Below are 70,514 nucleotides of genomic sequence, written 5' to 3'. Positions count from 1 at the left end.
TCATATATAGTGTCGCACTTAAAAAAAAAAAAAGTATGGATTCCACAGTTCAGCCCATCTGTGGGAGGAAACGGACCTAATAAATAAGAGATGCACTAGATCTTGGTTCCGTTTCATGGGGCTCTGGTGCTGAGGCTTCGTGCCGCTGCGTCACGGCGTGCTCCTGCCCCCCTCGCTGCCCCGCTGCTCCCCGCCCGCACAGCTCGTTTTGCCGGCCTCGTTGTCCGTGTTGTTGTTGAGGATGTCGTCGCAATCCATCTGCGCCATCAGGTTGAAGCGCTCGGCCACGCAGTGGGCGGTGAGGCGAGCCTCGGGGTCGTGGTCCCAGCACTCGGTGATGGTGTCGCACAGGAAGCGCATCCCCTGCGGGCAGAGGGGTTGGCGTTAGGAGCTGAGGGCAGGAAGAAGAGGAGCGAGATGCTGACCTCAAGCTTTTACGCTTTGCTGGGCTTCCTGCAGAAACGCAGCAGGTAAGTTACGGTACGTGCCAATGTTTGTGCTGGTAACGCTTGTGTTAGAGCAGCGTCCTGAAGGCTGCTTGTGATCACTGTGAGATAGGGACTTAACGCATCCCCCATCTCCTCAGCCTTGGCCGCTGAGATAGAGCACCCTAAATTCAGGAGGGAAGGGCAGGTGCAGCCGGTGGCCCACAGGGCTGGGAGCTGAGCCCGGGTCTGGGTGTCCCCAGTCATAGGGGGTTGGGTAGGGGAACCTCAAAGGCAAGTTTGGAATTAAACTTCTTAATGGGACTCTGTTTCAGCAGCTTTCTCAAAGGGCAAGCTGCGCCAAGTAATAGTTCAGCGCTACGATGAGTGGTTTCTCACCACAAAACAATGTCTTCTGTGGGATGGGGTGCTCTTCAGCGTGCTTCAGAACGTGTTCAGTTCCTCTCACAGTGGTTCCAACCCCCAGTAATGTCTCCCTTCAGAGAATTACACAAATAGAAAGAGAGTCCCAGTATTTTAGGCTCAGGGACAAAGCATTGCGCTGGTGTTTTCCCCCTTTGAAGCTAGCAGCAGCAGCTGTGTTGAACCTTCCTTTGACTCTATCATTCCTGTCATGTGCTTTTTTCATCACTGTCAACAGAAGTTGCGACACAGTGGAAAAATCATTATTCTAAATAAAGCTTCGTGTTTTTTTTTTTTTCCATGGCTTTGTGCAACTTAGTTTGCAACTGAGAACCAGAAAGGATGAAGGTGAGAGAACTGTGTGAGTCCTACAGTGATGGGCTGCAGTGTCCCCTGTCCTGCTGGCCCTTCCCCTGACCTCACTGTTCTGTGCTGAGCCTGTTGGACAAACCTTTCCCTAATGGACACAGATAAGAGAGAACAGGATTGTGCAGTGGAACTGACAGAATGCGCTTTGGGAAGCCCCATTGTGCTTGCTAAGCCAGGTTTCCGAGGGATGCTGAGTGCTGTGTCCAGGGAGAGTGCTGCAAGTGTGTTTTTAGCAGCAGTACTGACTTCAGCTCCCACTGCTCCTCCTGCCCTGCACCAGCCCTTCGGTTTTGTCAGTACAAGTGGTCGTGGATCAGCTCTGGGAATTTATCTGGCCAAGAAGACCCCACTTTTCTTAAGAGTAGGGGGTAAAATGAGGTAGGAGCACAGGCATTTATGAGTTACCTGCGCTGCTTTGGGGGATAAAAACTGGCTTTGTTGTGCAGGTGGCAGTCAGCTGTGACCCCAGTGATGTCAGCTGGCAATCCTAAACCAGAGTCCGCAGCTTGGGCCCTCACTTGGTTGGGATGGAGCCCTGTGGCTGAACTGCAGAGGTAGCATTTGGAGCTGTGCGTCCCCCTGTTTGCTTTGATGGGAACGCCAAATTTTAGAACAGCTTGGGTTGGAAGGGACTTGAGAGGTCATCTAGTTCCAGCGGGCTGCCAACACCTGTGGGTCCATCCCTTTCAGGCGTCTCATCTTGGTGTCAGCCAGCACATCCTCCAAGCAGCAGCGCCTGGAGGACTTCTGCTGCCTCCCAGCAGATGGTGCTGCCCTATGCTGCATCCTGGGAACGTAAGGTAAAGCCGGGTTTGTAGGGAGATGCTTCCGACTGATAGCAGTCAGAGGTAAAACTTTCAGGAACACAACGTGGCTTTTAGGTTTCTCATCCCCAGTGAATATCAGGTGGTCTAATAAAAGCCACTGCATAAAGATCATAAAACTGCAACTCCCCTCTTGAAAATTCTGGGTTTACGTGCCGTGTGACGGAGGGAAGCAGCGTGTTTTGTGGCTAGATGGTACAAAATGACCTGCAGTGATCAACACCTGAATACTTGCAGGGCTCTGTGAGCCCACAGGCTCCATATCTCAGCTTGTTTTTTGGGAGCTGAGATGTTGATCAGTGTATGGTGATTTTCTCCAAGGCTCGTGAAATTTAAGAAGCAGCGCTTCAGGTGAGATCTGAAAACTGTGCTCAGCCCCTCGTGTCCTCAATTCATGAAGGAAAGCACTGGGGAAGAGAAGGCCCTTTGGGAGCAATGTTTCTGGAGCTGGTTGTTCTGGGAGTGTTTGTGGATAATTCTAGCAGAACATGTGTTGTTACTGCTGAGGTTCTTCTATTCTAGAATGCTGGGCTATGCTTTGCATGCTAAAATGCTGTGCTCTCAGGCCCTCTGAGCTAAAGGCAGGTGGAATGCTTTCCCTGGGGAAGACCTGAACCCAGCAGTTTCCCTGCTGCCAGCTTCTTGCGTGTCTTCTGGCTGTTTCACTCAAGGGAGGTGCTGCCTGTCTTCCCCTTTCCTTGTACAAGTGGAAGTCTCTCTTCCCATATGTGAGGTTCAGGATGACCTCTAAACTTCAAACTCCTTGACCAAGTGGGCGGGAGCCCGGATGCTCCATTTTTCAGCATCCACAAGATAACCAAATGTTATTACTTAGCATTCATAGCTTCTGCTCTTGGCCATTGATTCACCAGCTATGAATTCTGCTGTACCCCTGGCTGTTGGCTTTTACGTACCGGGGAAGTGGGTCTAGGGGAGCTTATCTGAGCTCAGCCAGCCACGCTGATTTGATTGCAGCTTTAATAATCTTCAGGCTGGGTCAATGGAGCGGGACAGGATGGTGTGCATATCTCAGCCAGCTGCTCCTGGCTTACCTGGTGCACCAGCCAGCTGCTAGGGATCTCGGGCCGCCCTCTGCCGTGCAGCACGATGTCTCTCATGGTATCCACGCAGGGCTGCTCCTGCACTTTTGACCCAAAAGGCAGCTCATAATTCTTTACCTCTGCAAAGAAGCAATGGCAGTGTTATAGGATGGTTTTCACGCGCTCAGTGCATTGATTTGGTGTGGCCTGCTGGGTGAGAAGAAACTTGTTTTTATGAGTCTGCATAAATAAACTGATCTGGAAGTAATTTAGAATTTGAGTGCAGAAGGGTTGCGCCGGGTTTTCAGGTAAAGGTTGTTTTCAGAGATGGGACCGATGGACTTTCCTGACCTCTTCCCTGAACCAAGGACGTGTACTGGAAAGAACTTGGTCTTCCTATGGGTGGCATGCAGGTAAAATGCATTAGAGTTTCTGACAGCAGTGTCGTTCCCAATCCCGAGTATTGTGGTAACTTTAATTCAGGTCAATGCTGAACTGAGCTAAAAAGAGAGGAGGGAGCAAACACTGGAGCAGTTAATTCAGTGTTTTGCCCCTCATGCATCCTGATGCCAGGATATGACTCTGTCAGCAGCTGCAGTTTGAGAGTCCCCATTGCAACATAAACTCCATGGTGTTGTCTTTCAAAAAAAATAAAAAATAAAAAAATTAGTGCTTGTGGCTGGGGAGGAGGAGGCAGTTTGGGTTCTTCCCATTGACTCCGATGTCTGCTTCCTCCTGTGTGACCAGCACTAGGAGTTGGATGGCTTCAGTGCTGTGGCTTGGTTAAAACCAATGCGCGAAGCCACTGTGATACGAGGAAATGCCAAACCCTGCGGCAACCACCTGCTTTGTCCTGGAGCCCATCCTCAGCCATCCACCCCTGGTACAGCTTTCTCCAGCTGCAGCCAAAGGTGTTATGGTCACCTCTGCTGCTCCTCAACCGCAGTGCCAGCCCCCGAGGTGGGTGGCTGGGTGGAGGTGGGCCCCAGGTGAGGTCTGTCACCAGCTCTTAGCAGCCACCTGAAACCAGGTCCTGCAGTGGACCGCTCTGCATTGAGGTGGAGCACTGTCACCACCAGGGACACGAGTGAAGGAAGAGCCCTGTACGTAGAGGAAAGGAGCTAAGAGGTGCAAGACAAGCCTGGGTGTGACATTCCTACCTCCCACCACTTCACATCTGGAGGCCATCTCCCACAGAACGAGGGCCATGGAGTAGACATCCATCTGCTTGAAAGACTCCAGGTCTTCCAGGTTCACCCTGGACTCCAGGACCTCTGGAGCCATGTACCTGGCAGTGCCCACCTGCCCGCAAAGAAGAGAGGTTAGCAGGGGCTGGGGAGCACAGGGGTGAGGTCTTATGCTGAGGTTGGCATGGTGTGGAGACAGTCCTATTTGTAAAGGCCACGTCTTCCACCCAGGGCCGTGCATCTGATGGCATATGCATGCCTCACAAGGGGCACTGTCCAAAGAATACTGATGTTCCTACTCACCTGCCCGCTGTTGGCAAAGTCATCTGCCGTCAGTGAGGGGTCGAGGCGTATGGCAATGCCGAAGTCACAGATCACGCACTCCTGCTCGTTCTTCACCAGGATGTTGGTGCTTTTGATGTCCCTGTGGGCAATGGGGATTTTCGGCCGGCCGCAGGCGGTGTAGTCGCTGTGGAGGTGGGCCACCCCATTCACCAGCGACCCCGCCATTTTTTGCAGGTCCATCCAGCTCAGGATGTGTCTGGAGAGATAGTCCTTGAGGTTGCCCCTGCTGTGGTAGGCGGTGATGAGCCAGTACTCCCTGCGCGGCCCCGAGCCCCTGTCCTCAGCCGTGAGGAACTGCAGGACGCTGTCGTGCTTGAGGCTGGCGTCCGTGAAGATCTGGCTCTCGTTCTTCCAGGAGGAATACTCCTCACAGGGGAAGATCTTCACCGCCACTGTCTCATACTGCCCCGAGCTGCTGTGGTTCAGCTTGGCCCTCCACACCTCCGCAAACTGCCCCTTGCCCACCATCTCGTCCAGCTCGATGGGCAGCAGCTCAGTGTTGTGGTTGAGGCTGTTGGCGCACGTGGGGTTCATGGAGGCTGGGCCATCGTCCATCAGCACGGACAGCTTCTCGTCCCGCTCGGCGGCCCTGCCCGGCTCAGGCAGTGCAGGACCCTGCCCCTGCTTCCCAACCCAGCTCTTGGTCCTCTTGCGTTGCTTCTGCGTGCGGCAGAGGTAGAAGATAACGGTGATCATCACCGCCACCAGCAGCGGCGGCAGGAGGCTGATAGCGGCCACCGGGATGACCTCCTTGCTCTGCAGCATGGAGTAGCCTGCGGGAGGGAAGCACGGAGGAAGGAGCTGCCTTGAGGGGCCCCGCGACATCTTGTTTTGATCGCGCGTAGGAGGAAAATATGCAGGGTGGTTAATAAGGCGCAGCCGTTTGCGGGGCGGTAATGCAGGCTGCACACAAATCCCATCTGAGCAAAGAGTAAGAACCCAGATGTATGCAATTATTGGAGAGCCATTCATTTTAGGTCTGCAGTTAGGGCCTGCTGTCAAGCGAAGGTGCGGGAGGCCAGCCCTGCACACTAAGCTGCGGCCTGCACCCTGGTGCGGCCATAGTGCTGTCACACTGCTGGCATGTGTGGGGGAACCGGGGCAGAAATAACAGAGATAACACTGAGTGTATCAAATATCTGAGATCACTGCGGCCTGGGGTTGTGCTGGAGCCCTCCTGCCTGTGGAGGGTGGCAAAGAAAACCATGAGAGATGGTGCCATAAAGGAGCATTGCTTCAGCACTCTCTGTCACAAGCTCCTTAAGGTCTAGATCATCTAGTCCCACCATCAACCCAGCAACGCATCACTTATCATTGCAGCACAGCACTGGCACTGCCTGGGCAGCTCCCTGTTGTTTCGTGGCTTTTAAGCCCGTCTGCCTTCAGATCATCGGAGGGGGGAACAAAACCCTAACCCTTGCGCAACGTGTAATTGTGTGATGCTTTGATGTTCACAATTCCTGGAATAAACATGCTGACTTCAGTAGGGAGATTCAAGTAAAATCTTACTCAGAAGTTTTCCTGCCAAGTATAATAACCCAGGGGAAGAGGGATAAGAATCATTCCATAAGCAAAACTCTTGCTGCTTGACCTCAGTATGTGCAGATCATAATTCAGGTTCTGGAAAAACAGAGCATTTTGCTATTTTCCTTGGCAAATTTCAAAAAACGTGCTGCAGCTAATTTCTGCGAGGCTGTGAAAGCGTTTCTAAAATAGGCATCAGGTTCAAACCACAAGATCAACCTAAACTGATATAAATCAATAACTAACTCAGGAATATGTTTATTTTGGAAAGTGCGAGGCCTGGATATCACCTACTGCATTAATGGCTTTTCCCGATGCTTAAGATCCCATCTCTGAAACCCTGAAGCAAGAGAAGAGATTTTCAAGGGCGTTGCGTGCACGAGTCCTGAGAGCAGAAATCACTGCAGATTCCTTCTTGAAGATGCCCCTTCCTGATGCCACGGGGGGGGCTGCAGCACAGCTCCTGTCCCTGCTGCTGAGAGCAGCAGCTTCTCTCTGTTCTCCCTGCAAACAACCGCGGGGCTCAGCCCACGTGCTGCCCAGCTCTGGGTTTTGGTGTTTTGGATGCTGGTTGGCACAAGGAGGCTGTTTGTGAAAGTCTTGGCTGGGGGCGGCATTTCCAATGAGCCAGTTGTCGTTTCGGTGTGAAATTATATATATGCCGGCACCAGCTTTGGGATTAGATTATCTCTCTCTAGAAGCGTGTGTACCTGTTATGTTTGGCTCGGCAAGCAGTGAAGAACTGCCAAATTTAGCATCATTTGCTTCCATTAAAAGTGGCTTGTTTGTTCTAAGAATTTGCATTTTATGTGATATTTTTTTTCCTAGCTTTGTGGAAGAAGCTGTGCTGCTGGCTCGCAGGTTATACTTAGCCTCACGTTCAGCGTCTCATGAATTATGGAGAATGAGAGGGGCTTTGCTTTGCCACTGAAATGAATTAGATGCCTGATGGGCACTGGGACAGATGCAGTCCATTTGGAGCTACGGAGTTTGGACAAGGCCCCAGAGCTTCAGGATCTAGTTAGCAGCTTTTTCAGAGCATACGACCCTCACAAGGAACAGACGCAAGCTGCCTCTTAGTGAGAGTGGATTCGTAGCTCCAGTTGGACCTGCAGCCATCTGCAGGGAAAGGGCTGCGGCAGGAGAGTGTTCCAAGCACCACCCGGCTGCTGGGTGCCAGCCCTGCTGGGCACCAGGGGTTCCCCTGGGTCTGCTGCTGTGGGATGTGTTCAAGCATGATTTTTTAAAAAGCCTTTGGAGCATAGACTTGCTCTGGGTTACATCAGCTTTTGGGTTCCCTGGTTGATTCACCCTGTGCCAAAGGGCACAGCCTACTGAAGGGCACAGTGGATTTTCCATCTTCTTGGAAAGGAGGGAAGGGTGAGCCACTGGAAAACTGTTGGGCTCAGGGCAGTGGTAGTGGGGTACAAGTGTTACCTACCTCATACAGGAGGCCAAGGCAGACATTGCATCTGTGCCCCGTTTCTTGAACACGCAAAACTGCACGGCTCCCAGCATGCGACTTATTTATCATTAGCATTGAGCGCTCCTCCTCACTTCAAATAACACCAGTGAAGGTACTCACCGTTGGTATGATTTTCGAAGATAAGCTTATCGTTGCACTCCTGCTCATCCACGCAGCCGCAGATGTAGATGATGCCATCCTCGCTGGGCTGGTGGGTCATGACGCAGCGCGAGGTATTGTAGTTGGGGACCATGAGGTTCTCTATGGGGCGGTGGGGGTTGTGGCAGAGTGTGCTGATCCTGATGCTGTCGTTGTCTTGTCTCCTGCAGGGGCCAAATGAACCAACAAAATGTTAGGCTGCTGGCACGGCCATCCAGGGCCGCCAGCCCACCGTCACCTGCACGTCATCTGAACCCTGCACTGATCACCAGTTCTGTGCTGTACATGGGAGGACGTGTCAGCGGTGGCCCTGATGTAGTTCTCATGACATGTACTTTGGAGGGGATTTCTTTAATCCTTTTCTCTCTTCCGAATGGTGAAAGAGAAATTTCTAGAGCACACCAGTAGTGAGACTTGAGCCAGACACTCCATTGTTTCGCACAGATAATTCACAAACTTATAACCAGCTGTTGGGTCAGGCAGGGAGTGTTGATAAGCAGATCTGCCTCCAAACCCCCAAGCATGAACTCATCTCCACCCCTTGGTGAAGCTCATTGAGCACCACCAGTGGCCACTGCCAATTGCAGCACGGACACGGTGTGATTGAGATAAGAACCAGCTGGGCAGAGAATGAGCACATTAAAACTGCATTGCTCTTTGGATGCCTCATGGTTAGTCTTGCTGGTAGCCAGGTTTTATTTTATACCATGGGGTATGGTCCTTGTGGAAGGAGTTAATTTTGAGAAAACTAAGATAATGCAGGGAAATAAATGTCTCCCTGTTGGGGCTTGCTCTCTCCCATCACTAATTGGGTTAATAGGTGGAGGAAAGAGATTATAGAGGCAGGGCTGTGGTGTGGGAGGTGGTCTTGTCCTTACCAAGATAGGTGAAGGAGAGGTTTGGGGAGCAAACAGCAAAGCTAGAAATGAGGGGACCTAGATGATTCATAGATTCAGTTAGGTTGGAAAAGACCTTCAGGATCATGATGTCCTTTTGGGAATAGCTGGGCATGCACTGGAGCATATTCCTTCTAGAGTGAGTAGTGGCGACTGCAAAGAGCTGGAGCCTGGAGATGGGACAAGCTGCCGCTGGGAAGGAGAGCTGGAGCAGAGCTAATTGGGGTGATTCACATGGCATGAGGGGCAGCAGCTGCATCAGGGCCCGGCAGACCTTCACCTAAGGTGGATCAGCTTATCTCCTGTAGAGCCAGCGGGCAATGAAGAGCTAATGAGGAGCAAGGAGCGGCTGCTGAGGCAGGGTGCCACTGTGGACCCTCGTCTCTGGAGGAAGATGGAGGTACAGAGAGATTTCACCATTCTTGCTGAGTCAGCTGGGAAGTTGGAAATAGAACTGGGGGAAAGAACTTAAATTTGTCACCCTTTTCCCACTGGAGCGGGTGAAACATTCCCGTCCTCTCTTCTCTCCATGTTTTCTTGGGACTTCTTGGGACTTCTTTAAGGTCTTCTCCATATCTGTGTGCGGGGAAATTTGGGGCAGAGGCGATCTTGTTTGTTTGTTTGTGTTTCTTGTTGCTCTTCTGCTTTTGTTATTTTTTCCAGTCCATAATGCAACAATTACACTGAGGTAAAAGTCCACTGAAAGCCAGGCAGTCCAGCGTTCACACTAATTAGCAGGTTGAGATAAAGCCTAACAATACGTGCCTCCCAGCTTTCACTCTGGCAGCCGAATTAGAAGGGACAGAGGAGAAAATCACTTTGGGTAGACTCAAAATGCACTTTTGTTTTAGTTTTGCTCATGGGAGACCAGAAAGTTGGAGGAGGAGCTCACTCTCCTGGGTGTATGTTCGGTCTGAAATGCCAGAATGCATTTCATTTCCAGGCACTTCCAGCAAAAGCCAAAATGGCTTTTCCCTGGGGATGGTACCGCTGGCCTGCACAGATGTCCATGCCCAAAGTGGGGACAGACCTCTGGGGCAGCAACTCTGCCTCTGCACCCGGAGCAGGCTTTTCCCAGCCTGATGCAGGAGGGCATCACAGCTTTGGGCATCAGGTCTGCTGGCTTTGCACAGCGGGCTCAGCTTACAAAGCTTAATTCAGATTTATGTGCGTACAGAGGACCCACGGCATATTCGGGGTGCTGTGTCAGGCATTTGTATGCATAATTTATTTAGAAAATAAACCACTCCTAATTATAGGAAACACCCAATTGCATCTCAGTTATGATTACGATGGAGGCCATGGGGGAGGAAGAGAAAGCCCTCAATGATTTTGATGGCACGCTGTCCCCACGGGCACGTTCCCACCAACCAACCCTTTCCCCCCGCATCCCAGCTCACCATATGGCCACGCAGATCTCAAAGGGGTCCTCGCAGTAGGAGTTGAGGTTGCAGTTGCTGTAGCACACCTCCCGCTCGCAGGCCGGCGGCGTGGAGTCGCACCACTTGCACAGGTTGGTCTTCAGGCTGCGGCGGGCACCGGCACAGCAGGCTGCGGGCACAGGGGACAGCAGTTGGCCACTTTCAGTGATTTTCAGCCCAAAGTGACTCTCTTTCTACCCGCATTTGTTCTGCCCCGTTGCTCAGTCCAACGTGTTTCAGCGGATGGCAAAGCCTGCAGTGAGCTGATGCGATTACGCTGGCCCCATCGAGGCAGCTCCCTCCAGACGGGAGCAAGTTATCCCTATTTTTAAAGGAACTATTCTTGGTTAAGGAATAAATCCCAGCTAAATTTAAACTTCCTGTTTTAAGGCTGCTGGATGTGTTTTTCTTTTTTCTTTTGATTTTTTTTTTTTTTAAATGAAGCCACTGAATGGCTTACGTAGAAATGTCCTCGATAAACAGACTCAGCATCACTCAGGTGGGAACCTGAACTACAGCAGCTACTTTGTAGAGGTGTGGGCCACCTGTACTTCTTGCAGTGAACTTTCATTGCAGGTGGGAGATTGCGTGGGAGGTTTTAACCCTAAACAGGGCAGAAAAGCAGTCATTTCTATAGGAAGTCTGCCCAGCTTTAAGCTGCTCCTTTATAACCTCTGGTGGTGAAGTACCCAGGGGGAAGAAAGGTATTTTCTGAACAGATGCGTTCTTAAGTACAAGTTTTGTGGCACATGGAGACAGAGCCCAGTGCTCCTGCTCTTCCCTGGGTTCCCTTCATTTTGGGATCCCAGCACAACTGGGCTGCTCCATGCTGCCCTTGTGTCCGAGGTTTATTTTGGGCTGCTGAGGCTGGAAGGTCTGTTGGTGGGACAGCAGGGGATGGCCACTGCTACATCCGTGCCTGCTGGTCAGTGTCCTCCTCTGCCTGCACTGCCCTCACTGCCCAACACCCATGGTGGAAGTAAATAAATAGCTGTCCCCAGCTATTTATTCCTCATTCCACAGGGCTGATATTTACTTATCGATGCCCCACAGGAGCACAGTGCCAAGCTCAGAGTCGCCTGCACTGCGGAGAGAGGTATCTGGGGCAGATGAAAGAGTTAAATATGGAAACGAGAGCCAGAAATACAGTGGTAACCAGACAAAACTCTTCAGAGACAAATTGTTCTAAACTAGCTCAGCCCTCCATGCCGTTATCTGCAAGAAAGGTCAGAGCAGGAAGACATCTCTTTTTTCCCCTCCTTATTCTCCCACTAAACTCAACAGAAGTGCACAAAGCCCACTGCGAGTTTCTCCAGAACATTGTGTCCTTGAAGCACGAGCTCGTAGGTGCAACTGAGCTGCCACATCACTCGTCTTGGCCCTGATGAGACCCAGATGAACACTTTCAATATTAATACGCGGATGATTTAATAAAGCTGCACGAGCAGTAAAAGTAACAATGCACTTCCATAAAGGGGTTCCAGATGTTGCCAAGGCGAATGCTAAACATCAAAATACAAACTTCAAAAAAAAAAAAAAAAAAAAAAAGCTGGATAAGCAAAACTTGGAACAAACTATAAACTAATTAAATGTGGGCTGCGTTTTCAAGAAATAAATTGAAGCCATAAGGATGTGATGTGAGCCAGTGAATAGTACCGTTAGCCAAAGTTACTGTGGAGAGGCAGTTGGGAAGAGGGTTTGAAGTCACCAATGAGGTGGGCTCCCAGTGAGCTTGGCTCCCTATCAATGGGAAGGCCTGTTCTCCTGTGCATGAGAATGGGATCAAGCCTTCTGGTATCTATAACTGGGACCCCAGAGATGCTACGGGGAGAATACTAAATGATTTTTAAGTAGAAGAAGGAAGGGAAAAGCTATGCCAAAAGTGCCTCCCCTGTGGCAGCAGCAGGCTGATACCACCACCCGCGCTGACCCCAAGCAGGGTGAATGAGCGAGGTGCAAGCCTGGGTGCGGGGAGATGGAAGCTCAGTGTGTTCACTACGAGGACAGAGGAAGCGCTTTGTAGCCAAAGCAGTGGCACGTGCAGGCGGTTTGCTCTGCTGCAGGGCTGAAGGAAAGGCTTCGGTTCTCAGATCTTCTCTTGCCGTGCTGTTTGGTGATAGCCCAGCGCCAGGTGGGCTTCAGCAAAGGCACTCGGTGTGAGATGCTAAGGCACCGCCCAGCTTCCTCCTGCACTGGAAGGCACCAGAGGAGGAGCTGCTCAGGTCACCTCCACGTGAGCTTCGAGTTATGCTCCATCTTTCAGTAGTAAGTTGTCCTTAAATTACATTTAAGGATGAGGCTGGGGTGCAGCAGTGACCCATGGGCAGGTCGCTGGCCGTGGGCTGGAGGTGTGGGTGCAGCACGGGGTGCTGGGCTCAGCCACAAGCCCTCTATCTGCTCCCAGCTCAGGAGCGGGCTTTGCGCTGGGCTGTGCTCCATGGCTAATGACACGGCTCTGCAATAATGGAGCCGCTCATAAAGTTGTTATGAGAACAAACAAATTCTTTCCCTCTTATATACAGTACTTGTTTCTGCTCGCTCACTGTCCCATGTGAGACTGTGAGGTCTTGTCCCCGTTGCTCCTGAGCTCTCACGGGCAGGATGCAGCAGGGCAGTTCTTACATCCCCAATTTCCAGAGGAAGACGTGCAGGGCCGGGCAGCCTTCTGGCAGTGTCCAGAGTGAGCTGCTTAGCACGGCCCCAGATTTCCTGCTTTGGGACACCAAGCAGAGCTAACAGACCCGACATCCCACTTCTTGCTCCTTAAGGCTTCTCCACGGACGGTGGCAGCACGCACACAGCACTGGGTTCAAGGGAGCAGCTCGGCCCTCAGGCCCCGCATCGTCCCGTGTAACAAATAGAGTACCTGGCAGCAGGCACGTGGAGCGAGGAGTGAGCCAGTAATGTTTCCTGGTGAATAAAAAGGGGTTGATTTTGATTGCATTAGACATCAGCGCTTCCCGGTGCCAAAAAGACGTGCAGTATACGTTTCTGGTGTGTTTGGACCTTCTTCAAACAGGCTGGAAACCGACTTACTCTACTGCTTATATTTTGCTTTGTGAAAATAACTCTTTAAATGAAGTGTTTAGCAAATAATGCTCAGTGCTATTACAAGGTGAGCTGGGTATGGATTGTACCAGCGGGCTTCTCAGATCTCTTTCAGATGCCTGAATGACATCACAATCTAGCTTCATTTTGGGGAGACGAGCTTGGTCGAACGCTGTGTGTCCTTCTGCTTTGGCCATCTCCAGTGTTGCTGGGGAACCTTCTGCACATGACCTGCGTGGCAGTGCAGTGACCTCATGCTGCTTTCGGACTCAGGGATGTTTCATGCTGAGGTATGGTGAGGATGTGGCCAGGGAGGTTTCATAGCATCAGTAAGGTTGGAAAACACCACTAAGATTATTGAGTCCAACCATCAGCCCATCCCCACCGTGCCCACTAACCATGTCCCTCAGTGCCACGTTTACCCTTTTCTTGAAAACACCCAGGGATGGTTTCTGTTTGATTTCGGTCAGCGGATGCTTTGAGCAAAGTGGTTGCTTTCAGCAAGCTGGTCTAGAGGGAGGTGTCCCTGCATGTAGCAGGGGGGTTGGAACTAGATGATCTTAAAGGTCCCTCCCAACCCAAACCTTTCGATGATTCTATGATGATTCTATGTCTTTGCCTATGGGTGAGGACAGAAAAGTGATTCTCTGTCTGCTCTCAGAACTGCTTGGATCCTCCATCCTCTGGCCACCACCACATCCACCTTGTTCATGCTCAAGGCACTGAAATCAGTCAGGAAGCGTCCCCTGCAGGAGAACTCCAGCTCCCTGCCCCAGGCCCTGCTTTCTGCCCCTCTGCTGGGGCTGGGCGGGCTGCGCGGGTGACTGTCGCCCGTGTTGTGCTCTCACTCATGTTTAAAAACAACAACAGCTCCACTGACTCATAGATCCTACAGCCTCTGAGTCATTTTTTATTTCTGGATTTCACTGCTCTGCCCTTTGCAACGAGGGGAGCTGCATGAGCACTCGCACACACACACACACATCAAGTTCACATTTGTTTTTCCCCTATAAAAACAAAACCATTTCCATACCATTAATGAAACAGAAATGATTTGACTTTGCGTTCCCTGGCTTTTATTTTCCATTGTATAAACTGTGCAGATGAAATAACGATGTCTGTAAAGTAAACCTCCCTCTCTCTGTTTTTTTTCCCTTCCCTTTCCCTTTCCAGGCAGCTTCTTTTCGAAATAGCAAAGAGTCACTTACAGACTTGGCCCCAGAGCTGCGCTGGGTGGGATTAACCCCTGCATTCCCAGCTCTGCTCCCCTTCCTGCTCACGCTGTGGGGCAGAGGCAGCACCGGCACCAAGGAGTGCCACGAAGCAAAATGGGGCGCAGGGTGGGCAGGGAAACATTGGCAGGAGAGCGATGTTCTTTCACTACAAGAAAGACATTGAGGCCCTGGAGCTTGTCCAGAGAAGGGAAATGGAACTGAGCACAGTCTTATGGGGAGCAGCTGAGGGGACTAGGGTAGTTAAGACTGGAGAATGCTCAGGGGTGACCTTATGGCTCTCTACAACTCCCTGAAAGGAGGTTGTGGGGAGGTGGCAGTCAGCCTCTTCTCCCAGGTTACAGCAGTAGGATGAGAGGTGATGGCCTCAAGTTGTGCCAGGGGAGGTTCTGGTTGGATATTAGGAAGAATTTCTTCTCAGAAAGAGTGGTCAGGCACTGGCACATGCTGCCCAGGGAGGTGGTGGAGTCACCGTCCCTAGAGGTGCTCAAGAAAGGTGGAGATGTGGCACTGAGGGACACGGCCAGTGGGCATGGTGGGGATGGGTTGGGGCTGGACTTGATGATGTTAGTGGTCCTTTCCAACCTTAATGATTCTATAACAAGGAGAAAGGGATGGGCAGGTGCCTGCAGAGGGAGGAAAAGAGGAAGAAGGGGTCAGGTGCAGAATGCTGGGCTGAAAACCTCTTTTTTAGGTGTGCAAGTCTTTTCCTGTTGAATCTGGCAGTCCCTGCTTGGGTCTTTTCCCACCTTGCTTGCTGGGGCACCAGTGCTGACATCTCAGCCAAACATCCCCTCTCCACACCATCCCCACACCCTGTGCTAATTGATGCCACATCTCGTTCCTGCTGCTCGTGGGGCCGCTATGCTATTGCAGGGCACCCTGAGGACAACCAATGGGCGATGGTACTGCTTCCTGGAGCAGCAAATGCATCTGGTTGTGTGAGAGTGTGCTTGGGGAGAATGGAATGGGATGGGATGAGCAGGGAGCGTTGTACCCTGAGCATTGCCTTCGAGGCTTCCAAAGACAGCACGACCTTTTTTTCTATTCACCCATCTCACACCCCACATCCCTCCGCACCGGGTCAGATGTTTCGCCAAAAGCCAGTGGCCAGGCGGGTTGGTGACACAGCTGAGCTATCGTTGCTCTTCCCGGACTGGGTGATGTGTTTTATATTATTTCTCTTGGATTTATTAAGCATTATGTAACCAGCTAACCAATCCCGCATGCTACGAAATCGCTGCCGATTTCATGTCAGTGGAAAGCAAACAAAAAGCGTTCTGAAGTGGCAGAGCCGAAATTCATTTCCACGTTCAGAGCAACCCTTGGAGGATTTCCCCATCTCTTCACCACCAGTTTGCATCCAGGCACTGCTGCAACCCATTAGAAAAGAGTTATGGAAAATTTGCTTGTAGCACACAACAGGCTGTTATAAGCAAATCTTTCTTTACTCTCTGCACGAAGCAACTAAGACGAAGGTTATTTTACCTAATTACTTGTAAGCATCTTTCTGGATTTTGTGATACTCCTTGAAATGGGTTACTCTGGTATGCTTCTCTTTTAGCTGGAGGATTCCTTTGAATAGGAAAACTGCTTGCTAATTGTACCTGAGGTCACGGAGCTCCTTCCAAAACAATGGGGAGGGCACTCCAAGCTGTGCAGCTTTGGAAGGGCTCTGAGCACCAGGTGAGGCAAAAGCGATGCCTCCATTGGGCACTGCTCGGTGTATGCACTGTGGCTCTTCCAGGAGCCTTTCTTGTCAGTGCTATGGACATCGTCCTGGCCATTAACGCTGGTTTGCACACAGTGAAGTTGAACTGAGGATGGAGCAATGTAGAACGGGTGAAATGGCCTTGCACTGCTTTGTTTGCTTGCTTTTTCTCTCTGTCTTTGAAACAATCAGCGATACCTGACAATATTCTTCTACTTCTGAACCCGTGTAGCTGTGCACTAAACCATCAGCCAAGCCAGCTCTGGGGGAAGACCCTGCTGCATGCTATTAGCACCATTTTTTGGTAAACCCAAACATCCTGCAGCACCTGCATCACCCCGTATTCCACCGGGCAGCTGAGCCCAAACCAAGCTGCATTGGCGTGGCTGGGCTAATGGACTGAGGTGGCGGCTGCCTGCATTCAAAGGTGCCACCAGCATTGCCCACTGGTGACAGGTCAGAACAGGAGGTGCCTCCTGGGGTGGGGGGAAAGCAGATTTTTCAAGATGAAATCACAGAGTGCAATATTCATAAATAATTTTAGCAGCTCTGCCAGTGCCTCTGCTGAGCTGGGACTTGGCAAGGTGAAGCAATGCGTTGGCACAGGGCTTAGTTAGCATGTGCCCCGTGAAAAGCACCCTGTGATGAATGGGATTCACGTGCTGCATCCTTAGAGGTGCCCAGATTGCAGCCCTGGAGCTGCCTTGGACCCAGCTTGTCCTAAGTCACTGCAGGTCCAACAGCAAAAGAGCGAGCCATGAGTTGGCTGCAGACATTGCTCTGCTCTGCCTTTGACTGCTGCAATCCAAGGAAATGTACCGCACAGCATTTTTTTTTCTTTTCAATTCACATCATATTATGCCCGGTAATTGTCTTTGAATATGCTTTACAGGCTCTGCAGGAACCTGGACCTCTGTGGGTAGCTGGAAGTGCAACTTAAAGATACCATCCAAATAGGTAAACATCTCAGAAACATTATCTGGGCCACATTTGGGCAGCAGGATTTGCTCTATTTTAAGTGGAAATGCTTTGCTGATGGTTTAGATGAACTTCCGGAGGAGTTTGCAATTCCTGGCACGTGTTTGATTTGCCATCTGTTAGGACTTTGATGAGTCCACAAAGAGACGTTCAACCGGAGCTGCTCTGAGTATTTCGGGTGGACTTTTGTGATGGACCGGTTTGCGTTGGTTGGGTTTGCATTGCTCCAGGTCCTTGGGTGCTTGAAGGAGCAGGGCTGAGCTCTGGGGTGAGATGCGCCAATAGCTTCCCACCAGTGCACCACCACCAAGGCATTCCAGCACTGCCTGTTCTTTACGTCTGCTAACATTACTGTGTAATGTTGAGTTTTGCCCTCATTTAGACCGGATCTAGCAGTAATTACGCGCTCTGTGCTGTCAGAGGGAACTTCAAATCCAGGCTAGCATGGATACAGATGCGAAAATCTTTCTTGCTTTTCCTAAAGCGTCCTCCATTTAGCATGTAAGTAGGTAAGTTGGTCTGCTCTCTGTGCCCCTGGTAGGAATGTCTGCCACCACCTCCAAACAGCACCAAGTGCCTCTTGACATATTAAAGACACGACAGGAACCGGGCTCCCCAGGGATGCATGTACCTTGGGGCTATTTGAGGGAGGATGATTAATTCTGCTGCTCATGGCTCTGTGTCACTTCCCTCTGCATGGCAAAGGAACTTGTCTGCTCTCGTGCAATGGCTGGGGCTAATTTTGGGATAGATCTAGCTTGGAAAAAATACTTTAGGCAGCGAGACAGCGGCTGATTCAGTCTCTTCCAGGCTAGACGCTGGTGTTCAGATGCTCCCAGGCAGCAAGTTCTCCAGAAACATCAGGCAGATGTCCCTCATCTTGTCCCAGCTGCACTCCATGGCTGAGCCAGACCCTTGTTCTGCATGAGCATAGGCACTCTGGTGCAGGATGGCTGAAGTCAGGAGGGACCGGTGACAGTATCTCCATCCCCAGCGTTGCTGCAATGACCATGTGTCCAGATTTGATGGCTTTGGAAGTCCCAGCCAAGGCAGGGGTTGAAATGGGAGTGGGGCTCTGCAAATGACACCCAGCATCAGCTCTCTATTGCAGTTCGTTTCTGCTGATAGTTGCAAATCGCACACTGGAAATGTTGAAAAGGCTTTTTTTCTTTTTTCCTTTAAATCGTGGCTCCAGCTGTAAACAATCCTGTGTACTCAAAGGCAGCACTTTAGTGAAGGTATGTTCCCGGACCTGCCTGAGTCCACATGGGCAGTAGCCAGAGGGAAGGTTGCAGGGCACAGCTGTATACACTAATTGCCCCACAGAGGAGAGGTATTTGCTGTGGTATAAATCAGCTGCCTCTTGTCAGGCCTGTTCCCAGCTTATCAATGGGAAGCAAAACACTGCAGTGCAGCAGCTCCAGGAAGGGCTGTGTCCTGGAGCAGTGTAATTGGTGGGAGCATGGGCTGCAGAGGCGATTACAAGACAAGCGGGCTCTCCCACTTCTCCTAAAAGCTTGACAGCTACCAACAGCTGGCAGGAGTGTTTCGGCCCTATATGGGCTGTCATTAAAAGATGAACCAAAGGGAGGAAAGAAACATGACTCTGATGACCTTACAGAGCCTTTCTGGAGGCAGGGTCACAGTGGTCTCATCCTTGCAGCCACCCCTTTTTTTCTCTCTGAAGATCCTTAAGAAAATGCTTTCCCACATGGGGGTCCAGCACTGAGAGGAAGATGTAGCTCTGCCCCATAAGGCAGGCAGCCATCACTGGTGTTGTCTGCCTTTGAACTGGGCCTCTTCCTGCGTGAGGCTTTCCCTTGGCACACGGTGCAAAGCATTAGATGTGGAAAGAACAAACTGTGTGGGAGCTGCTGATTTCATCTCCTTGGTGGGACTGTTTTTTTAATAACAAGATGAGATGTGGCACTTCCCTGAAAACATGACAATCCATGGGAGAGTTCATTAGTTTATGGCAAGTTGCAACAGCGTGGAAGCTGTCTGAAAGCAAATGTTACCGCAAAGAGTTATCACTAAGGGGAGAGGAAAACCTGTCCCAAGGAAATAAACTTGATGGAGCAATATAAAGCTGTAGAGGACAGGCAATAGAGTTGAATACTTCCTCAGAATAAAAGTTTCCAGCCAACTGTTTTTAATGCCAGTGATTGCTCTCTGCCTATTCAGTGAATACCTGGGACACATCTGCTCAGGACTTCATCTCTAAGAGGACTAACAAATATCATGACTGCAGCTGGCTGAACCTTTTTACTTTTAATGGCTGAACCATTACACAAAAATGTCTTTGTGATCATAGAGACATTCAAGGCCAGGTTGGATGGAGCCCTGGGCAGCCTGATCTGGTGGCTGGCAATCCTGCCCACAGCAGGGAGGTTGAATCTAGACGATCTTTAAGGTGCCCTAAAACCTAAGCCATTCTATCATTTTATGATCATCATCCAATATTGATAACGACATTAAGAGCAAAAACTGGCTTTAGCTTTTTTAGAAAAGAGTGTGTTTTAATTTCAAGTGCTATGGAATTATATCTCTAAAAGGACTTTTCTCTGCAAATTTAATTTAGGTGTGCACTGCTGGTTTTCCTTCTCTTAAGTCTATGTAACTTGCATCAGTGGCAGAAAATGCAGTACCAGGTTTGGAGAAGCGTAAAAGTGAATTCAAGGCAATCTGTCATGCTCCTTGCTGAGTCTCATGCCAGTCGCAACACTGCAGAGGATTCTGGTCTTATATTGCCAGGGCTTTCCTTGTGCTTTTCCCTTTACTTGGGAATATGTTTCTCCAAAGTCAAAGCAAAACAAGATGCTTCTTGAGAAGTTTTGTTGTAGCCAGCCCTGCTGGGTTTGTGATGGGTAGCACTCACCTCCATACACTGCATGGCCTGGGAGAAGGGCTCTGTTCTTTGTTGCTCTGGATAAGTCTTGGACTGCTGCTTGGAGCCCATTCTGCATACGTATGTATCTGCTCGTGAAATAGAGGGCAACCCTTCATCGTCTTCCTCTCCTTCATCCTCTCACTCATTCATACTTGACGCTAGGTTCCTGTCTCTGAATTGTTGTGTGTTGTGGTGTGATCCTGATGGCTCCCCTGCCCGAGGGGCTTGCTGGCATTTCGGTGGCAGTGCAGCCCCTGGTTCTAGCTCTGGTGACCTTAGAAATAGGAGACCAACTTCTTGAATGAGCTGCCTGAGGAGCCTGGGATAGGTCAGAGAGGTCTTGAATGGATCAAAAGCCAGAGATGTTTCTCTGACAGCCCTGGGTCTCCCAGTCATGATTTATGAATTACATACGCTCTATATGTTTAGCAAAAGAGGCTCAGTGGGGAAACAGGAACTGGTTTGTGCAAGCAGGGAAAAACATGCAGCTTTAGAGAGCCACCACCCAGCAAGAGATACCACCTCCAAATCTCTGTGGAGCCATCAGGGTGCCACGTGGGAAGGACAGCAGAAGGATGGCAGAAAACATCAGGGTGTGTTAATGGGCCATAATTTTAATGGGAGATGGTTACAGGAAAACAGAGACCAAACCCACGAGCTGGGAGCTGTGGACTCAAAGGAGCACACATGCAAATTTCCCTCTCTGAGAAGCTGTATGTTGGGTTATGAGCCAGCTACAACCCGTGCCATGGGACACTGGGTTGTGTGGCCACAGCCTGGTGAGAGGAGAAGGGTGACAATCTCCCAAGCTGAGTTGGCAGCAGGCCTGTACTCCCATCCAGCTCTGGGCAGAGACAACTTAAAAGGCAATGGAGAACTGGGAATGGCATTGGATAGTCTTGTGAGGATAGAATAGGCCTCTCCAGTGCCACATCCTGAGGTACGACTGCAAGCCATGAGTGAACACGCTTGCTGAAATTCCTGGGCAGACATTCCCCTAGGAAAACTCCTAATTATAAATGTGAAGGCCAGAGCATTCCTGTGTGCACAGTGCAGTAACCCCATATCCAACCTGTGACTTCTGGATGGGCCCTGGTCTATCTAGCAGATAGTCTTGCCGTTATCAAAGTCTTTGAGCAACAAAAACCCACTGCATTCTGCATTTGAGTAATTACCTGCTGGAATTACTTTCCTACGTTGTGATCTAACTAAAAGCACTTTGTTTCAGCTTCCAGCATGTGAATCTTGCTTCTCCTTTGTCCAATGGAAGAGGAATCCCTCGACATCAACTAAAGGCGGCAAAATCTGTGAACCTCCACTGCAGAACAGGTTTTCCCACATTTGCGTTTTTTGTTGCAGGCTCCTCTACTAGGTAGGAGGTGAAAAGGGGAATCAGGGAAATCCATGAGCTGAAATTTCAGCAATTTGTTGCTCTACAGCCCCTTTTTTCCATTGTAAATGGACCAAAGAAGTCAGATACGCTGTTTGATGACCATGCTGGTGATTGAAGGGATGGGGACGGTCAGCGTGGAGCCCATAGTTGTGTCTCAGCAGCCCTGGTGTGACCCCTTAGAGAATAACAAACTCTTTGAGGACGCTCAGTTGGCACTCAGGGATCTTTTCCGGGATAACCAGGCACCATCCGGCCGTTTTCTCTGCGGTAATTCCTAAGTCTCTGTGCTAAGAGGAGCTACTTTGCTGCCGTCACCAAGCCACTGCTGTCGCTCTTTGCAGGGAGGCTGGATGGCTGTGGGGATTTGGTGCTGGAAGAACAACTGAATGCGTATTTTCAGCCATTTTGGGGAACTTGCCGTTCCCTTCTCTCTCAACGTCAAAGCAAAGTGGGCCCCCAGGGTGCTTTTACTGTCACAGAATTACTGTAATGTTGATATTAACACTATACTCGATGGATGGGAGGTAGCTCCAGTAAACATATATCACTGTTGAGCAAAATCAGAGAGAGAGCGCCTTGGCTTATTTTTTTTTCCCCATACCGAGACAAATGCTGTCATCCTATCATTCACGTAACCTTTCAAATGAACTTAGTAATCATAATATGTTTTGGTTTGGCTTCTTTCAGATTAAAACCCTGCCTTTTAGAAAAAGGAAACCATAAGTTAAATAACTCCAAAATTAGGTATTTCTGTAGGATAATTAGTGGTCTTCTTTCTTACCAAAAACAACCCAAAGCTGTGCTTTAAATAATGCCTTGTAGTAATTCCTTCGGTGCTGCTCCGAATGTGATTAATTTAGCAGGATGTTATCAGTATAGCATCCTACACTTCAGCCCGTACTTTAGGGTATTATCTGCAGTGAGGACTACTACGCATTTCTGCAACATTTTGAAAGTTGGCCTGACCTTATGTTGTAAATCCCCCTACGTGGGGCTCTCTGCTTCAGAGGTCGCAGCAAGAGTTGTGTTTGCTACAAGGAAATCACCAGCCGGCTGTGTTCTTTCATTCCCCATTTCTGTAGATAGGGGGACCCATGGAAAGTGAACGCAGATACACATCCCTGCCCCCCGTTGTTTCAATTGGATGCAACTATACAGGCACTATAATCCCAGCGCTTCATCGCTTTGTGCAAAAAGCAGTTTTAGTTGCAGTGAAAAATCTGTACCAAGGGGAACGGGTCTGTATTTGGAAAAGGGCTTGCTGCAAAAAGCGAGCAAATACATAAATATATACTATATAGGGGTATGTGTGTGTATACACATACATCGATGCTGTATATACAGAACGGCATGCACACATACTTAGGAGATGTGTATATAACGCTCGCTCATATACAAATCTACTCCCTGTTACGAAACAATCATCGGGATATAAACAAGAGACTTTAAGCCTCGGATGGGCACGTTTTCAAGCGCTGCTGGAGGGTTTTATCTGCAGTCCTGAAGAAGTGCTATCAAAACCTAAACAGGGTACTCATTGCAAAGAAATCTTTACGTAAGTGCTGGAAAGGTTTGCCGAAGAACCAGATGTTGTTGCAAGGACAGCTCTCCTCCCCCTCCCCGCTTCTTTCCGTCTTTAATAGTTCGATTAATGCTGCGCATAAACCCGGGCTGATAAAACTTCACCACATCTGGACACTGTTGAAGCCAGATCATTTCACGGTGCGCTTCGGTCGCTTTTAATCTTCCTCAATAAAGTAAAAGCTTCCACCAAGTCATGCTAACCGACGTACAGACTTCTGCACTGTAAACACTGACATCTGGGAGCTGCTCTCGGCGAGCACGCAGCGGTCTCTGCCGAGCCAAGCGCTCGCCCTTCTCCGTGAGAGGAACTCACAGCTGATGCTATCGGAGCAGCACTGCGACCAGATCGCTGCGAAACTCTCCGCTATTCCCAACCCTCCGCCTAATTGCCGTCAGGGGAAAAACCAACAATTTGCTATTTTTCTGGAGGAAGGAAAACAAAACGGCCTCTCTGCTTAACACTGCCCAAGCAGAAACATTTTTCTACTCACAGAAGGACAGCAGCAGCAAGGAAAGCAGACCCGGTCTCCTCCGGCAACCCATTTTCCGGATCCAGAAGCCCGGCTTCAAGCTGTTGACCCGTCCATCATTTTGCCTCTCCGATGTCAACCCCACAGCCCCGAATTCATGAGGCTGCCGGCTGGGAAGGCGGATCCAGGCGCAGCGAGCCCAGCTGTGCGTGGGGTCCGCCCAGGAACTGCAGCTCATGAACAAACTCAGCCCAGCTCTCCTCATGAAATATATACAAATATGGGAGGGGGGGAGCTGGGGGAAGAGCTCTGGCTCTGGGAAAAGAGTTTGGTTTTTCCAACTGTGGAGCTGAGCTGCTCTGAGCAGCCCAGGGAGCTGTGGAGGGGACTTTGTGTCTACTGCTGGCATCTAACCAGAGTGGCACGGGCTTGGCCACAGGCCTCTTCCATCTGAATAAAACACGGGAAGGAACACTGCAGTACTCCGATCTGCCATTAATTCACTGATTTTTCCCCTTTTAGAAATTGACTCTGCCTTATAAGTAAACTACAATGGGATATACCTTTAATAGGGATAAATGGAGAGTTTAGGGCAGCTTCTACAGAAAGATGGCATCACTATGAGCTCAGCCTAAAGTAGGCGCTTTCAACCCTGTGTATCCTGATACATTTTCCTGAATCAGAGCCTAAAATAATAACACAGAGCATTTAAATAGCTTCTTTCACCCCAAGACCTCAAACTTGCTTCACCAAAAAATGGGAGAAATATTATCCCCACTTACAAAAGTGGAACCATGAAATGTGGCAGAAATCTGACTGGCCGTGATTGTTCATTCAGTGGCAAGAGTAAAATCCTCAAACACTTGTCCTGTGTTCTGCCCTCATCCTTCATAACGTGCTGAGATAATAATCAATGTAATGGAGGTGGGGCAGAGAAAGAGATCATGCTGTTAAGATTTTTTTTGCAGCCAAAATACATGTCCTAAAGGTAAGACTAATTTTTTTTTTTATTAATTGCTAAATACAGCTATTTCCTAGCATTCTAAGTCAGTAAGTCTCCAGCTTCTTATCTATCCATTTGTTTTTTGTTCATTAATCAGTGTGTGCTACAGATGTGATGTGTGTAAATTTATGCTTGTGTGTATGTCGGCTTGTAACCAGTGGGCTTCTGCTCAGTTGAATTTGAAGGGCCAGTTCCCTTCTTTGCATGAATCTTTTTGATAAATTGTACCCAATGGTTTTCTGTATTATTTATGTAAGCTGTCCTGTTAGGGGGTTAAATAATGGTATTTTTTTCCCTTTTTCTGTGTTTATGAAAAAAGGGAAGGTGTTAGATGAGATGGGCATTGGCTCAAGTCTTAAGAAAGGTCCAAATTTGTTCTCCGTCACCTAGCTCTATTTAAATCAAGCTGGGCATCTTTCTGTGCGCTAAGTGCCATCAACATAGAAGGGATGAGTTGGCCTGAGTTACAACAGCTGGTGAATGGCTGTTTGGGAATAAGGACAAGAAAATATTTAGTAAACTTTGAGAAAGACACTATTTTCCAGTCAGCATATTGAAATTGCAGTTTGCACAGTGGTTTCCCTTGGTGATCTGCCAGCTCTCTTCTTTCTGACTTGCAGCATTTCAGTGTGCCCACGGACCACTCAGGCTGCCAGCTGGATTTTCAAGCGTGAGCCCTTCTGTATGTTATGAGGAAGCTGGGTAAGGCTTTTGCTGGGTACGCTGCACATTATTCATGATCAGTGGGAGCCCTCTTTAAATTCAGGAAGGATCCACTGCTATGCCAGGAAACTTGGAAAGGGGTACTGTCCCCAGCAGGAGACAGGGGGTCTTTAAACAATAGTGGACATTGACAAAACATGCCTTACATTGTGGAAGTGCAGGCGCAGGGGACTGAAGTGGTGGATATTATTTTTTGAACTGCAGAACCTGAGATGGCAGCAGGAAGGCTGCGCAGTGCCCCTGCAGCCAGGTGCCCAAGCCGTGGGCAGGAGAGAGTTTTCCTTTGTTCTTCCTTTCCTTCTTCCTTTGTGAAGAGTAATCTTAGGGAAAGATTTGAGGCTTGAGCCTAATGAATCGTAGAATCATTAAGTTTGGAAAAAACCTCTAGGATCAAGTGCAACCCCAACCCATCCCATCATGCCACTAACCATGTCCCTCAGTGCCACATCTCCATGGTTCTTGAGCACCTCCAGCGACGATGACTCTGGGATTTAGCCTGAAGTGCCTAAACTCACATCATAGAACCTTGCTTCAGTGAGAGAGCACAGTGACCTTTGGAGTAAGACACTGCAGAGCAAGAAAAGATAAATGGTTCTTTTTATTGTTGACTTGTTTATGCCTTTTGGTGTAAATTCTTCTGCTGCTCTGTTAGTGACCTGGAGAGCCTCATAACTCAAGACGTACTGAAGATTGGATTTAAGTTGAGGAACATAAGGTTTCTGCAGGGTGATTTTTAAGTTGCATTTTGGGAGTAGTTTTCCTTAAGTTCTCATTTAGGAGCTGGAAGATATTTACCAGAAAATTAAAAGAAAATTTTGGCCACCTGAAACAATATAGCCTGAGTTTCCACTGCGGGAAGGAGGGGTCTGCAATCCATCAGTGGGTTAGAAGCTCCCACCACAGGCACTAAACAACCCTGTGCAGGGCACCATCAAGATGGACATTTGCTAGAATCAGGTGAGTCAAACTTCTTATTCCCAGGGCCAAAGACATTAATGTGACAAGGGATATGAAGGGTGAGAAAGGGAAGGAATCACATAGCCATGACCTATGATGCAGACATATATCACATTAGACAGTGCTAATGCAAGGTAGAGCCAAAACAGCTGAACTTCTCTCCTTGCCTGCTGGAACCCAGAGAACATAGCAGGGCATTGGTTTTAATGTCTGACTACAACAAATGATGCTGGGTTTTCTTCTGCAGCAGTAGGTCTTCCCTTGACCTGCCCAGTTGCTTGCACATTAGGTGACTGCACTGATATCTGTTGCATTTACTTAGTTCCTTTCTAATCTGTTGATATTTGTAGTTATCAGTAGTGATGCTGAGACTGAGTCCTGAGCTTCAGATAAGGGATGGGACACCTCCCCATTCGAGGGCAAGCTGAGAGAGCTGGGACTGTTCAGCCTGAAGAACAGAAGTTGAGGTTATGGAAAGGCCACAGGTGTTAGGAGACAGATGCAAAGCATACCCACTCTTCTAGCTGCTTTTGTTTAAATTCTCAGTAACAAATTGGTGGCTGTTGTTATTTCTGTTATCATTTAATTGTAAACACTTCTAAGAAGTTGAAGGGATGAGAAAATCTAAATAAAGTTATTAAAAACTAGTGTTGTGGCAAAGCGGAGATTATCTGAATGATGTCCCATGAGTTATGGTGGATAGTTTTTGCCAAAGTTGTGTTAATTCCTAAAACAAAACAGACAAAAGAACCAAGGAGGAAAGGTAGAGCAATAACACACAAAACCTTACTAAAAACACCAGGAACTTAGTTACAAGGTAATATACCTTGCTTAGCTTTGTTCAGTCAAAAAGCAGCTTATGCAGAGTAAGAGCAGGATTAAAAATAATACAATCTAGAAAGAGGTAGGCTCTCTGTTTGCCAGAGACCATGCTGTGAGTCAGAAACAGCTGAGAGGAAGGCAATGAGGCAGTCTGCATCTCCCCGTATGGTGCCATGGGTAAGTGGCTTAGAAAAGGCAAAACTTGCAAAAAAAGGAGCAGTAGTGTTTGGTGAACCTGGGATGTTCCTTTCTTTCTGTTAAGGAAGTCAATGGTGCTTTGACTGGAAAAGATTCTTTTTGAGAAAATCGGTCTCTCCAGTGTCAGTTTCAGAGGCTGAAGGAGCTTGAACGGAGGAAGCCAAGTACAGCTTGCCCTGTTATGGTTGGAAAACAAAGGATATGTTGCCTCAATGGGACAGTGTCATGCTTAGAGTAACCTGCAGGAAGTCTTACTCACCTTCGGAGAGGAGGGGGTCCAAAGAGAGCCTGACAGCACACATGGCTGTGTCAAGCTAGGGGGAAACACTAATACTTTGCCCAAAGCTGTGCAAGTCCTGGCAGCGCTCCTGAAAGCAGCACCATGCTGGAACCAGAGCTGGCTAAGGTTTGGGTGCCCTGCCATGCTACCACAGTGAAAATATTTATTTCCAGCTTGGACGCTGTTACAAAATCTGACTAACACTCAGCCTTTCAGTTAGTTCATAGAAAAAGTTGTGCGATCTGCTGGTTAGACCTGGAGACAGACGTTCTTGACTGCTGAGTCATATTTGCAGGCTTGTCGATCACCTGGATGGAGAGACCTTTCACACTGCCTTGGTTTACCTGTAAGAGAAGACAGCCCGCTTTGCAAGCTGTGCTCAGGGGAATGCAGCTCAGGAGGAGCACTCTGTGAGGCTGCGGTGCTGTTGGTGCTTATCGAAGCTCCTCGTTGCACAATGGTTCATCAGAAAGGTACCTTACACTTTCCTCTAATGCTTCCAGGCAGTATCATATGTGAGGGCTGCCCATGTTCGTTATCTTGGTTTGGACACTTGTGTCATTATCCCTCTCCAACATACACATTGTATCATTCTTCTCCACGTTTGTACTATGCCATGACTATTTTTTAGGAGTCACAAAAAAATTCAAAGCCGAAAATAGTTTTTGAAATGACTGGATGTTATAACAAAAATATTACTGTACTTTATTGATAACGTTGTTTCCATAATAAAAATATTTAACACAAAGTATGATGTCCTGTATGAGCTTCACATAAATATTTCCATTACATCGCTGATAGGGATCTGAAAAATTTCAGTATGCACATCCTGCAAATGTGAGTGTAATTGATACAAGGTATGTATCTTAATGTACATCTTGAGTAAACATAAAAAGACCATACCCTAATGGAAAACAGACTCTGTCTTACAATGTACAATCACGCTCTTACATCTAAACTGGACTTTGGGTATAGAAAACAAATCCTAAATCAATCAATCAAAAGGACAAATCATAGTTCACATATTTGTAAAAAACTTTTGTTTTTTGGTGAAAAAGCTTGGGAAACTCCATCCAGCCCCAGTGGTGGAGGGGTGGGAAAGGAGGGACTGAGGTATCAGTTCAAACAATCTGAGGAAAACGTTGAATAAACATTGAAGACAACAGAATAGAAACCAGACGCCGCATATTCATTCGTGGGGTCTTCAAAGGGGATTTTGTGATTTATTTTAATTGTTGTTGAAAGAGAAAGATTAATTTGGGGATGAAAAATGTATGCAAATTCAGTTCTGGTCAATACTAAAAAATTTCCTACTCAAAGCAGGAGAAACCAAATCATTGAAACCTGTACCATCAGCTCTTCAGTTCCCTGAGCTGGCTTGAAGCTGAGTTTGAGAAAGGCACAACTGGAGGAATTTCTTTGTTCACTTTGGCAGCTAGACAACGACTGTGCGGCACCACAGCTCTGTGATGCAGTAAACCCGAAGGCTGCAATAATGGAGGTGTGGGTCCATCACATGCAACACAACACGCATATATATGCACCAGGACCATTTTCACACTGATGTTTGGGAGGATCTTAGCACCAGAGTTGCTGAACATCCCTGCAAAAAAATGGAAGGGCAGAGGAAGTGTTTGCTCCTGCTGAATGAGAAAAGAGGAGGTAGCTGAAGCTTCCTAGGAGACAAACTGTGGGGATTTTAACCACTCAGGTACCTCTTGGGTGGTGGGGCTCCCTTCCATGGTGGCAGGCCCAACGGGGAGGGAGGAAGATGCTGAGAATCTCCCAGCGCAGGGAAAAACATGGGGCAGATGAGAGAGTAAGAGCGAGCACAGCACTACGGAGTCCTTCAGTGCCTGTAAAGCAGCAACATAAGGGAGCAAGAGTGGAGAAATAACGGGCTGGTGAGTTTTAAAAAGAAAACAGTGAGCTGCCAAATGTTAACAAACACCTTGTGAGAAAGTTAATAGCCAGTGAAAGGGACTTTACAAAGCAAAGAGGCAGCTGTCCCGCAATGGAAGAGCATGGAAACAAGGAGGGCGGATCAGAAACCCCTCAGGGACGCGGTGCCCGGTCGAATGAACGCTCCGGAGGTGACTTTAGCAAGCAGTCGTGAGGCGAGGGCAGGAAGCCAGCATCTTCCGCCGGAGAGACCGCTGTGCCAGCGGCAAGCCGGGCGCCAAACGCCCCACGCCCCGCGCCTTGCGGCCGGGCCCGGTGTGCCTGCCGGAGCGGCCTCAGCGCCTGCGCGCAGCGAGGAGCCGAGCCCCTTATCGCCATGGAGAGCGCTGAGGCCGAACCGAGCGAGAGCCGCCCGGAGGAGGACGGCGCCGTGCCCACCAGCGACCTCCCGCTCCCGGAGCAGCCGGCAGCCACGGTGAGGTGCGGGGGTCGGCGGGGCAGGCCCGTCCCACCGCCGCTGGGCCGCTCGCCTGGGCGCGGCCTATCCGCGGGGGCCGAGCACCGGGCTTTCCTGAGCGCGCCGCCCGGACGCGGCGCCGCTGGCGCGGGGCTCGGTCGGGGCCGAGGGGCGTCCCGGAGCCCTAGCTACGGGAAGGGGCTGCAGCTGGGAACGGCCCTGCGTCTGCCTGCCCGTGGCTGTCCCCTCCGGGAACATAGGGTCCCCTCCTCCCAGGCTGGTGTCAGAGGTTTGTGCGCTGTCTGCCCGCGGCCGTAGTGCCGGATGGTGATGATAATTGTAATTAATATTTTTACTTATCAGGTTGCCCCCCTTCCTCTGCACACACACACCTACACCCGCATCCACGGAGTTTCTCAAATAAATCCCTCTCCCTGCTGCATTCAGTGAGAGGTCCGTGGAGCTCAGCCTTTCCTGGGTGTTATGTGGTCCTTACTGGTTTCTGCCTGACTGTGAGAGAGAGAAGGATCCTCCTTGTAGAGAGTTAAAAATAAAACAGAGACCTTATTCAGTGCGTACTTTCCTTCCTATAAGAGAGGAGTAGTGCTGTGCCTTAGGTGTTTGGAGGAGGAATGCCCTGGTAGTAGGGACTGATTTGTTAGAAAGTACAGGCACTGTTGTTGGTGGTGTTGTTTTCTTTTTTTTTCTTTTTTTTCTTTTTTTCTTGCTTTGGAGTTATTCTGTTACTTGCAGGGGAAATGTTTGTTCTCTTCCCAGCTTTTGATAACTTCTGGTCTCTGAAGCTATCTGCTTGTTGACCTTTTTTTTTTCCCCAAAAAGCAGGTTCTCTCTTTTCATGTTATGGGCCACGTTTGTGAATGAATATAGAATGAAACGCTGCCAAGAGATTTATCCTACAGTGGTGCTGGTCAAAGGGGAGTTAGGGTTGATAGCCTTTGCTTTGTGCAGCAAATGTTATATGAATCTTTATTTTCCTTCTCTGAAAAGATGGAAGACTGTTTAGCAAAAAAAATGGAAATCACCGTTTCAGAAGCAGAAAAACGGACTGGGAGAAATGCCATGAACATGCAAGAAACGTATACTGCTTACCTCATTGAGACAAGGTGGGTGATGAGAACTCGCTCTCAGTAGGGTCAGATGTGTCATTCCAAACAGGTTCCCTCTCCCTCCCCCGTGAAAATATTCAGGAACAGTCGATGAGAGGATTTTAGTTGGTTTATGATCTGTTACGTGATAACAACATACTCTAGAGGATCTTTTCCTGCAGAAACTTGGCATCTGATCTCCAGTTCAGTATTAATGCTGGTCTTGCCTAACTGTGCACTGTAATTCTTCATTTGAAGCTAGATGGAAAAATGTGTGCCTGAAAGATATTGCTTTAACACGGTGTCAACAACTGCATGGCCTGGATAAATTTGTATGAGTATAGATAATGTTGCATACCTAGATAATGTAGTCTACCTAGACTTCAGCAAAGCCTTTGACACTGTCTCCCACAGTATTCTCCTGGAGAAACTGGCAGCCCGTGGCTTGGACAGGTACATTTTGCTGGGTAAGGAGCTGGCTGGAGGGCCGGGCCCAGAGAGTGGTGATGAATGGATTTAAATCCAGCTGGCGACCGGTCACGAGTGGTGTTCCCCAGGGGTCGGTGCTGGGGCCTGTCCTCTTCTATATCTTTATTGATGACCTGGATGAGGGCATCGAGAGCACCCTCAGTAAGTTTGCAGACGACACCAAGCTGGCAGGAAGTGTCGATCTGCCTGGGGGTAGCAAGGCCCTACAGAGAGATCTGGACAGGCTGGATCTCTGGGCTGAAGCCAATGGGATGAGGTTCAACAAGACCAAGTGCCGGGTCCTGCACTTTGGCTGCAACAACCCCAGGCAACGCTACAGGCTTGGGGCAGAGTGGCTGGAAAGTTGTATGGAGGAAACGGACCTGGGGGTATTGGTCGATGCTTGGCTGAGCATGAGCCAGCAGTGTGCCCAGGTGGCCAAGAAGGCCAATGGCATCCTGGCTTGTATCAGAAATAGTGCTGCCAGTAGGAGTAGGGAGGTCATTCTCCCTCTGTACTCAGCCCTGGTGAGGCCCCACCTTGAGTACTGTGTCCAGTTTTGGGCCCTTCACTGCAAGAAAGACATTGAGGCCCTGGAGCGTGTTCAGAGGAGGGCGACAAAGCTGGTGAGGGGTCTGGAGCACAGGCCTTATGAGGAGAGGCTGAGGGAGCTGGGATTGTTCAGTCTGGAGAAGAGGAGGCTCAGGGCAGACCTCATTGCTCTCTATAACTACCTGAAGGGAGGTTGTAGTGAGCTGGGGGTCAGCCTCTTCTCTCTTGTAACTAGTGACAGGACGAGGGGGAATGGCCTCAAGTTGCGCCAGGGGAGATTTAGGCTGGACATTAGGAAACACTACTTTTCTGAAAGAGTGGTCAGGCGCTGGAACGGGCTGCCCAGGGAGGTGGTTGAGTCACTGTCCCTGGAGGTGTTCAAGAAACATTTAGATATAGTGTTGAGAGACATGGTTTAGTGGGGTTATTGGTGGTAGGTGGATGGTTGGACTGGATGATCTTGTAGGTCTTTTCCAACCTAGCTAATTCTATGATTCTGTGTGCAGCTTGCATGTGAGAGAGATTGTGCTTTGTGGTCTGAAGTAATGGTTGGACTTGTCTGGGATCACAAGGAAATGAAGGAGTCTCTTGACTTAGGTCATGTGGTCAAAATTTATGGCTCCACTCGTGTTTGAAGTGTACGTCGTGATCAGATTGAGGAGAACTCCTTGTAAGTGTTCTAGGGTAAGGGTTAATTAACTGTTTCCTTCCTTGGTGTTAGCTTGAACTTTCGCTACAGAACTCACTGCTTTCAGTCTTCTCCTATTGTTAAGATTAGTAATATAAGTATGTTTAACACAGTATCACAAATGCACAGTTAGTATCACAAAAGTATCACTTTTAAGTAGTGAGTAGTGAACAAAGCTTTAAAATCTCTTCAGATTTTAAGACGTCAAGACTCAAGGCTCCTTCCCAGTCACAGATGACTCCTGTTATGTGGGGTCATATTACTCGGCTGAAGCAAGGATTTCAAAATTAGACTTTATTAGGAGTTTTGTCTCTAGCTTCTCCACATTAACAGTTCTAACCCTTGGGCCTTGCCTCAGGAGCGATGAGCTGTACAGATAAAACCCTCTGAAACAAAGCAGTTACAGTTTTGAACTCTTAGAATCATAGAATCATAGAATTAGCGAGGTTGGAAAAGCTAGGTTGGAAAAGAGTCCTCCAGTTGCTGGTTAAAAGTCTGCTTCATTTGTTTAACCATTGAAATGACACACCAGTCACACTGACTGTGATGCAGATCTCCAGAGGTGTATTTACTACATTTTTCTTAGTTTTATAAATAAAACCCAAAGTAGAAGCACGGTTTATTTTTCAAATATCACAGCTCTTTGAGAGCTGCTGAGATGTTTTAAAAATACTTCTACAGTGTATTGATATTGAAAAAGCATATCTTCTCACGTAAGTAATTCTGTTTTTCCTTCAGTGTCTTTTCTCAATGAAAGGAAAAGAAAATTGGGATCACTGGTGCTTAGCTGTGATGTGGAGGATACTCTGGGGGCATCTTTGTGCAGCCCCAGAATACGCTGACTGCATCTCTTTACTCAATCATCCCTACATTACTTTTAAGTTCACCCCCACTGGTCTTTCCCAGTGGTTCTTTCTTAGTGGCAAAACTGTTTTGCTGCCTAGATTGCCTTCTTTCATTAAGATTTATTTCGTTCTGTGGTCAGCAAATACCGAGACCAATTACATGTTTGTCGCAGAACTATTGGAAATGTGGGTTTGTCACATCTCTAACAAAATAGGTTCTCTATTCCTTCTGCTGAGAAGGCAAAATTTCTTGCATAAATATAATTGCTGGCTATTAACTGTGCTTCCTGCTGAGCCTGTAGCTGTAGGTGGGCTTCTCAGCAATTTGTCTGTGGGTAATAGGATATTTTGTAGCCGAGGAATAAAACTCAGTTTATAGTAATATAAAAGGAAGACCACTTAATAATAGTTGCATTACATTTATGTGAACTGGGGTTCCGCTGGTACTGCTATCTAGGATTTAATTTCAGTTTGAATTGAAGAGCTCTGTGCAGCTTGGTGAATAAGAGGCACGAGATGGATGCAATTACAGCCACTGTACGTTTATTATAGAGCAGGAGCTGAGTACCTAAACTTTTAACACATTAGTTTCACTAGCTCCGATAAAACTTTTTACACAGTGTAAGTAATGATGTTGCTTCATTTTTCTTCTCAAAATGAGAAGATTTATTGGCATTCTCACACTTTCATGTGCCTTTTTTTTTTTTTGCAAGTGATATTACATCTCTGTATAGATTTTCTTTTTTTTTTTTGTCCTAATGAGACAAAACAAACTTCCCTGCTGCAGACCGCAGAGCCTCAGCCAATTCCAAGGGTCATGCTTCCTGAAAGCATCTCCTTCAGTGCTGGTTTACACCTTTCTGCATTAGCTTGGTGGATTTTTGTGGTGAGCTATTTCCGTTCAATTAGTCTTGAAGTCACTTTGTTTCACAGCTTCTGCTAAACTGCACAGTTGCTTAAAAATAACTCGGTTCTTACACTCACTGGGAGAGCAGACGAACACTTCCACCTCTTTGTGTAAAATGGCATTAAGGAGAATACACATCTTAATGATAAAAATTGGTAACTAAATACTCCTTCTTGCAGTGTGGGTGCTCAGCGCGTCACTTGCTTCCTATAAGGGAAAAGGCAAATATCCAGAACTTCATAAATTCACGATTGCTTGCTTATTGGAAATTCAGGCATCTGTGTCTCATACCAGAGTCTTCTTGTAACCGCTAGAACAGAGATGGTATAAAACTCAGAATTTGACTCCTACTCTTAAACCTTTTTTTTTTTTTTTTTTTTTTTTTCCTGACAGGGCTGAGAGTTAACCAGGATACAGAGTTCTGTGTTGAACTGCAGTTCATTTTAATTACAGTCCGTGTGGGGATGCCTTTCTTTCCTGTTATCCTTTAAAGTAAACAGTCTCTACTGTAGTACCAGAGCACTTCCATTAAGCTAACTCTGCTTCCGTCCTTGCTGGCATTTAGATCTCTAGCCCTGTCCTCGTGGTCAGGGTAATGAGTATAACTTCCTTTTTTTTTTTTTTTAAAGGAAAAAGGAACACAACTTCTTGCAACCCAGTACTGCTTGCACAGAAACTGCTCTGTGGGAGAAATGGGCTTGGAAATCTGTAGCCAGCTAGATCAGAATTCAGAGCTATCAGTGGTGCACTGCAGGACTTCAAGGATTTATCCTATGTTCGAGTTCATTTCTCAGTCTCCTGTTCTGTGTTGGGTGGGGTGTTTCCTGGGGGGAGCTTGGCACAAACACCTACAGGGGTATAACAGCTTCTGATATAATGGCAAAAATACAGATTCTTCGGTCCTTGTCAGTCAGGGAGACTTGCTGGTTCCTCCAAAGAATGCGTTGGGAAAACCAGGAGAGAATCTCAATTCAGCATGGGCTTTCAGCGAGGAGGAGTCAGTAGATGGAGAAAGATGGGAGAGCTGAAAACTGACCGTACAGCTGATCTGAACTCAGTTGATACTATGAATCATTAACCTGCCTGGTAGATGTGTGTTTTAGTTAAATACAGCACGCTGTTTGGCTGATGATTTTCACAGTGAGGTGATGCCTTCTGACAGGAGAACTGCGTCTCTATCTTACAGCTTGCCTGGTAACTTGAGGTGACCTACGGAGTATGGAGGTGATCTATAGCAATCACCTCTCTGTTTGTTGAGAGGCTTAAATATGTACCCTGTTTCTAGATAGCAGAACAAAATGGACAAATGGACAAAACTTCCCAGCCCTCTTAGCTGATATTCCTCTACATAAGGAGTGAACCTTGTCTGCTGCGGGGGAGTGCAGGTGCTGCTCCTGGGACACGGGGAGATTGGGGCTGAAAGCAAACGCGCTGCCTCTGCAGTTGGAGAGGTGATTAGCTTCGTAAGGAAATACAGCAGTATGTTCCATTGTCTAGTATTTTGCAGCCATTCCTCTTTTTATTACGTTAAGAATTGTTTAATGGCTCATTTCAGATAATTAGTTTTAAACGGGAAGATGTTAATTAGGCGGACTAAAGTTTTCACGTCGGCACTTTGAATTAAGGCAAATGAACTTGGCTTTTGGAGTAATGCAGTCTCCTAATTGCTTGTGATAACATCAGTTATGAGTGTAAAAGCTGGAGGTTTCAGTTTTATCTTTTTTTTTTCTGCAGGCTCATTCAATGAATAACGTGCATTGTTAAAATTGTACTTAGAGAGGAAACATATGGTTTTCCTGCCTGCAGACTGTGCAAGTATTATATTATGTTTTTAAAACCAAAACAAATTGAGAAGTTTGACAGAATGTCAACAAGTGATTATAATCTTAATTGAATCTGGTGTGCAGTACTTGCACTTAATGGTGGAGTTCATAACGTGGTCTAAAAAATTAGATGGTAATGAAGGTGTTAAGTGTAACGAGTACCTTTGTGGATTTCCACTTCCTTTCTGGAGCAGGGTTCCAGGGTCTGGCTGATGTCGTCTGGTTAATTCTGGCAAGTACAAAGCTGATAGAGCAGGCACTCTGAGAGCACAGCTGAGGCCCAAAATGCTCTGTCCTTGTGGCTTCTAGTTCATAATTATCTATGCAAAACAGTCATGAAGCATTGAAGGCATAATTTGCTCTGGAACATTGTTTTGTCAGAAGGCCACGTCCTCTTAAAACGACAGCTTACTAATGGTGTGTTCACCTGAACCACTGCAAGTGAGAAATGGACTGCTATGCTATTAAAATACATCATGGTCCTACTGATGTATTTGCAGGATGGGAACCTGCAATGTAAGTGTGTTCTCTTCTACTCCACACTATAGATGTAGAGGATGTGTTTTTTATCAAACAGACCTTGATCTATGAAGTTGCTTTCAAATTTATGAATAGATTCTTCTCCATTTCCATTCATTTTCTCTTGTTAGTCTGTAGCAGGGCACTGTTCTAGTTTTTTTCCACACTTACGGTGCTAAAATTAGTGATACTATGACTCTTAAGTGCAGGAATAGGGAGTTTTAAGGAAAATACAGCTTTAAGATCGTAAAGCTGACCTGGCAAAAATGATCGAGGAGGAACGGCGAGGCAGAGCTGGGTGAGTTAAGACAGGTCAGCTATGGAAAACAAGGTCCCAGCTTTACGCTTCTTATTTATACTGCTTTGTATTTGAAGTGAGAGTGCTATATTGAGGCCAATTGCAAATATGTATTAATAAAAGTCCGTGTAGTTCTTTTTTTAACATCTTATGAAGTTACATTTCTAAAAAAGTGTACTTGAGAATGATGTAGGAGGGTCTGGACCGGAAACTTCCAAGAAAAGTAAACTCCTTTTTATTCTTCTCCGAGCTGACCTCCTTGATGCTGTAGGGACTCACAAGATTATTGTGAAAGTGACAAACGTTAGATGAGACTTACATGGACTTGGGAGCTGGTTGGGTTTTAGGCTGAAGAGAGCAGCACCTCTGCGTGCTAGTGTGAGTGAACCCTTTTGTCCTGGCCTCTGACTTTATTTTCTTCATGTTAGATTGTGCAGTATATTGTTAGCGTCCACATAATCCTGTGGTGTATCGATGGGGGCAGCCTTGCTTAAGCATCAGAGTTAATCCATGCAGAAGTAGCGCTCTTGAAACCTGTGTTGCAAGCCAGAGCAACTGAATGGTAGCTGCAGAAATGGGAGGTGAGAAGGATCCCTGATTCTGAAGTACTTTTATGTGCCTTGAATGGTCAAATTATTTACCAGATCCTGCCGGCGGTTTCTTCTCCAGGAATGTCAGCTTTGTGCCTTCAGCTTGCAGCCAAGCAACTAATCTGGGGCAAGGTAGCTTAATTCCTTTTCTATTAAGATCTGCCTCCAGCTCAGCAGTAGTACAATTGCTAAATACACACTTTGCAGTAAGCCGGAGCGTTTTGGAAATACTTAGTGTGCAGTGTTCCAGCAGGGAGGAGTGCTGCTCAGCCTGCCGGCCCGGCACTAAGCCTACACTCTGCAAAGCACCGTGCTTGCAGTTACAACTTAAGGTCAAAATACTCTGTAATAAGGAAGTTCTTCCTACAAATGGACTGTAGGATGTTTGCAGGGTGACTTAGTGGTTGTCAGCTGTGTGCTGGTTATTTTTTGAAGTCGGTCTCAAATAGTTTTAATCTGTAGCAGCTTGCGTGGAATTTTTTTTTTTTTTTTTATGAATGCATCCTTGTTCTTTATTCTTTCTCCTTGTCAGTCTTCTTCCTACAGCTTCAGTTACCTGGGATAAACACAGTTAAATAGTATGTGTACTCTTTAGCTGTATTTAAAATATTACTCCGTGAAGTTCTTTTGAGTTCAAGAGCTGCATAAGGTGAATGAGAAGCTGTGGCCATGAATTCAAATGCAGGAAATTCCATTTAAGCCTAAGAAAAAACTTCTTTAAGGGCGTTCAAGCGTGGGAATGGGCTACTCAGCGTGGCTGTGGAGTCTCTGCTTTTGGAGATGCTCAAACGCAACGAGAAATGACTCCAAGCAACCTGCTTTGAGCAAGAGTTGGACTACAGACTTGCAGAGTCCCTTCCAACTTCATATAATCAGTGATCATCTCATAGCACAGTTAATATTTTTCCGTGTAGGTTTCTGCCACGGCTTGTACATTAAGTAGTCTCTTAATGTTACGGCTTAGGTAGACGTAGACATCACTGGTTTGTGTTAAGAGCTGTGTCTGAAGTCTCTCTGTTTATTCTGGCATGTTCTGACTGCCAAGAAGTGTTATCGTCCTGATGCTTATTTTATGATATTGCAAAGGATTTGTGTTGCTTTAAATGTCTTGTATGAAGAGTTTTTTTTTTGTTTTTACGTTACTTTTCCATCCCGTAAGATTCAATTTCTCCTTTTATAGTAACATACAATCCTTTAATCCCTTGCTAGATGATGTTGGCTTTAAGTGTTCAACAAAATGTTCAGATACATCAATTTTTGTACCTGCTTACCTTATCCTGACCTCGTTTATTAGACTATACATCCTTAGTCCTTACATATGAAAAGATACTACTTCAAACAAAAGACTGGATGTGGTCTGAAATGTGTTACATTTCTCAAAAAAGAAAAAAAAACTAGATTTTGCTTTTATTTCTAAACTATACTTTTTAACTATTCTAGCTGTTGCATTGATACGACTTTTGTGTTTATATGCGAAGGCACTCCCAACAAATAGTAAATTCCTTCTTGTAATACTTTGTTTCCTTCAGCTGCTCATGAAATGGTGTTGGCTTGAAGCCTAACACTGTTCCAAGACAAATATATCTAATTCTGTAGTGATGTGAACTAAGCCTCTTACATAACTAGACTGTGACCTACCTGTTTGCTTGTGGTGTGATGAAAATTCATTGACTTCTCCCATGTTCCTGGCACGTGCAGAGATTGAGTGTTATCAGGCAGATAGCAGAATTACTTTCTTTTAAATAAAATGTGTAGATGATTGAAATTAGGATTAGATATCGAGCAAGTTTAGCAGTAATCATTAGTGAGCAATTATTTTTAGGATCATCGATACAGTTGAGCTGATGGTAGCTTGCTAATGCTCAAACTGTTTTATTTTTCAGAGCTGTTGAGTCCCAGAATGAGGGACAGTGCTCCCCAGTGGACTCCCTGTGGCGGCGTTACAGTGAATTTGAATTGTTGAGGAATTATTTGTCAGTTACTTATCCACATATTGTTGTTCCACCTTTGCCAGAAAAAAGGGTAAGGAAACCATGACTGCAGCTTGCTTCGTGTTGTTTCTTATTTGTTTGTCATTAACGCTCTTCTTTTTAAATAGGCTGACTTTGTTTGGCATAAACTATCAGCAGATAATATGGATCCAGATTTTGTGGAAAGAAGAAGAATTGGCTTGGAAAACTTCTTGTTACGTGTGGCTTCGCATCCTGTTCTTTGCCAAGACAAAATCTTTTATTCATTTTTGACACAGGTATAGTAAAATGCCGTGCTTCCTAAATGTGTATTTCTAGTGATTATTTCTTTAAGAAATCCTTTCCTTCTTTTTCCTTCTGTTATCTGGAGCTTGTTCAGTGTTTAGGAGAAGGATAGACAATGTGAATACACTTAAGGTGGAAGAGGCTCGTACGTCTAAAAGCATCTTAATGGCCTGTTGCAGTTGTACAGCTGGCTTTCTAATGCACCTTATGACTTTATTCCAGTCTAGTTTGGAGGCTCCTAAGAGAGAATTCCCACCTCTTTAGAGCATCATGCTGACAAGTTAATGTGTGTTGGTTGGGAAAGCTTTCCTAGAACTAAACCTGAAATAGCATCTTACATGGCTGGCAGCAGAGAGGGTACTAGCTTCCAATTTGCTTTTTGGAAGTTTCTTTAGCTTTGCAGTTTGAACTGCGATCCACTCCTGTGTAATCCCAAAAGTTGTGATCCGATCGTTAGCCAAAGCATTGCATTCCTCCGTTTTCAACCTTAGGAGTGTCTTTGTTCTGTGTTTTGATCAGAGATTCCCAAATAGCAGCCTGAGTAGATATCTCTGCCCTAGCGCGGCTTAATGTGCAGATGAACCTGTATAGGTAGCAGTATGGAAGTGATGAAGGAGTGAGCACTACACGTGAACAAGAGGACTGTGTGTACATGGTAAACAGATGACATCAGTCATGGCCTGTATGTTCTTGGTATGTGCTCTGCCTCAAGCTTCGTAGTTCCTCGGCACTGCTGATACATAAGAACTACCATTCTTTCTATTAGATCATTGGCAAAAGCTGTGCAGACTTCCCTCCTAGCCCCAGTTGGCAGAACAATTAATTGAGCACACTGACACATGATGAAAAAGAGGATTTGGGGCGGAGCTTAGCGTGGAAGCAGAACATAACAATGTGTTATTAACCCAGATTCTTGAAATTAGGTGGGAAGGGTGGCTGAGGCAGGACCCGTGCATACTGAGGACTCTTCTTTCAGCTCTGATATAGCTATGGTGCAGAGACTTGAGAAGGCTGTGGCACTCTTAAATCACTTTAACAGTACCTTCTTTTTCTGTGTTTTTAGGAAGGTGGATGGAAGGAAATGGTGAATGAGACTGGATTTCAGTTAAAGGTAAGTATTGTAAATGTCTGTCTTGTGACTGTTGTGCTGCACATACATCAGCAAGCATGTTTTCAACTAGCTATGGAAGACTTTGATGTTAAAATGGGCTAAAGGCATTGCTTAATGCATAGTTGTAACTACATGTTCATAGCATGTAATAGGTAAGTCCTCAGTTGTCAGGTTCTGTAGGAAGTTTAAAGCTTGCTGATGTTCAGTGCTCAGCCTTGTAATTCTGCTGGTAGTGGGAGCTGTCATCCTTACATGCTTTACGGCTAATGAGCTTGAGATTGTAGCAGTGCTTTTGTATGCTGACCCAAGCAGAGCAGTCTGAATTGTAGGACTTTGTGCTAAAAGGGACTAAGACAGGTGAATTTGGTGCCCCTTCCCTGTTTAACAGAAACATGTCTTATCAATGTGCGTAGCACTGCTATATCAGTGAGTTGATGCTGGGTGGGATATGCATCTGTGAGAAGTTAACAGATTGCTGGGCTCTGCCTGGAAGAGTTACTGTCTGGGGACAAATACTGAGCTTTTGTTCATTGTAATGTGATCAACTCATGAAATCACAGCTCTATTTTTCTCAATTACGAGAGCTGAAGAAAGTTACTGGTGCTCTAACCTCGGTGTCCAAGGAAGTTTATTACAGGTACTTAATGTTGATAACTTTGTGACAATAACTTCCTCCTTTCATGGTAGGGCTTGCATTTTGCTAGTATTTGTAATGCAGCAGTGCTATTTTCCTAGTCCACAGACCTTTATTTCAGCTACAAGTTCAGAAAGCTTGTACTGACAGTGTACGTTCAGGAGTGCACGTGCTGGGAAGAAGGGAAAGAAAACTCACTGCAGAGTGCTGGGAATACTTGCCTGCTTGAAAGCACATTGTAAATCTAATGAAAGATGAGCTGAGTCCCATTCTCCTGCTGTTTGCATTTTGTATCTAGTTTTCCCTTTACAATTCTTCTTTCCGTAAAGAAAAGTAACTTTTTTGCAAAATGCTGGGGAAAAGCTTTTCTTTATTCAACACTCAAAGTGTAAATAAACCTCTCAGGTTGTCTGGCTCTTTAGCATTACAGTAGAGGGCAGATACATCTAAAAATGGCTCACTGTGTGTGTAGGGCTAGAATCAGACCCCTGGCTTCGGCACTACTGCTGTCTCTGCTGCTGATGCATTCAAGCAGGATGTGCATTTTGTCCCGCAGGGTTTGAAGCAGGCCAACTTGACTTTCAATTAGGCATTAATGCAATGTAGTTGAGCGTGTTGTAGTTGAATGTTGACGTTGGAGGCTTTGTTTATTCTGCCAGCTGTAGCATTTAATCATGTCTTTCCCCCCTTTCCCCACCCCCCCAACACTTAATTTTGTTCTTCAGGGGATTTGTCACTCGGATCCTTTAGGAATGAGAAAGAGGTGGCAACTATTCTTTCCCCCCCACTCTTTAGTTTACTTAAATGCTTATGGCATTGCAGTAGGAGTTCACTGTCTGAAACCCGTTTGATTGTGCTTAATTTGGTGGGGAATTAACCTCCTAAATACTTGTGGATGTTGATCTTAAATCAAGTTTAAGACTGGACAGATGTTTTTCTAACTGCATAACAGCGTGGTGCGAATGCTCACAAGAGGTGTGTGGGAGTTACTATGCTGTTAATGGCAAGAAGGAAATAATCCAACCTAGAATGTTGCGTGCTGGCAAGGTCGTGGTTCCTTCCTGACAGTGCTTTTATACTTACTGCACTCTTCCTTCAGAGCATTTCGTGGCTGTAGCAAGAGGCAGAAACTTGCCATGTAGCTGTAATGCAGGGAGGTGATGGTTTTCAAGAGTAAACCCATTGAACGTGTATGCTGTCCCAGCAAACCCAAATGGCTTTGGTGCTTGCCATTTGAACATAAACACAGTTTTGTGCAGTAGCTGCCTACAGCAGAGTGCTTTAATTAACAGCTGCATAACTGGGTAGCTTTTAACTGCAAGAGAACGTGTGAGGATGACACAGAGGTGCATCTGAATTGCCTGAAACCTGGCTGAGGTGTATAATGACCTGTGGGGGTAGAGCAGTGAAAGTGTGAGGCCGTGCAAGCCCTTAGAGCCCTCTGAATAAATACAAAGCCTGGGCTGGGAGCTGGAGTTACTGCAACGTCCTGTGTTCTTGGTGCTTCTTGGTGCTGTGGCCGCCTTCCCTTTGCAAGGTGTTAGCAGAGGAGCACTGGTTTTAGCAGTGACAATGAACTTGTTTTGTTCCAGTGTCAGTCAGTCTTACCGGTTTCATTCATTTACGTTTCAGTTTGTGGATGACTTTGTGTTGCTCGTGGAAAGATGGATAGCTGAAGTTAGCAAGCTGTGATTCTGATACAGGGCCCTGGTGGTGCAGGAGGCTTCTGTCAGTAACTCTCACCCTAGTTGTTTTTTGCACAGAATATTCCCGTGTCATTTACTAGCAGTAACAAGTAGTGCTGAAGTAACTTACTGCTAGCCATTGTGACACAGGTTAGAAGTGCTCTGTAGGAAGCCTTGAACGCCTCACAAGGTGTATTCCTTATTGGTCTTTCAGTGGACAGAAGGATGTTGTGATCAGAAGTAAACTTCAGCCCTCTTGCATACCTTGTGGTTTTCATGCACTATAAATGAGCCTTGAGTAAGCTGCACGTGGAACGCCCGAGTAGTTGTGACCTGGGACCTCTGTGGATGAGGCTGGGATGTCTCATCTGCTCTGGGATCTTTTAAAGAGTGAATTCCCATTGCGCAGTTTTGTGTTTAAAGTTAATTGAACTTCAAAACAACCGGACAGCCAAACAAACAAACTAAGCAAGCAGACAAAAAAGCAACCCAGCCACCTTCTGAGGGCAATTCTCTGCTGCTGTTGCAGTCATTAGTAAAACAACAACTCAGAAAGTAAGATAGCCAATTACATTTTTAATTAGGTATGAACTTTCTTCTGTGGAGGCTTATATACGCTACGTTATAGAAAAGAACACTGCATTAAACTAGCTCTATTCTGATATACAAATTACATATTTTCTCTAAAGCAACTCGTAAAATAAGAGAACAACATATACGACTTAGATTTCACTGGGGAACTGTTCCTAGCAATAAGGAGCGTGCAGAGGTCACTCCACCACTGGTTTTATTTGGTTTGAAAAATATAAAATAGTTTGTCCATATGGTCTTATGTTACCTAATTGCTTCATCTGAAAAGAATGTAGGGTTGTGTATCTTAACGCCGTGATTTGTGTAGCGTTGTAAGAAGGAACTGTTGCGGTGAGATTGAGGATTATACCAGCTTAACATTAGTGGATACTGTTTACACCCAAGTTCACACAAACATCTTGGTTTTCTAGTTCTTATTAAAAGATCTGACGTGCAGGGCAGCTAATGTCAACTTGTTCAGTGTCTGAAGATGTAAATATGCCAGGAAGGCAGGAGGTTTTTTTCTAATGGTGCTGCCAGAAGGCTGAGATTTTTGTCACTGGGATTTAATTGCATTCAATTAACAAAGCTTTTTTTCCCCTTTTTCAGGCAGATTCCAGATTAAAAGCTCTTAATGCAACATTCAGAGTGAAAAACCCAGACAAGTAAGATTCCACATCCTTCCTCCCTCCCTTTCCCCTTTCCAGTTACAACTGTAACTTCAGATGACAGACTATTCTATCTCCTTAGAATAAATTCAGAAAAGAAAAATGATCTTTCTGCATTTCAGTTCTGAACAGAAGCCCAAAAAGGAGGCAATATGAAAAGATTTGATAAATTCTGTTTCTAGAAGCAGCTTCATGGAAAATGAGTCCTTCCTTTTAGCTAGATGGAAAGCTTGGGAAGGTAAAATAAAATAAAAACGCACGCAACACCAGACCAGAGAAATAACTTCTTAATATTTTTGCTTGCAATGAAACCTTTCCGAACATGAACAGAGTGCAGACTGATGGTAGGTCTTTCCAAAAGTCTGTTAGTGTACAATTCTGGATGCACGCACGCTGATGCTGTAGTTCATAGTTGTCTCCAAACTGCCAGATTTCACAGATGCTAGTGGAGGTCTTGAGGTCAGTTCAGCTCTGCTGCAGTTTGGATGCTTGGAGACAGGCACTGAGAGCAATCTGATGGGTCAAAAAACTGGTCAGAAGGATAAGGATGAATAGAGGAAGGATCGTCAACCCCTAGGTGATGTGAGGAGGTTAAAATGAGTGTCTACATCTGTAGTAGTCAGAAACATCAGTATGCAGCAATGGGATCAAGAGATTTTGCTGGTTTCCCTTTAGAAGTGTTAGACATGCAGAGCCCTTACGGATTTATCTGCTGTCCACTAGTGGCAATAGGACGTGCTCTGTAGGGCAGGGCGTGTGCCAGGCTGCTTTCTGTTGTCTGTTCTCTTTATGCTTCCCCAGCATCCACAGGCATTGTATCAAGGGTGTTAGAGGGTTCATACCTTTCTGAACCTCTTGCTATCAATTGGCAGATTTCTGTGAGTTGGTCCAGACCCCCTATTTTGGAATTTGCTGATAGTGGTTATTTTTGCAGCTTTCTGCAATATGTTAATGCACATGAACAGTTGTGAACGAGGTCATGACGATAATACTCTTGTGAACTACAGGTGAAATTGTCCCCGCATTTGAGTCCTGTATCTTTTTTTGTTTGTGAGCAGCAGGAGTTTGCTTTTCCTTCTTACATGATGGGGAAACCTTGCCAGTAATCTGCCCATAGCTGGGAAAGACTGGTTAATACTGAGATGAGAAGTTTGCTGATATCTTTCAAGGCAACGTTTCAGAAAGCAAAGCTGTTGTTGAGATATGGCTTGGTAAAAAGCATGGGAAGAGTTAATACAAGGAAAATAGGAGGAAGGAATTGTAACAAAAACAATCCCTGAGTATCTGACTTCACAGTGCTTAAGAGATACAGCACCTGCTTTCTATTTTGTTCTGCCACCTACGTAACTTCCAAATTGAACACTTTGTTACAATGGCAAGCTATTTTACAAGTTGTTTAATAACCAATGAGTGTATCCTGTATTTATTTATTAAAAGGCTCTCCCTGAATGTAGCTCGTGCGGCTCTGACAGGAGGCACAGTGCCTTGCTCTGCCTAGCAGTTATGCCTGAGCTGCCTGCAGTCTGACTCCTTACCCCTCCACGTTACCTTTGATGCTTGCATGAGTGGGTGGTAAAGAGGGTTCAGCAAGCTCACCTTGCCAAAACTGAAGGCACTGCTGTGTGGAGCGTAGGTGTTCTGTGTGTGTTAGGCTTCCTGAACCAGCGAGGGTCCAGATGAAGAACTGCTGCAGCTGCCAGTTCAGATGGTCTTGTGGTGCTGTGGGACTGCACCCTTAGCTTAAAGAGACGTGAGGAACTTTAAACAGCTGAGGTGGTGCTGCTCTAGGAGGTCAAATACGGGCTGGAAACTAAGGCTCCTCCTGTGTGAAGCAATTAATATATTTTCTGATGGAATTTCATGGTGATGAAACTTTGGCATTCTGATTGTCGGAGGTAAATCTGCAGTCTTTCTTCTACAGACCTCTTCTGAATTCACACCCATCCCCTTTTGTGCTTTGAATCAAAACAATAGCTTTCTTCTTGGTGAAGGATTTCTTTAGAAAGCATGAAATAGTTTCCTGAGGCAGAATTAAAAAGCAAAACCAACAAAAAACCACCAAAACACAAAAACCCCTCTCCATCACAGAACAGGCAAAAGGTACTGTGCGTGTAGCACTGTCCTTGCTGATTTGGAGAACTGCTGAGTAAAATGCCCAAAGCAAATAGCTTGCATTGAAATGCCATCTACCATAAATGAAATATTCTTCTGTGTCGTTACCGTAACATCCTTCTGCAAAGAAACCTGGTAATTTCCCTTACAGAGTTGTGGGCTGATCTGTTCGTTGTGTGTATCTGAAGCTCTATTTAGTTGCTTAGTTCTTAAATATGTGCACTGTTGTAATGTTGCAGAACCAGTAAAACCAAGGGAAGAGAGCTAGATTTGCTTCAGTTGCTGAGTGCCAAAACCACGTCTTGGTTCACAACTTCTATTGTTACAATACACTGGGAAGTAAGCATCTCCGTATATGCCTCTCCAAACTCAGTTTGGAAATTAGGTATTATTATCATTATTTATTTACATGAGCAGTAAGTAGGGCTTGAGGAAATGCTTGAGAAATAAACATTTGATCTGCAACACCACCAGTCTCTTAACACTTTTTCCTGGAAGTTGGTGCTCTTAAGACTCAGTCTTCAGGAAATATTGTGCAAAAACCAGTGTTGCTTTGGTTTGTGCTGTTCAGAGACAATGAAAAGGCAGCTTGATTTTAAGGTAATTTGTTTTATATGGGGGAGGTATTGGTATGGGAGAGATGATACGTTGCTGCTGGAGTCCAGGATACTGAAAGATCTTCTGGGTTCCTGACTCTTGCCTTCAGGGAGTGCAGCATTCATAAAAGCTTTCTTGCCACAAAACAGAGTAAATAACACCTTTCATTATAAATTTCTGCAGTGGGAAAGGGAGTCTTCCTGAGCTGAAGGCATGCTTTTTAATCTTTTGTTCTTAGTTCAATTATTTCAAATATCTTCACTGTTTGTGTCTGCAGCTGTCTGACACGCTGCCCTGGTGCATATTTTATAAAGTGTAAACTGAAAAGATTGCTCTCTAAACCCCACTGTGCAGATCAGTGACTATTTATTTTTCCCATACAGTTTCTCTGCTGGCTTTTAAATCTCTTTATGTACTTTAACCCTGTGTGTATCACAGTCTTATAAAAGATGCTCCTTGGAGATCAGAAATGCTAGAAATAGTAATAAAATTTCTGCTTCCTGAGCGTAGGGTGGAGAGTTCTTTAGGGCAAGGCTTCCTGGCAGGGGAAGAAGAGGTGTTAAATGAAAAACCCTGGGATTTCATACTTGGTCACCCAAAACAAGTGACGTGACTCGCTTCAGTAAGACCTCTTAGCTGTGGACTGTTGTGATGTACAAAGCCTGGCTGTATGCATGCAGAGGGGTTAAGGTTTTTTTTTTTCCATGTTTGAACTTCAACTTGGAAGGCTAACTTCAGTCTCCCATTCTTTAGTTCCAGTTGCATTCTTCCATGCTGTTTATTTGCTTATTTTCAGATCATTGTACCTAGCAAGCTAGGTGAAGCTATTTCTGGCTTTCTATAAATCAAATAGTTTCTTGTGTACTCCACATTTCCAAAGTAAGCTGTGAGTTAGACTTGAGCATAACAGGGAGGGTTTATGCATACGGAAGTGTCTGCTGCTGAGGTTTAATGGGTTACCGGTCACTAGCAAAGTTGTGATAATTGACTTGGCTTCCTAATTACAATGACCTAAGTTGTATCAACTGAAACTAAAACCAAGGGTTAACTGGGGTGGCTGATAAAATGCCTCTCAGCAGCGGCAGGCCAGCAGTGTGCACGTGAGCACTCAGTGAGTTACCTGACTGGTTAAGCCGTGCTACCTTGCTAACAGCCACAAGCGGGTCCAGTTCTCTGTAGGGTTTCATGCACAGCTATTACAGTTCCGCACAGCTGAGCTTTGAGAGCATTGTGATAATGGTGAAAGCATTGTGAATGCTTCCCCGAGCGTCTGAAATGCTGTACTCAACACTGGCTAGATAGCAGCTGGAAAGGGAAGCTCTTCTGTCAGGTCGCAAATGTGAATGTGTTTTTATTAAATAGTGTGGTTCAGCAGATTTTGGCTTTACACTTATTTTAAGCTTTCCTATTCAGTAACACTTGCTTTTATAAATCCCATTAAAAAAAATTAATAGTGATTTCGGTTAACTACTTATCTCGTAAAATGTTATCTCTTAAATTGATCTGAACCTTCAGCATTTGCATGTCAAAACTAGTAGTCAGGCAAGTGCTGGGGTTGTTTGCTTTAGGGGAACTGAACTCTGCAGTCAATTCTTTGGGAGTCTTCAGCTAATTTCACTTCAACGCAGTCCAGGCTCCATGTCGCTGGTGTAGCGTTGTGGCTCTATCTTGCGTTCTGTGAAAGCTTGCTTTCGTGGTGGCTAATGATGTACTATCTGTTTCCTGCTCCCAGGAGATTTACTGAACTAAAACACTATAGCGATGAACTGCAGTCTGTCATATCACACCTTCTGAGAGTCAGAGCTGTAAGTATTTCCCTTGTGTGTCGTGACAAGTAGTACAATGTACCTATAAGGCAGCATTTCTTGTTTAGCTGAGAGAAATGGTGTATGTATTCTAGAACAAGAACAGTTCTGCCTGAGAGCTTAGCTCTAAAGCGTGGGGCAGGAGATGGTGAGGAGAGTGCTGCCTTTGTGCAGGTTTTGGAGGGGGTGGGGAAGGAGTTCCATATATGACATGAAGGTTGGCATTTGTAATCCGCTCTCCCCACTGATGGTCACATCTATAAGGTGTTTTAAAGACAAACTAAATGTCTTTTTCTCTCAGCAGGCACGTTATGTTTGCAGGGTGTCTGGGTTAGGAAGGGACCCAGAGCACAGTTTTCTGGACAGATACATTTTGCTTTCCAGGGCTTTTAGTATGAATTGTGCATGCTTCCCAGTACACTGTTGTGGTTTTTTTTTTGGCTACTTCTTCAATCTCCAAAGAATAACTTTCTTTTTAATGATGATAAGAATAATTATGTCATGCATCAAGATTCTCTGTGGGTTGACAGTGGAAAAATATAATTAAAAAAAGAAGCAAATAGGAAATCACAATTCCAATAATGAGGAGCAAGGTACTGCCTTGTTTCTGTGCTTAACTGGGATTTCGTTTTTGATGGGAGCTGTGCTGCGGGAGAGGTTGGTAATTGATTGTCCTTTTGAGCTGAAGTACTTGAGAGGATTCATCGCTGGGTTCTGCTAACAGTGCCTTTTTCTCAGAGCTGTGTGTGCATCAGATCTCTAGGGTGATTTCCTTTTCACTGCTTTAGCAGGCCAATAACTAACTCTTATAGAAGTCAGTCTAATTCATTGGTACATCGCAATTACAAGGGCAGCATTGGGATTACAAGTCACACTTCAGAGTGTACACGTGGTCTTCTGGCATTGTTGCCGGCATTGTAGGACTGGCTGCAGCAGGTAGCCTCTCTCCAAAGAGCTGAAATGACATATCTAGCTGTAGCAATATGTTCTGCAATGGATAGCTCGTTTCCTTTCCTGTCCTTTGTTTCACTGAGCTGGATGGAAAAAAGAAGTCACTTGTTTGAATTCAAGTAAAACTTTCCCTGTGGTTCTGATGCCAGGATGGATTGTTGTCTTGCCATCTTTATGTTAAATAAGCAAGCGTGCATGTAAACCTAGCATTAGTCAGGTAGAGGAGGCTACGCCTTACATCTGTCTATCAAAAACTGAATTCACTGATAATTCTCTGTAGACGCATCCTGTATGTGAGCACTTCTGAAGAAATACTTTGAATATTGTTTCAATACAGCCTTGACTGTGTCTTCAGTCTTCAAAGATTTTCTGCTGTTGAGTTTTCCTTCAGTAGTGGCTTAGATTAGACTTAGGCCTAAACTTGTTGATGTGTGTGAAAGCAATAAGACTTCAGCTCGGAGTTTGTGCGTGGGTTTTCACAAAGCAACTTGATTTTAATGTTATGACCAAAACTAACTTTAAATGTCTTAGAGGGTGGCAGACCGGCTGTATGGCGTCTACAAAGTTCACGGCAACTACGGAAGAGTATTCAGGTAAGAGTTCATCCAGTTTTGAAACGTGTGACAGGTATTCTAGAGAGAGTAGTGAGCTTGGTTGTGTTTTTCAAAAGCAGAACAACATATTTGAAACGTTGAACTGTCTGACTTGAAAAATGTTGTCTTGCAGTTCTAATGAGGCTTGCGTTGGATCTCTGGATCTGCTGCTCTTAGTCAGAAGTGGACAACTTTAGCTTTTCGTTTTGTAGCCCAGAACTTTGGGACTTTTGTTGTGACACTGGCATTCTGTTTCTTTAGAATGTCACTTGCTGCCTATTTTCAGGCAGTTTTCTCTGGAAAACCTCTAGATTCTTTTAATAGTTGAAAACCAATAGTTGAAAACTCTATCTATGCAATGTTAGTAACTGTTTTTTTTTTTTTTAAGTGCATTTGCCAATCGTTTTTTGATTTATATGAGTGAATTGCATGCTGGAGTTCTCCATCTCACTGGAGAATTAAAGAATCTAAACTTCTGGTTAAGGGAAACCTCCTGCTTCTACACAGTGTTCAAGTGCTAAATTTAATTCTCTGGGTTAATGGATTGCAGATGTCTTTCTCATTGGGGGTTTTAAAGTGAAATTAGGTGTAGTTCTATAATAACACAAAGACAAACAAATGTCAACATGAACAGTGGAATGTGTATGAAAAAGGACAAAATAAATGCATTAGGCATAAATTGCATGAAATGTAAGTGGACTCCTCCTTTTTTCTTGTATAAATAGTTGTTGATGTCATTCTTGTAACTAATAAACCTCATGAGGTTTCACAATGCTGAGAACACAAAGTTGCAGTGTACATGGGTGCCGTGAACCCGTGGTTTCTATCTTTACTGGAGCTGATTCCTATGTGATCTAAATGATCTCCTCGATGTGAATAGGGAGTTGCTGTAATGAGGAAATTATTATTAATGAACGGAACTAAACAGAAGTCTGCAATGGAAACAGAAAACAGCATACCCCAACCCATTTCAGTAGAGGTAAAATGCTTACAAATGTCACATCTCACCTTCTGGTTTTTTGCAATGAGAGGCTTCTACCTGATACTTGCCAAAAAGAAACTGAGCTTTCCACACTTGCAACCCAAGGTAGACAAAATTCTGTTTTAGAAACCTTACCCTCTTTTCTTCAAGTGACCTCTCATTCAATTTTAGCTATTTAAACAAGACCCTGTTGGCTCAAAACAATCTTCAAGCCACATTTGTCTGTTTGTGAGGACAAGTTTAGGCAGCAGGGACAGCTGTTGAACAGAATGCCTTATGCAGCCTCACTGCTGCACTGTCAATGCTGCTGCTTACAGGAAGAAAACAGTTTGGCAGAGTCCAACTTTAACGCAATTTCCATTCAGGTGTCACCTGGAAAGAAACTGTATACAGGATGCAGCTTATTAACTTTCCTTACCCTTCACGTGTGATGTTGCTTCTCGTTTGTTTTTCAAACAGTGAGTGGAGTGCCATTGAAAAGGAGATGGGGGATGGGTTGCAGAGTGCTGGCCACCACATGGATGTGTAAGTACTGACTGAATATCTGATAGTTTGATGTAAGCCAGATGTAGAGCTCTCCCTCTTTCCTCTCTTTTCCCTCAACCCAAAGTACATACAAGTAGCGTACCGAAAAAGCTGGGGGCACAAATTTTTTAGGTGTACAAAGTCCCTCTGCCTCGGATGCAGGCACAATCTTAGCATCCGTGTAAGCATCTGTATTAAGTAGCTCAAAAGGTCTCAGGAGAACCAGAGTGGTTTCTTTTTTTATTATTATTTTGAAATTGTAGAAGCGTTTGGAATCTTTCCAACCTTTCTTTTAAGCTACCATGCCAGAAAGTGGTGGAATACAACTTTAATGTACTGCAGACCTGATGAGATCCATTTGTTTCTGATAGCAGTATTTTGTACCATGTAGTAGATGGTACACAGATTTGGACTTCTTTACAGAAAGTTAAGACATTTAATTATTTAGCTCCGAAACTTTAATGGATTCTCGAAACAAATGCGGTCTGGATCTAATAAAGTAGAGAATCCTCCCTTTTTGCATCTCTAGAGTCAGTTGGCAGAGCTGCATGAAACACAGCCTTCAAAATAAGAGTCTGACGCTTCAGAGTGCTCGCAGGAGTGATGCTCTAGGTTCTCACTTTTCAGGTAGTTCTATACAGTAAGTGGAACGGAACAACTTCTCCTGACTCTGAATCTTCTTTTGTAATCAGGTACTATTGTAAAATAACAACTCCAGCAAGAGATGGGAGCTGTTTGTCACTTCTTCATACGGATGACAAGTTTTCTCTTTTTTCATACAGATAAAGTGTAATTTGTGTAGAAACAAAGCTATGAGTTTTAATGATGGTGCAAATGTACGCGTGTTGTACGACGGGTTGGTTGTGATTGTTATTGTGCCCTGTCAAAGGGAAGGATTTGAAGAGCCGTGCAAAATGCCCTTCATTTTTTTTTTCTCAGATGAATTCTGTTTTCATCAGATCTTTAGGAATTTGAACTTCTGAGTAATTTGTTCACGCTTGTATGTTTGGGTTAACATGGTGGTTTACGTCCAAAAAACCGATTACATTTTTTTAAAAATAGAGAATTCTACTGAGATTAAAGAAATGAATGAGGCGTTTTGCTTTCAGAAGAAAATAATTGAAGTAGAGATGGAATGCAATGTTCGGCACCTACTGCAATACCCAAAATGTGAAGAGTTTACAAAAACGTGCTGTAACATAGAGGAGCTGGGGAAGCGCAAGTAGATTTTCAGTGGTTCAGATGCATGACACCAAGATGTCAAATCCCTGGAAAAACCTTAACCAATGAAATGAAATGAGCGTGACCTGTCAGTCAGGAGAATGAACATTCTTCACACACCCAAGGTGTTCAATGTTTGTCTGTGACACAGTTAGGGTTAAAGATCCGGAGTAGCAGAGGTGAGTTTCTGGCCAACCGTAATCTTTGCGTGAAGTCTGGGGTAGCTTCCGCTGCCTGCCATCTCTTCTGCTCTGACATTCATTGTGCAGTGCAAATCTTGTAGTGACAATGAAGCAAGAAGTGGCAGCTGTGAGAGTCAGGAACTCATTCAGTGACCCGTTCAGTCCCCAGCTGCCAAGGATCATATTGGTGGTCTCCTGAAAGTCTAACTCAGCAGTCCAGTGACCATTCCCATAACATTAGACTGAGGGCTTTGTTGCCGTGGAAAGCTATTTCAGGAAAGTCGCCTGATAAACTTCAAGACAAATTTAATTATTCTTTATCTAGCCCATGTGCTGTAGTCTTTACTAGGTATTTATTTAAACTTTCAAGGAGTTATTGCTTGAGATGATAATATGGAGGACCTCTGGATACGTGCTGTATGACGGGATGAGGCTTGCTAATGTGATAAATAAAAACAACAGAGTATGCTGAGAAAGTGAATGACTGTAATACTGGCATTTAAAATAGGAAAGAAAAATATTCCTGGCCTTTGCCTTCTGCCCTTTATGCAATTAATGAGTGACCTTTTATCTGTTTATCAACTGGACTGTCATTACAGGTGGAATCAGTCTTAACTAAAACCATGTTTTAGTCGAGGATTCCCACAAAGAGCGGGAGCTTTCAGAACTTACTACAGTGTTTCTCCTTAAGATTTTCCCTGGTTTGTTGATCTATTTAGGACAGAACAGTGTTTAAATTTCAGCGGAGGCAGTCAGAAGTACAGTTTGTCATACAGCTACCTTGAAAACAAACTGAAGTGTGACTTGAAAAATCCTGTCTAGGTAAGACTTTTTTCGGTGTGTGTGTTTGTTTATTTTGGGCAAGTTGTTCTGCCACATGCAAGCTCTAGCACTTCTCTAAACTTAGAACTTATTTGAAATTGAAATGCGTTCCATCTGCTGTCCTGGGAAGTCTAACCACTATACTAAAATTATTGCAGTTCAGAACTTGAAAATGGAGGGTAAGCTGCACGTGACCTTTGCGACTGCAGGATTTTTCAGAACACGTCTGTTTTTCAGCAGTTTGGAGTTCTTCCTCGCTTTGATTCATAATGCGAATCCTTTCTCAGTCTGTTCTTTTATCCCTTCTTCTGGTCACTTTGGATATTGCAATTTTACCACAAAGAGCTTTGGCATGCCCATGAAAAGCCCTGCTATGTATTTGATTTCACAGACCATCTAAACAGTGTATGCTTGGAAACTTAAATTTGTATCTGAGCAGATGAGCACGTCTACCACCTTCTCAGGCTCCAGGTTGTACCAGTTCTTCTGCAGGTAGCCATTGCCTCTTTGAAGCCTATGTTCACGTTTCCTTCTGAGCAGGCCAGCAGGCCTGATGGTAACATTCAGTGCAAGCATGTCAGATGCCTCCCTTGGATTGCCAGGGCTCTAAATGATGTTATTTCTTCTGGAGCGTGCAGGAAGGACTTTCTGTTCTCTCCCAGCTCCTGTTACCAGTTACCGTTCAGATTGACTCTGCCAGTTCTTCCTTAGAGATAATTACTGGAGAGGCACCAGGAGAAACTGAACAACTCGGGTACTCTGCAGAGGCTTCAAAGCCAAGCAGGGCCCTAATTAGCACTAGGGTTGCGATGCAGTGGTCAGTAGGCAAGCTATTAATTAAGTGGTGTTCATTTGGCAATATAAACTAGAACAAGCAAGTGCTTTTCACCATTTTTAGTAGGTGATATCTTAAGTGATGAAACTTGCTGAACGTAAGAGCTGTGGAGTTAAAGCCCTCGTGCTTCTCAAGTTTTCTCTCTAAAAGGCAGGATTAAACTTGTTTTTGCTCTGATATGCCTGGCTTCCACAGCAGACAAAGAAACAAGGAGCTGAGGGGCTTCATGTTCTGGTGCTCAGAACACCGCTGTGAGTTTTGTGTTCTCAGGCTTATGACATGGCTGAATAACAAACAATGCGAGCAGCTTCTTAAATTCTGCTGCTTTGCTTTTCATCAGCTGTGGTGCTCACGTTTTTAAGCCTTAGTGCTTCCAGCCTTGCTAAGCTTCTTCTACATCGTATCTTCTTTTTCTCCCCGGTGCTGCTTCTTGACAATCCACTGAAGAAAAGGAATAAATTGTGTTCCTTTCCTGTAATAAAAACTGCCTCATCTTCAGCAGGAAACTTATGATAAATCTTGTACTCATGAAAAGATTTATTGTAGTAACATCCCAAGAAACAGGCCTGCAGGAATGTGAACTGATTCAGAGTTTAATTAAAAACAAAGGACAGAAGAAAAACCCTCTTCAGCAGCGTGTTTCACGTGTTACTTTGTGACCGGCCTTTCTGTCAAACAGGTGTCCTCCCTCCTCACTGGCTGTGTAAACCTTAGAGTTTAGATTAAGGAACTTCCTATTTAACCATGGCTGTTTTTCTCCAGATACGCAGCTTCTATCGATGACATACTGGAAGAAGAGGAACACTATGCGGATCAGCTGAAGGAGTATCTCTTCTATGCAGAAGCACTACGGTATGTGCAGAAGTATACAGCTCAAGTGAAGACCATCATGCTTTCCTCTAACGTGTTGGTGTTGAGTTTAATTTGGTATCCTCTTCTGCTCTCTAAGCAGCAGCAAATTCAATGTTGTAGAATCTTCACATTCTCATCTCTTACTGTGCTTGCTCCTATTTGACTGCTGTATGGGTGGCAATAAAAATTCAGAACTGAGCTGGCCTATAGTAAAATGATGGAAATGTCAAGATCTGGTTACTGTGGAAGATAATGCTGTAATTTCAGCAGGTTTTGAGGCACCCTGTACAGCTTTCATCTGCTGTATGTTATCGTGCAGCTAAGTGCTGTGGGGTTTGCTTGTTTTTAAGACTAGACTTAATAGGGCAGTCCTCCTTCCCAAGCATGGATACAGAAGCACGCTTCTTTATGCCGTAAGATTGTGCCTAGTGCTATTATGCTCTCCCTGAGCTGGCTCTGACCTTCGTGGAGAGGTCCAGTAGTGCTGTAGAGATTCAAGTTGGCGAGTGTGATAGCTGCTGTCTGAGAACCCAGAGCACAAGTAGCCCCTCCTGGGAGACGATCGTGCATCCGGCAGCAGAGTACAGATGCAGCCTCGTCAGCCCACACAGGACTGGGACTTAGTGCAGGTGGTCAGAGGAAGCTCGCCTCTTTTCCAGATGAAAGTGAATCTGGAAGCACAGTTCCTTGTTTTGTTTAAAAAATTAAAATGTCAGGAATGTTATGACTGACTGGGGCATTGCTGGTGTGACAGGCTCCATCTCCAGGTACCTTTTGTCATAGCTGTGATTTTTCTCAGATATATTTTGAATAAAATTATTTTACAGTGATGTCCTTAAGTAGATGGTAGGGCTCGCGTTGCTGAGAGTGTCTTGGAATGAGTCTAAAAAGAAGATCAGAGGAGCAGAATGCTGCTGTACCAAGAACTTCCTTTATGCTTTGATCCAAGCTTGCTTAACTGCAGCGATTGCAATGTTAGGCATTCTGTGATAAGGCTGTTGAGTGTGAGCTAGATAAATAACTGAATATGCTGCCTGCCAAAGAAAGCATTTCGCCATTTGTAAAGTTTAAATGGAGGGAAACATAGCAAAACAAAGTAACACATGACAGATCTTTCATTACTTTTCAGGGCAGTTTGCAGAAAACATGAATTAATGCAGTATGACTTGGAAATGGCGGCACAGGACCTAACATCTAAGAAGCAGCAGTGCGAGGAGCTGGCAACAGGAGTGAGTCTTTCCACTTTCTTCTCCAAGATGCGTGGTTTTTCTTTTTTTTTTTTTTTTTAGGGAGAGCCAGATTACTTAGAATGACATTTAAATGGCACTAACGTGCTGGCCGTCAGTGATGAGAAGCAGTATCCTATGAGCTGTGCGCCGCTGAGGTTTGAAAGTAACTTGGGTTCTTGGTGACGTAAGCTCTCGGTACCGTACTTCTCTTACTGAGTATTGAGCAAGCAGAGGGTTGCAGGAAGTAGGACTCAAGCAAAATAATACAATTATCTCTATCTCAGAGGTGGTAGGATTTCTGAAAGGCTTTCTCTGCCCGTTGGAGGGTGGATGTCACTGGTACGTGGTGCTAGTTTTGCTTATGTAGAAGATAATGGCTAAAATAAAGCTACCACTAACAACATACACTTATAATTCGAAACACGTTACTGATTCATCATGAATCTGTTGTTGTTCTAGGGAACTACTTTATGGCTTCTCTTTATTATGCAAAATGCAAGACAAGTTCTTTCCTACTTCAATTTGAGGAAAAACTGTTCTGGAAACTTCCTAGCATTGATGGAAACTTGTGTCCAATCCATAGACAAGCCATAAGACTTTGAACATCAAAGTACTTAGTGGTGTGTGAGGGCTCCAGAGTTCCTGGGAATAAAAGCTAAGATACAAGTTTCTGTTTAGCTCTGCCTCCTCACTTGTCTCAGTGTGATGTATGTCCCATAGGCAGGCAGATATGGGAGCTCACAAGAAACAGACTGTCCCATTTTCTGGTAGTTAAGTCTAAAGATGAGCTGAATATGTAGAATAAGCTCTAACAACTGGTGAAAATTGCATTGTCTCATGACTGTGCTCAAGAATCCCAAACCTAGAGTGTCTTTTTTTTTTTTTTGTAGACTGTGAGAACATTCTCTCTGAAAGGGATGACGAGCAAGCTGTTTGGGCAGGAGTCCCCTGAGCAGAGGGAAGCCAAGATAAAGGTTCTGGAAGAGCAGATACAGGAAGGGGAAGAACAACTTAAGTCTAAAAATCTGGAAGGCAGGTAAACAGGCTTTATTATTTCAAAGGAAACGAGGCTTGTCTTAGCAAGTCACTGACTGGATGCTCTTGAAGGTGTTTGCATTTTATAAGTGTTTTTAATATATTTTTGGTGTTTATGAGCTGTCTATAAAAGCTCCCGTCAGCTGCAAGTTGTGAAATAAAGTACAGTACATGCAGTTAGCTTCTGGTCTGAATATATGGCTTATGTAAAACCTGATGACTTTCCCAGTTACTGAGCCCACTCTAATGGCTGACTTGCTTGCTTTTATGTTCAGCTAGTAATATGTTTAGCAGGTGGGCTTGGAGGTCTGCAGCTGAATAGCCTAAACTCAAAAGCCGATTGCTTCAAATACAGTATCTGTTTGGCTTATATGTAAGGGTCCTAAGCTAATATTCTGCAGCTTCTCATATGGAGGACAACTGACTCCTGTTTGAAAGAGATTAGAAGTTCTGGCAAGCTGTGTTTGAGTAATGGCTTCTCAATGCTGTAATGAAATTTTCTTCAGGAATGCAAGCATTAAAAAAAAAAAAAAAGGAACCAGCATTCCTTAAGCAATGTGATTATGTCAAAGCATGTTGATCGTATAATAGAAGGGGTAAATGTGGTATCTCTTGATACGTTAGGATTAGAGCAGAGAAGATAAGACTAGTTCACGAGCAGTTCAAAACAAGACCTTCAGTAAATGCAATTTCTTAATCATTTTGACAGAAGTACTGGAGATCTGCTTTTTTAGCTCTGGAAGTAATTTTCAAGTGAATACTTGCCTTGTATGTGCGCTCCAGCACAAATGAAAGCGATGGATTACAGAAATCTACCTCCATTTTAGTTAAGAAGCACTGAAGACACATCACCAAACCAATAAAATTAATTCCTGAAGTGAATTGTCCAAGTCAAATTTGCATTGGAGATGTTGTTGTAATTTACTGTCTCAAATCCCGATGACAAGCGAGTTTTCACATGGGAAAGACCGAGATTCTGACTCGACAACTGAAAAAGAAAAGTGCAGTGTTGTGCAAACTGAGTGCTAGTGTGAAGGTATTTAGTCACCCCAACAGAATCAGAGGAAAGTATATTGTGAATTATGCCGCTTCTATGACAGCGATGCTTACTGTATGTTCAAAAAAAAAAAAAGTAAAAATTGTGTGAAATTGGTTCTAGTTCAAAATCCGTAAGATGTGGATGGAGAATTTAGTAGTGCCAGCCGTGAAATGAGAACTCTGTGGGATGCGTAACAAGTGCAGAGCTTGGTTTGCTGATTGAAAGACGGGATGCTCGTCGTACCTTGAACTTCTCTGCTGTGGGCTCAGAGCAGGGAAGATGAGCTGAGGTTGTAATGTATAAACACGAGCAGAAATAATGCTTTTTAATTCCAGAGACTTTGTGAAAAGTGCCTGGGCAGACATTGAACGATTTAAAGAGCAGAAGAATCACGATTTGAAGGAGGCGCTTATAAACTACGCTGTGATGCAGATTAGTATGTGCAAAAAGGTATGTTCAGCCTTTACAGAGCCATATGTGTGTGTGTATGCATTAGCCTGGGTATATATATCATATCAGCAGGGGATCAGGCACAAACTGTCAGCATCTAGGAGCACTGCAGTCACAGAAGGCTGGAAGCCACTAGCGTAAAACCTCCCACGTATTCCGTCCTACTCCAGCTCAGTGACATGTTGATATATGTAATAGGCAGCATGGCCCCATTCTGGTGTGGTCTCTGCCCTGCTCTCTTGTGAAGTTCTGTGGGGCTTTTTGTTGAATCTTCTGCAGAACAAAAAAAAAAAAGTCAGGTGTTTGCAAACAGAGTTTATTTCCGCCAATGTATTTTCACGTTTTTCCATTTTTTCTTTTTTCTTTTTAAATTTCAAAAGGGAATTCAAGTTTGGACAAATGCAAAGGAATGCTTCAGCAAGATGTGATCATCTGGAAGTGGATTCCTCCTCCAAGTGCCAGAGAATGGAAGCACAAATGTTTAACACCGATGTTCAGTTGCTACATGACTTACGTATAAATCATGAAATAAATGAGTTGAGTGAATAGTTTTTCTTTCTGCTGATTGCAATTGTTAATAAAGGACAAAAAGGATACGTTGTTAAATGTTTAGCCCAGACTGCCACTGCTGTGGCCTGTTTTATATGTGGTAGCAAATAATTCAGGAGTAAGAGTTACTGAAAACTACAGCTCTGTACTCGGGCAAAGGTGTAGGGAAAGTTATCCCAGAAAGTATGAAGTGAACTGTTCTCTGAGACTTGTGAAACACCGTGCTCAATAATGTGTAGATCACTTCCAGATGCCCTCCTCTCAGCCCTTGCTGTTTAGAATTAGTCATGCTCAAGGGTGCTTTGGTTTTATAACAGGACACACAGTTGTGTTCTTGAGGTTTACACCATCAGAGGGACAAAAAACTGAAGTACTGTAATGCATAGGGTTCACGTTTAAATGCCTTTGCATGCCCACAGAGAAATGTGCTTTTCCAAAGTTCAGGTTAGGCAGTCTTAAGCTCCTAACGTGTTTGGAGCTCTCTACGGTAGAGGTGTTGTACAATGGTTTGATACAATGTTCCGCATTTACTGGCTCCCACTTAGGTTTTGATATGGGCATTGATTTCTTATCAAACTTCTTCTTGCAAGTTAAGGAAACTGCTGATCCAGCTGAGCAGCAAAACCAAAGTCAAAGCTGGGTAAGAAGCAGATGCGACTTCTGCAACTTCTGTTTGGTTGTTTGGAACTTGGTTACACTAGATGTGAATCTGGGCTATGGTATCTCTTCTTGTAACTGAAGTGGTTTGGTTCTTAAACTGAAATACAAAACCTGGTGCAGTTTTCCTAGTACTTAAGAGTAGTGATGTGCAGAATCTGCAATGAACCGAGGTGTCTGTCTGGCTCTTGTAATGATGTTTCTGTGTATAACATGGTATCACCAGTATGACATGGTTTGTAGTTACAGGTACTTGCATTAAGTGTTTCCAGTTATGAAAAACACTTAGCACTGTTTAATATTGGGCTTTTCCTACATTCCTAAGGTTCCTGAAGTCTCGTGGAATTCATTACACTTGATTGCTAATCCTCCGGGAAGCTTTGTAATATTCTGTTGGGAAGTGTATTTATTTTTTCTGGGTTGTAACACTACTCGGATCTTTTTTAAGAGATACTCCAGGAAGTCTTTAAAAGCTGTTTTGATAAACTATCAATAACGTAGTTACTTGACGCGTCCCATGTTACTCTTGTCTGCATAGCATTTCTTCGCTGTAAAACCATTGTAAAGAATTCATAGCTCTGGTGTACACTACAACTGCGAACTCGGACGTAAGAAGCCGGTTGCTTTGATGCACGTTTGCTTTCTCAAAGCATTTGACAGCGTCCCCTCTGAGAGGTGATGCTGGGCAGAAGGAGGCCTCTCCGTTCAGCACCTGCGAGGAGCGGTGTTGTTCCGGTCGGAGGATTGCGATCTCCAGTTGTGCTACAGGTCGAAGGACTCTTACATTCCAAACCAAGAAGTTGCACACTTGACGTGTTCAGTCAGCCTTCTAAAGGAGTGGTGCCTTAATACGATACCACGAGGCGCTCAGTAGGTATTTTTCATGCACTTTGATTTTTGGTAAATCTTTCTGGTGCCTCTTTCCATATTTCACTTGCTGTACAGCTTACTAAATGTATTAGTATGCCTTTTTTTTCCTTGCTAGTTGTACTAAATTTAAGAAGGGAACAACGGTTCTTGTAAGTTTTGTGCCAAATAAGCTAAATAAAATTGCTCTTTGATATTTTTGTTATGCTGGTTTTGTAAAAAAAATGCTGTGTCTTTGCAGTGCTGACAAATGTTGCTTCATTTCTTGAATTCAGTTCTTGGCCACCTTAGCTCTTAGACAGTCTCCCACATTTGATTTGAAAGTTGAGAGAGAAATCTTGCACTGGTTGATTTGCCTTTTAGATGAAGAACGTGGCATCGAGGTCTGAAACCATCTGCTTGTTGTAAGCCCCTTTGAGCCCTGCTTTGCTTTTGCCCAAACAGGCCCAGCAATCTGAATCTCACACCTGTCACCGGGGTGAGAGAAGCTGCATTTCAAAAGGCTTTGTGTTGTTGGACAGAACTTGGGTGAAAGCGGCGTTAAGCGTAATTTGAACTAGCTTTATTCCTTTGCTTCTGCTGTTCCCAGACAAGCACTGCGTGCAGCCTGTGTACTTGTGGGTTTTAGCAAACAGTGAGAGTTCCCCCCCTTTCTTAGGTTTTTAGCTTTTGAAGGGGGAAATCATCTAGTTAATGGCTGTTTGCATGTGGTTAATAAAGTCCACAAGACAAACGTGAATGGTGCATCTTTCCACTAACAGTGCAGGCTTATCTTCTGTAACTCAAGCCCCTGCCTTGGCTAGCTTCCTTCTATCATCCAGTAAATATCAAAAATGGGTGAGAAGCCTTGCAATAATAGCAGGCAGGTAGACTATTTTAACTTAATCTCACCAAAATGCTCATTTATAAAACCTCTTACCTTTGTGAATAGTCAGATTTACTGCTGGAGCTGTCCCTTCTGTCACAGGCAGGCATCACCTTAGACATGCTGACCCTTACCTCCCCACCACCTGCAGGACCTTGGCGTGGCAGTATGTTTTCCTGCTCCTGAAATGTAGGGAGGGTAAGGGAAGCTGAAAGGTAAGATGCTTTTCTGAACAGTCGTGTATTTTTAATCGGGCTATTTAAATGTCTGACATCTTGACCAAAGCAGAGTTAACCTAGCAGCTCTGTGTGCCGACTGCTTTGGTAGGTGCAGAGCAAACCTTCAGGCTGAAGTCCCACTGAACAGCTTGCATGGTGCAGGTGAACTGGGGGGAAGGGGCAGCTCTGTGGGCAAGTGCATTGCCAGGAAGAGGTGATAGAGCAAAACTCAGATATGGAAAGACCCTGCTTTCCTGTATGCCTCTCCCTACCACCCCAATCCTTTTGTACGTCTGGAACTGGGGCAGGGCATCTCAGTGCCAGTGGATGGATTTGGAGGACAGCTCCAGATGCTGATGATGTTGCAGTGCTTAAAGATGAGGTGAGATGGCACCACGCTGGGAGATGGGGGGAGTTCAAACCGTAGGAAAGTGAGGAAAGTTTGGGTTTTGAGAAGATGCACAGGAGGATAAGGAGGAGAACAGGGAAGGTGACCAGGGAAGTGGGAGAGCAGCGATGGGGTTGGTGGAGGAGAGAACAGGTGAAAAGCGTCTGAACCTTTGATGTGCAGAAGGGGAGAAGAGTGCTGCACTGCTCTTGTTTGAGGCTGGGAGGGGGAATTGTGAGTGAGATGGAAACAGGAGGTAAGAAAATCTCAAGAGCTTTCAGAGACTGAAGTGGAGTGTCCGTAATACTGATGGTGGTGTCTAGGTCAGAATTAAACTAGTGGTGGTAACGGATCTCAGAGCTGAGTGGAACACCAATAGTGGTGCAGTCTTTGCATTGAGCTCAGGCCGATTTACTTCTTGGTTTGACGCCATGTATTGGTGTGATCTTAGTGGAGTTGTTTCTCGTAGAATCATTAAGGTTGGAAAAGACCTCTACGATCACCAAGCCCAACCCACCCCCACCGTGCCCACTGACCACGTCCCTCAGTGCCACATCTTCACAGCCCTTGAGCACCTCCAGGGACAATGACTCCCCCACCTCCCAGGGCAGCCTGTGCCCGTGTCTTTGAAAGCCCATCATAAGCTTTACAAAAACCCCGATCCTACAAACACCAGTGTGATCAGACGGAGGCTGGGGAGCCCCAGAGCTTATGTGCACCAAACCTGCTGCCCATATACCACGGGCATCCCACGAGCTGCGATAAATGAATACCTCGTTTGTCTGCAGCAAGCACTTTCTGCTAGCAGTCGGCATCGTGACAACAATAAAACCAATTCTGCTTCTGCTCACAGAGTAGCTGCAAGCGGCCGGAGAAGATGAAAAGCGAATTTGCGTGGCGAGCCTCTGCGGGATGCGGTGGTGCAAGCGGTGTCATCGGGAGGAAAACGCAACCCCATCGCCCTCTGGTGGGTCTCCAGCACGGCGTTAGGGGGATGCTCCGTGCATTGCCGAGGCCCTGGTGGGAATGGGAGAGGCCGTTCGTTGCTGCAGGTTGCGATGCGCAGCAGCTTCAGAAGCTCGCGGGCAGGTTTCGCGGCGGGCCGACGTGAGCTGGATGTGCGGTGCAGGTTTCTGAGCCGGCGGGACGGGTTTCTTTTGTTGTTTCATAACGGCTTGGGAGAAGGGTGGGCTGCGTGGTCAGGGGTAGGGCTGTGATTGCTGGTGCCATCTGCGCTCCTCGGGGAGGGGTGTGAAAGCTGCCCCTGCCCCGCGCTGCTTTCAATTAGGTTTTCTGAAGCGCGTGCCTCCGATGGCAGCTTTGAAACTCTCCGGTGGCAGAAGCCAAATCTTCCGATGGCTGTTTCAGAGGCTGAGAGCAATGCTTTCTTTCTAGCCTCATTTGCCTGCTTTACCTTCCAAGCCAAGCTCTGGCAGGCCGCCAGCCGCTCTGCTCTGCAGGTGTTCCTGCTCGCGGGGGCGGCCGTGGCACCGGTGCTGTGCTCTGTGACAGAACCTGAGCTCTATGCATGCCAGAACCAATTTGTTTTCCACGAACGTCTTGATTGGCACTGATCTCTTTTAATTATGTCTCAACTATTATTTTCCCAGGGTTTACTTTCACACTGACAGGCCTATAACAATCCCACTTCTCAAATTACGTATTTCTTACAGATAGGCAAAATATAACTATTTTTTTCTTTCAGTCTCATGGATTGTCTCCTGAAATTCAAGCCTTGCTGAAAATCAGCATCAGTGGCTCAGAGGTGCATGGTGCCAGCTCTTCTTTGGGGCCTGGGGAGGATCTGCAGGTGCACTAATGTGAGGAGCTGATCCCCGGTGCTGCACCTGACTGAGGAGATATCACCTCTGTGCGGTGCAGGTGACACGTGGCTGTGGTTGAGCAAAGGCTGCACGCGTAGTGTGGTGTGGTTTAAGCATCCTCAGAGGATGAAATGCAGAGGATCTCCTTAGAGTTTGCATGTCCTTGTGTAGTTTACATGTTGCTACATGCCAAACAGAACCAAAGTGCATCATTATCCTGTAAACTATGTAAAGAATCAGGAACGTTCATTAGGAAGGGACTTTGTTTAAATTTAAGCTTAATTATGATTTATGTATCTGCTTTAGTGAGGCAGGAAATGTGTCCCTTCAATGTTCTTCCAGTCTCCAAAAAGATGTGGGTGGGTTGTGTTTTTTTGTTTTTTAGTTTGATTTGCCTTCTATTTGCAGCTGCTCAAAGATCTCTGTAGGAGCATGGCTTACCTTCCACGTTGGGTTGATGTTGACCAGGTACGTTCAGCAGTGCTTGCTCCTCTCATTGCTTGCCTTTCTACCCTTTCCTCTCCTGCTCCAGCCAGCGCCGCTTTGCCCTTTTGTCTTGTGTTTAAAAACTGCAGAAGCTCTCGCTTTGCTTTCATATGAGCCCTGTTCCTTGCAGACACTTCACTTTGTCCCCACCAATACCTTTGGTGATGCAGTGGCACAGGATGCCCAGGGAGGTGGTGGAGTCACCACCCCTGGAGGTGCTCAAGAAAAGAGTGGACGTGGCACTGAGGGACATGGCCTAGAGCGGTCACAGGCACGGGCTGGCGGTTGGTCTGGATGATCTTAGTGGTATTTCCAACATCAATGATTCTACGATTCCTGAAAGACGAAGCGGCAAGTCTTCTCCTACTTGGTTGTGCAATTCCCCTGTCACTGTGCCAGCATTTATCTTCCACCCTGCCGCCTCGTGGCAGCACGGTGGCCAGCACTGGCTTCTTGCAGGAGATGTGCACACTGCAGCAGGTAGGAGGTGCAGCTCCGTGGCTGGCCGCGTGGTTGTGGAAAGTTGTTTGTCTCAGCAGCTGCTTTGCATCCAGCGAATGGAAAAACAAACTGTCGTGTGGCTATATCTGAACTCTACATGCAGATGTTAGATTGCCGCAATCTGGGGAAAGAAAGAAGAAAATGAAGTGCTGTAAAATAAAGCCGCCCTGTCCCTTAGGCCAGTATGCACCAGGGTGATTCCTTCACTTCGGAGTGTTTGGAGGGCTCCTGTTTAGAAACGTAACCTCTTCTTATCTTCTGCAAAGGGGCAATCCAAACCAGAGGTCACAGGAAGGGGGATCTGGAGCAGTTTCCGTGCAGTTTCCCTATGTCTGCCCAAGGGTGTGGGGTGTGAGGTGGATTCAGTCACGGTAAGAGCATGGGGGGGCTGGGCAGTGGCTCCCAGAGATGCCTCTGTCTGCGCTGACTGCGTGGGGAGTCATAGAGAGATAACTACGTCTTGGATCTAATCTGTCCTAAGGAAGGAACAGAAGCCATAGTGGGTCATTGTGGTTCTGCTTTTGAAGATTTTGGTCCCCTTTTTGGCTATGAAAATCAGAAAATGGGACTTTGACAGATCCTTCTCGGAAGTGGTCCAGAAACATCTGCTTTGCTCTTCACTAGAAAAGGGAACCCCTGTCTTAAAGATGCTTCTTTCTCTCACTTCTCCTGTAAAAGAGAACGAAGTACAGGTCCGTGCACTGCTGCCTTCTGTGCCCAAAGTACAGGATGCTGATCCCAGAGACATGAGGACCTGGCTGGAGAGCCCAGCACTGCGTGCTGGGGTGGGAACCACCCCTGTGCTTCCAAACAGGATCAGTGCAGGCTTCCAGAGTTCTCTGCAAAAGAAGAGTTAACTCAAACCCACGCATGCAGAGCAGCTGCTGATCCACAAATGAACGTGTTCCAACAGGAACAATAAATCTTGTCTGTACCTGTGCTTGCCGGAGCCAGATCCCAGCAGCACCAGCCACGGTTCCCACCTACCTCCACTCAGTGCTGCTGCACTCACAGCAGTCTGAGGGCAGCACCCACGCCACACACAGGGAGGGCAGTGGTGGAGGTGACGGACTGTGCATGTTTCTGCATTGCTCCCACTTTTGTGGGAGCTGGCATCCAAGCCAGCTCCAGGGCGAGAAGCTCCTGTGCCAGGGACAGCACTTCTATAGCAGGGACAGAGTGATGGACCAGCCGGGCTTTGAAAGAAATGGGAAACAATGGCAAAAGTCATTTAATGCATGCTCCTTGTAAGCCCTACCTTGCATGCTGATGCGTTGCCCCCTCTGTAACTGTGAGAGCAAAAAGCTTCGACTCAAGAGTTTCCTGCTGAACAATGTCTTTCAGAGAGGAATTGATTTCCATTTGCATGCCCATAGTGTTGAAACAATAGAAATCCCGTTTTTTGCTTACGGCTGACCTGTCAGAGAGACAGATCTTGGCCATCGCGCTCACGTCTTCACCCAAACCTCCTCAGCTCAGAGTGGGTGGGTTGGAGCTGTGCTGGCGTATGCGGCTCCAGATGCAGAGCTGCGCTGAAGTTGCCCTCAGAGGTTTCGTAGGATCTCACGCTTGGCTGGGGACCGTCTTTGACAGGAACTCTGTGAGCAGAGCCCCAGCTCGTACCTTCTGTTGGGGAAACAACAAAATGCCCCTGGGCAGAGGATTTGCTGCAGCCCTTTGCTGTGTGAACTCCTTCCAGGCTGCTTGGAGACTCTCCTTCAGCAGCGTCAGCCAAGCCCTTACTTTCTTCATTTTTATTTTTTTTCCTTCCAATTATTTGATTATCTGTAGCTCCTTTTTCCTTGAGACATGCTCTTGGCCCTGTTCGTGTTATTTCTGCCACACTTCAGAGCAGCTGGAGTTGTTCAGCTGCAGGCGTCTTCCCGCTGCCCTCCCCATGGCACTGATGCTGTGCACGTGGCCGTAAGCCTGAAATTCGGATGGAGCAGGTCTAACAGCAGCCACATGGTGTGCTGGGTGCCAATGGCCGCTTGTGGCCTTGGGCAGCTAAGGGCGGAGGAATCAGAAATCGTTGCGGAAAGATGAGGATGAGCCGGTTAGCCTGAGGCTGCTGGGTGCTTTCAGGAGGAGGAAGGGGACCCTCAGGTCTCCCCGCTGTAGGAAATAAGATGAAAGCAAGTTCTCTCTTCTGCTCGGTCGGGGGCCTGTACGGAGTGACCTGACACTGAGGCTCTGGAGCGTGTCCAGAGAAGGGCAATGGAGCTGTGAAGGGTCTGGAGCACAGTTGTATGGGGAGCAGCTGAGGGAACTGGGATTGTTCTGTCCGAAGAAGAGGAGGTTCAGGGTACCAGGGTAGAGAGCCTTCTGGCTTTCTACAGCTCCCTGAAAGGAGGTTGTGGAGAGGCGGAGGTTGGCTTCTTCTCCCAGGTAACAGCGATAGAACGAGAGGTGCTGGCCTCAAGTTGCACCAGAGGAGGTTCAGGTTGGATATTAGGAAATATTTTTTCTTAGAAATAGTGGTGATGCACTGGAACAGGCTGCCCAGGGAGGTGGTGGGATAGATGCCACACTGAATTACACGGTCTACAGTGGTCACAAGCGTGGGTTGATGGTTGGATTAGATGATCTTAGTGGTCTTTCCATCCTTTATGATTCTATTTCCTTAGGGTCGGTCTGATGTGACATTGGTCTCTGAAACTGTTTGACTTTTTCTATTTTAGCTTCAGAGGATTTGTTCTTATAGCTCCAAGCTATTATGGAAACATCTTTCACTGGCCTTCGCCTTGAAGCTGCAGCACTTTACGTGCTTATGATCAGCCCTCCTGTGGTGAAGGCACAGCAACATCCTCTTTCTGCTTCGACCCACCCCATCTGCCGGTTAGCATTCAGTCTTCTTGGTACTGTCCTACTCCCTGATCTTCTCTTTCTTTGCTGTACTTATGATTCAGGTAACTTTTATATCACCAACATGATTTACTTTAATAACACATTCAATTTAAGAGAAAAACAGTGTTTCCAGCTTACCTTGTATACTATTCCACTACCGTCCTAAATGATGTTATTTCTCTATGACTCTGTGGCACTGAATTTGACCTATTTCTACTGTTTTTTAAGGACACTGACGTACTGACATCAACACGAAAAGTCCACCAGCATTGAGATTACTCATTATTATGCACAGCTATAGCACAGGATGTTTTATTTTCTGACAGCTCTAGCTTTGTAAACTTTTCTGTAAGCTGCGGGGAAAAAGCGGCCATTTTAGTACATAAGTGGGGTGAACTTTGAACAGATGCATTTTCCAGGCAGCAACTGGTGTGCAAAATATTGCCACTTTGCATGTGGTCAGGAATAAGATTGACTATTGTATCTTTAATTATATATGCTAAGTGAGTTGATCAAAAATGGCTAAGCTGACAAAATGAAAGTATCCTTGATCTACATCTAAATATAAGTTTTTCAAAGAAAGTCGTAGCTTTTTGTGATGCTTTTGTATTCCAATAGCTGGCATTGATTTCAGCCTGCCAGCTTGCATTGACTGTTGATGATAAGGAGATTTGATAACATGTTGGTTTTTAATAAAGCTCTTCTTTCCCCCAGAGATGCATGGATTTCAAGTCACCTTCTTAGGTTTACCCTTCTGTACTTGATGAATGATTCAGTATCTCCAACCTTTATTTATTTTAGCCAATTTGCAAAATTAGCGTCTAGATCCTTCAGTGCAGTGTTTTGTTGGGATATATTCTCTCCATGCCACTGGCTTCTGAGAACTGAGAACCAGCTTTGTGTTGCAGGCACCCAGGGAGTGGTTTTCCTTCATCTGCTTGTCTGGTTTGGTGTGCGCACACCCAGCCAGCAAACAAGGCCTGTTCTCTTTACAAAGAAACATGGCTTTATTTATTACAAGTCATTTTTGCTCGCACATTTGACTCTTAAATTATCCTCAGCATTGAACCCTCATCTGCTTTGCAGATGGAAAGCAGTACTTACCAAACAGTCTTCATTGTCTGGGGTATCCCCAGCCCACAGTCAAACCGTTTTGATGTCCTTCTGACCACTTTCATCTTCACGTTGTCCCTGAGGCTCAGTTGGGCTTCCTGGATTTCCCAGGCAGGCAGTAATCAGTATGTTCTCTGCAAGCTGTGATGAGCAGAGATGGGGCTCTGCTGTTGAGCTGGTTGGAAGTCATGTATGGTTTGAAAATTGTATTGGTGCTATCAGCTGAAAATAATCTGTTGTTGCTACATCGCTAGTTCTAATGGTGGAAAAAAAAACAACTGCTGCTCCTACTGAGATTATCTACAGAAAGACAGTACCCTTCCTTACCAGCTGGAGCAATGGAGAGGAGCTGAGGAGGGACCTCTTTCCAGGTATAAAAGTCAATGTATTAGCATTTCAAAGGTCAAGTTTTTCTTAATGTGCACATGACACCATGTTTCTTCCTGGTAATTGCTGGACTCTTGACGTTTGTCTTGTGTTTTAAACAAATTTTTGGCAAAACTGCTGATGTGCCTCTGACGTGAC

At 45.7% G+C, this 70,514-nt stretch overlaps 3 protein-coding genes across 5 annotated transcripts in view; 1 reads left to right on the top strand and 2 right to left on the bottom strand.

Moving 5' to 3' along the window:
- LOC110399236 (TGF-beta receptor type-2-like) overlaps window positions 1-23,808 on the bottom strand; it is a 23,899-nt gene extending 91 nt beyond the window's left edge. The window contains exons 1-8 of one of the 2 annotated variants that reach the window (XM_021397576.1): window positions 23,406-23,527; window positions 12,820-12,988; window positions 10,058-10,208; window positions 7,723-7,925; window positions 4,572-5,386; window positions 4,242-4,383; window positions 3,094-3,221; window positions 1-363 (exon numbers count right to left, since the gene is read on the bottom strand). The exon at window positions 1-363 is cut by the window's left edge and continues 91 nt beyond it. In XM_021397576.1, coding sequence (XP_021253251.1) covers window positions 151-363; window positions 3,094-3,221; window positions 4,242-4,383; window positions 4,572-5,386; window positions 7,723-7,925; window positions 10,058-10,208; window positions 12,820-12,826 — 1,659 coding nt within the window. In that variant the 5' untranslated portion in view covers window positions 12,827-12,988; window positions 23,406-23,527 and the 3' untranslated portion in view covers window positions 1-150. Of the gene's footprint in view, window positions 364-3,093; window positions 3,222-4,241; window positions 4,384-4,571; window positions 5,387-7,722; window positions 7,926-10,057; window positions 10,209-12,819; window positions 12,989-23,405 lie in introns of both variants that reach the window. The other variant, XM_021397575.1, reaches the window with a different exon arrangement.
- SNX4 (sorting nexin 4) lies at window positions 29,372-60,269 on the top strand. Its single transcript, XM_021398469.1, is given in 15 exon segments — window positions 29,372-29,542; window positions 29,545-29,744; window positions 30,735-30,850; window positions 39,406-39,544; window positions 39,621-39,770; window positions 40,841-40,888; window positions 44,387-44,442; window positions 48,887-48,959; window positions 50,442-50,503; window positions 51,945-52,010; window positions 55,833-55,922; window positions 57,052-57,151; window positions 58,042-58,187; window positions 59,561-59,675; window positions 60,056-60,269. Coding segments are annotated over 15 exon segments (1,560 nt in total). The 5' UTR covers window positions 29,372-29,391; the 3' UTR covers window positions 60,104-60,269.
- LOC110399553 overlaps window positions 69,860-70,514 on the bottom strand; it is an 8,571-nt gene continuing 7,916 nt past the window's right edge. For both annotated transcript variants that reach the window (XR_002439274.1, XR_002439275.1), the window contains one exon: window positions 69,860-70,514. This exon is cut by the window's right edge and continues 1,064 nt beyond it. The gene's annotated coding sequence lies outside the window, so the exon portion shown is untranslated.

The sequence above is a fragment of the Numida meleagris genome, chromosome 5, assembly GCF_002078875.1.
Source record: "Numida meleagris isolate 19003 breed g44 Domestic line chromosome 5, NumMel1.0, whole genome shotgun sequence".
Lineage (NCBI taxonomy): Eukaryota > Metazoa > Chordata > Aves > Galliformes > Numididae > Numida > Numida meleagris.
Note: the sequence above shows the minus strand (reverse complement) of the source record. Positions and strands in the feature narration are given on the sequence as shown.